We start from the raw sequence: 56,841 nt of genomic DNA on the forward strand, positions 1-56,841 counted from the left end.
GTTCTGCACAAGTAGCAAGCAACCTATCTAACTGAGCTAACCAGGTCTATGTGATAATATTGGTTTTGATTTCTTTATCAGTCAACATATGCCATGCTCTGATTGTTTCCATGTACTTGCGTTTACATGTTTCTACATACTCTCACACTGACATTTTCTCAGAACAGCTCTAATATGTTTTATCGCAGTTGGTCAAACCATGATTTTTATAGTTGTAGACTCATGTTAACCTGTGTCTACAAAGTCACACACAAGCTGATATTTTCCGGTGTGTGGTACAGTACATTCCACGTCACTTCCAGTGTGTGGTAGATTCCCTTTCCGTAAGGAATCTGTAACTGTAAATTTGTTTTGGGACTTGTAAAAGTCATTTGCGTCATGTAAATTTTTTTCTAAAATGTAAATTTGTTTCGTCCTTGGTAAAATTGTTTATCCTATGTAATTGTGTCTTCTGATTAAAATGTTTTTTCAAAATGTAAATTTGTCTCGAGTTTTGTAAAAGTGTTTCACACTTTGTAATGTTGTTTTGCACATCCCAGCCACCGTATTTTTCCCTGTGTCATATAATTTTATAATGCATAATTTAATTTTCACACTATTTAGATTTGTTTTCTTTGCATATATAGATTTCTTTGGTTGTTACAGTAGCAACATCCGGGGAAAATTTCAAGTGAACAGCTCCTTTAGAAATATGTTTTCTGAGAAAAATGTCGACCTGTTCAATACTTATTTTGCCCATCTGTATATCAGATAAATTATCTGATTACAGTTGTGTTGCAAATCATCGTCAGTTTGTCTTTTTCTGCTTCAAAAAGTAGTTTGCTGTTTGTTCAAACCACTTACATAAAATAAGCAGAAACAACACAAATCTTGATTTTTTGGAGACAACGTAAATGTTCAACCCACTTAAATCTACAAAACCTAATGAGTTAACTTAATTTCTTCATGTTGTCCCAATACAAACCAATTGTGTGGAATTCAGCATTTCTTACAGTGCAGCAGTCTTTTGAATATATAAAGGGGTTGTTCAGAAACTGTTAAATTACATTAAACAATTTTTTGAATAGCTTTGCCAGAGCACAAACTTAATTTGTACCAAAATAACATTTACATTTAATTTATGCAACCAACATTCTTAATGCATCCCTTGCAATCCTGTAGTATAAATAGATGTGAATATGATATTTATAATGAGATAATTGCATCAGTATTGGTCTATTATATGAAAAAAAAAAACACCATTAGATTATAATAAGAGTGTGAAGGGGTATTCCTGAGGATTTTTATTGTGTATTGGTAAATGTCTGTTCTTTTTAATTATAGCAGCAGGGGACGGTTTAACACAATATCTAACTAAATTTGATCACATTTTAATGAACTGTTTTGTGATCATAAAACTAAAATTCAAATTGCCTGAGGGATCTGTTGAATATTTTAACGGAATGCATAATTGTAGTTACTCTGAGACATGTTTTACAATCAGTGCAAATGGGTCAGAATGTTTGACCACCAATGGAAGCACTAAAGCAAGTATAATTAATGTTTTATGGACACATTTTAACATCTTTGTTGGCTAACATTTTAATGACATGATTTTTTGAACTCTCATTTCCGTGTGAAACTTTTGAACTTTCTCAGTTTGTGTGAATCCATAAGGGGTTAAAAGAGTGTAATATTTTTACTAAATTAATTTTACATTTGTCTAGAACAAATATGTGGTTTTGTGTCATAATTACAGTGTAGCCTATACTTTGACAATTCCAATAAAAATAAAACGTATTGAAAACATTATTTTTAAATACCATTAGGGTGTTTTTATATTTAATAAATTCAAAAATAAACTGATTTTGTTGTTTGTCAGTTGCAACTAGAGACTTGCCTTGGGTTGTTGCTAGATCAGATACGGTTGTGGACGTTACACTCTATACATATACACATGATACACTCTATATATATATATATATATATATATATATATATATATATATATATATATACACATACATACATATATATACAAACTATACATATGCACACATGATACACTCTATATATATATATATATATATATATATATATATATATATATATATATATATATATATATATATATATATATATATATATATATATATATATATATATATATATATATATATATAAATATACAAACATGACACACTCCCTATATATGCACACACATGATAGACACTACACATATACACACGATACACTACATACATATGCCCACATTACACTCTATACATATCCACACATGACAGAACCCAGGTCTCTGATGTGAGAGGAGAGCACTCTATAAATATATACACATGATACACTATATGTGCATATGCACACACACACGATACACTACATACATGTCACATCCTATACATATGCACACATGTGTGTATATATATATATATATATATATATATATATATATATATATATATATATATGTATATGTGTGTGTGTGTGTGTGTGTGTGTGTGTGTGTGTGTGTGTGTGTGTGTGTGTGTGCGTGTGTGCGTGTGTGTGTTTGTGTGTATTATTATGGAATTATTTTATCTCGTCGTCCAACTGTGTTTCTAGAAAGACTTCCGTTTTTAAAATCTTGAATCTTCTCTGAGCAAATTACAGTTGTAACACTCATCAGACACTCCTATATAAATTTTCCTTCAGTGAAGGGTTTCCTGTGCTGTGCGATTAGCTACCTCATAACTAGCCAGCGTAGAATTTTCTTGCACTTTAATAGCACGAAAAAACTGCTGTTGTTGAGCAGATAGCGCAGCTGCTAATTGTTTTACTTTTTACTGAAGGCCTGATGTTTTGTTTCATAATGTCTTTTAATATTATATTCCTTCATTACTGCAACTGATTCCTGGCAAATTAAACAGACACATTTCCCGCTGACTTCTGTGAAGAAATATTCTTTGCCCCAACGTGACTGAAATTTCCTGCACTCACTGTTGATTTTCCTTTTTCTTGGTTGCGCCATGGCTCGCCAAAACGTGATCATTAATTATGTTTCCTTCAATTTGTTCGGTTCGTTTTACGTCATAACAGGAACTGCTGCCTAATTGAAGGCATGTCATAGTGACACCCGGTGGTTATTTATTGAATTATGTTCCTTTTTGTATAGCGGGCCAGATTCTGTTGATATTTATAAAAAGCCTCGCAGGCCACCACAAAACAGATTGCGGGCCGCAGATGGCCCGCGGGCCGTAGTTTGGACACCCCTGCTCTATCCACACCATACATATGCACCCATAATACACTCATATACACACATGATACACTCTATACATAGCCACACATGATACATATCTGATTGGTTGAAACATTGTATCGATTGTTTGAAACATTGTATCATAAGCTCCACCCTTGTTGACCCTGGAACACTTAGAACTCTGCAGTATCAGGACATGCTGCGAATCCGCAGCTGTATCCTATCAAGATTTTACCCTTTTCTCGTGCTGATGACTCCGATTACAACACAGCACAAAACGTATAGCACAGTTCAAAACAATGTAGGAAAATAGATGAAATATCATAGTTCTACAGTGGTGCCCATTATAATGTGTTAAATACAAAGTTTATTCTGAGCACAAAGTTTAAATACAAAGTTTATTCTAAGCACAAAGAGTTTTTTTTTATTATTTAATTGTGCCTCAATTTTTTTTTACATGTTAAAAAATTGTTTCACTCAATTCATTTATGCTGACCCAACACATATTAATTAATTTAACTTAATTGCTTTTATAATTTAAGTGGATTAAACATAAAACAGTGTTGTTGTTTTTTTGGTTGGAGAACACACATTGACAGCTCATGCATACAACTACAACAGAGGCTTTATTTTTTTTAAGAAGGATTGTATGGGGTAGTAATATCTTGCTTGTTTTTTTTTTACCAAGCTGTGTTTGAAAGTCTTATTCATTATGGAATCACAGTCTGGTTTGGAAATCATTTATTCATTCATTTTCTTTTTGGCTTAGTCCCTTTATTAATCTGGGGTCGCCACAGCGGAACAAACCGCCAACTTATCCAGCACATGTTTTACGCAGCGGATGCCCTTACAGCCACAACCCTTCTCTGGGAAACATCTATACACTCTCATTCACATTCATACACTACGGACAATTTAGCCTACCCAATTCACCTGTATCGCATGTCTTTGGACTCTGGGGGAAACCGGAGCACCTGGAGGAAACCCACGCGAATGCGGGGAGAACATGCAAACGCCATCTGACCCAGCCGAGGCTTGAACCAGCAACCTTCTTGCTGTGAGGCAGCAGAACTACCTACTGCGCCAACGCATTGCCGGGTTTGGAAATCTGTCCGTTCAATTGAAAAATTTTGGTTTATAATAAAAAACAGCAAAAATCACAAGAATAAAACAATACGAGCCCATACAGACTGTATATGAACAGGTGGTCATAAAAGAGTAATAAATATTAGTGCTGATTCCAATTATCCTCTTTTCAGTGAATATCAGCTGTTACCATCAGGAATAAGAATGAGAATGCCAAGGTGTAAAACCAAAAGATTGAAGCTTTTGTCTGTTCCTACCTCGATAAAACTGTTGAACTCTACCAAGAACAATGGACCTGTAGTATATTAGCACCTGACTGTGTTTTATATATTTCATAATTATAAATTTCTGTGGTCTTTGTAAACTATGTATGTTCTTAATTGTTTCTTTTATTTTATTTTATTTTTTATTTTATTGTCTGCTTAGAGCAACGTTGTAGCACTTTTTTGCCCAAGACAAATTTCCCTTCAGGGACAAATAAAGTTTATCCTTAATTAAGTTATACCAAAGAAATCTCACAGATTGTGTTGTTTCAGCTCATTTTAAATACGTATTTTAAACAAGCAGCAAAAATCGTAGTGTATACATTCTCAAAATACAAGGTACGCAAACTGTACACATTTCAAATATGTTTACCTAAAGCAGGAATGCCAAAAAAACAAACTTGATTGAGGCTAGTGAACCGAAGCTAAATGTAGTAATTTACCATTGGTAGTTTCCTAATTTATTTAATTATATTTAAAAATGACTAGAACATTGCTTTATATTAACTAATACAGTGTTAATATTACATTTTATAATGAAATTATTACAGCAAAAACAAAACAATCTAATTTATAACAGAACTACACTAGCTTTTGCCTTGATTTGCTTGCTGATGTCTTCTGCTTAGTGCTCTATCCGTCAAGTGACAGTACCCAGGTAGCAAAAAATTCGGGCCTAGATTTCGCATAAAGCTGGCACAGCAGGCATTCTTCCAGCACTGGCATACAGCATGTGGGCCAAACATGGCCTGGGTTTGGCAGAAGTGGCATCGTCTTGTATATAAAGGGACAATATTATTTCAATCTATTATTTTCACCATTTAAAGGGCAAAAAAAGCAGGACTGTGTAACAGTTTGGACTTTTGTTAATTTGAGATTCATGATTTATTATAGGTATTTATCTAATTTGAAAGATTCAGTGACCATGATCTGAGAATAGCTCTTGGTCATTTTAAGTTGTTGTTTTTAAAGCGATGCTTATATAAATTATAAAATAAGGTTGGACAGCCTAAACAGTACATTAGCATACCCATTAACATTTCTAGGTACTAAAATGTTCATCAGTATTGACCCTTAAGGTACAAATGTGTTGATTTTGAAAGTGTAACACCCCAGTAACTGCTTGTTTTCTGAAAATGTATAGACCATTTTGAGGGATGCAAACAAAACAATGTATATCCTTTTTTTACATTTTTAATTTCTATAACTTTTGAGAATCCAAAAAGAGCCACATATTGATAAATAATGTTATGATAGCAGTTTTAACATTAAGTTATGGTTGAATTGCTGTTACAGTTATGAAATAGTTTGATAACAAACAGGGAATGTTCATGAGCCAATGTCATCACCACATTGAAATGGTCCATAGGGCAGCCAGTACAAACCCGTAAGTTTTATTACGCTATTATGTCTGGAAATGTGAACCATATGTGTTTTACAACCTCAATACAACGTTATTTGTCACCCAGGTCACCCGTTGAGCCAACCACTGATATCAGTGTCCCTACTAAAGCACGAGGGGGCGCTATAATAATAGTTTATTTCGACAAATCAGGCTTCGGTTCTATAATTGATTCAAATGGTTAGCACAGGTGAAGCTTTACTTGTGTATGCAATGTTGTTTTTTTATCATTTACACTGGCTTTTATGTATATTTTAGTAGGATATGTCTTATAGGCTGTATTTTGTTTACAAATAGGTAAACAAAAGACTGTGAATTACAATTAGCTAGCCTATACACAATCTTGAGTTCACCTTTTTGTTAATTTATCCCTTTATTGAACTGTACATAATTGTATTTAATTTTAGAAGCGTTTTACGTTGCGGTTAACCTTAGCATACGCAGTCTAGTCCTCGTCGTTATATCGGTAAGGCTGGCCAGAACTCACCCCTGCTCGGTGAAACAGGAGACTCAGATGAGCAGTGATGTCACAGGAAACCCCGCTCCACACAATCCTCTGCTGCTTCAGGGGCCGCAGTTCATCAGCGAGCACATCTCCAGTTCACACTGCTCTACACACCGAGGAGAACACAGCAGCTAATGAGGTAAGACACTTTATTCTCACATCAAGATTAAGCTTGCTTTAATGACGCTTTGTATCGACAGTGGGTTTTATATTATGAAGCTATTGCGCAATTGGGCAAACTTTACTTCATCCTGATGTGGCATATTGCTCAGAACTGGAATATAAAACTTGTTTAACATTACGTTATTATTATTTTGCCTAATGAAATTGTTGTTATAGCCTCATGGATAACTCTAAACGAGTTCATTTAGTCATTTTGCTTGTTAACATTTAAAGTTTGAAAGTTTCAGATAGCTTGTCAGCTTTAAATTAATCACCTTAATTTTGTCGAGACTGACAGTTTAGTTGAATTAAATTAGTTTGTTTAAAACCTTATATAGTGCTTTCCTTAGTGTTAAGGATGTCATTTTTGTCATTTGTAACAATAATTAAACATTAGCCTATAATGCAAAACTGGATCATAACAGTCAATATACCTCCAATACAATGAAAGACTGATTGGATAACTGGGCGATTTAATAAAATAATTAATACAACGTCAATCCAAAATGTACTGAAAGCCTCGAAAGGAAATTGTAATAAAATAAAAGTTTATAAAATATTATTAGCAAGCAAATATTATGAATATATTCATTAATTTCTTTTTTTATTGTTTGTTTGTACTGTTTTTTTTTTTTTTTTTTTTTTACAATTATATGCTTTTATAATATACCAATTAATTGTCCAGACTGACAGTCTGGTTAAATTAAACTAGTTTGTTTAAAACCTTATATAGTGCTTTCATCAGTGTTAAGGATGTCATTTGTAGCAAAAAAATCAAATATTATCATAGTCATTTTACCTCCAATACAGTGAAAGACTGATTGGATAACTGGGCGATGTAATAAAATAATTAATACAATGTCAATCCAAAACCGTTGTATAATAATTTAAAAAAATTCTAAAATATTATTATCAAGCAAATATTGTGAATATATTCAATTATTTATTTATGTATTGTTTGTTTGTACTGTTTTTTTTGTTTGTTTTTTACAGTTATATGCTTTTATAATATACCAATTAATTGTCGAGACTGACAGTCCGGTTTAATTAAACTAGTTTGTTTAAAACCTTATATAGTGCTTTCATCAGCGTTAAGGATGTCATTTGTAGCAACAATCAAATATTATCATAGTCATTTTACCTCCAATACAGTGAAAGACTTATTTGTTAAGCTGGTAGAGTAATAAAATAATTAATAAAATGTCAATCCAAAATTTACTAAAAACCATTCTAAAATTTTTATAAACTAAAAAAATATATATAAAATACTATTAGCAAGCAAATATTGTGAATATATTCATTGATTTATTTAATTGTTTGTTTGTACTATTTATTTTTACAATTATATACTCTTAAATGCTTTTATAATATATTAATTAATGTAAATAAAATATAATTAATATAAAAATTTATATTTTTATATATTTCAACAATAAAAATATAAATTTCAACATAATACTGACAGCCATGCCACCATAAAACATAAATACGTACTTAAATAAGTGCACAAGTTTTAAAAAAAAAACCTTTTTTATGAAAAGTAATTAAAGTATATAAATGTTTCACTTAACTAATTCCATGGATTGGATGGTTCTAACTTATTTTATTTTATAACACCATATAAAAGTATAACCATTAAATAAATATAAAAATTGACAGTTTACCAAATTTACATTGCAGTACAGTACTTTACTGTTTGTTATCTAAGCGTTATCATGGATAATTATGAAAGGCGTCAGTTATATATATATATATATATATATATATATATATATATATATATATATATATATATATATATATATTATTATTATTATTATTAATAATAATTTATTTATTTTTTTGGTGGCACAGTGGCTCAATGGTTCGAGTCCCAGCTAGGCCAGTGGGCATTTCTGTTTTGCAAGTTCTCCCCATGTCCAAAGACATGTGCTATAGGTTACATGTGCTATAATGTGCTAAATTGTCCGTAGTGTATGAGTGTGTGTGTGAATGAGTATGTATGGGTGTTTCCCAATACTGGTTTGTCACTAGAAATTCATCTGCTACATAAAACATATGCTGGAATAGTTGGTGGTTCATTCTGCTGTGCGATCTCTGAAATAGAGACTAAGCTGAAGGAAAATGAATGAATTAACATATTTTTTTTACATATGACTGTATAATATTTGTCGAATTGTGAGTTATCTCTATGAGTTTGATCATTTCCGCCGGATACAGCTTTGTGCTGTGTCACTTTAAAATTAATCCTTCTCAGTGAAGAGTGGAAAAATTTGGTGTTATATCCATGGGTGTATCCTAAACGGACATGAGTTAAACTAACTGTCAGTGGGCTTCCTGATTTAGGGTCTGGAGGGTGGCTTTTCGCAACCAGGCCCAGTTTAGAGAGAGTGACAGAGAGAGAACAGCAGAGAGGGAGTAGGTGGTAGGCTCTGGGTATAAAACAAGGCTCTCTGGGAATGTCACATTTGTAAACCACTCCTTCAGCTTCATAGGAAGGGCAAAATGTTATCATGCTTTAGGCCCTCTGTTTTTCCACCAAGTGCTGGGGTCATCCGATTATCCAAAATGTCTGGGAAAACACTTCATTTTTACATTCCTATTAGAATCACTTTTATTAAGTGATTTATGTCTGCCGCCTAAACCTGAATGGCACCAGATTTATAGCTGTTTTTCTTCTCTTAAACGTTTCAATGAGTGGTTTATGGGTTTTTTGTACAGTATTTCCTTAATCATCTCACTCTGTTTTCAAAGCAGATAAACAGTGATTTATTGCGAAAACGATAAAGATTATATTATATTATACAATTAAGAAGTGATGATCAGCAAGATGCACTTAAAGGTCCCATGAAATTAAAATAAAACATTTTCGATGTTAGTGTTACTCAGTTTTAAGGATATCTATAAGCTAGTGTGCTCCAAAACAGTGACAAAGTTCGCGTTTAGAAAATATAAAACTGATAGAAACATCCAAAGCTTGCAGTTTGTCACTTCCACCAAAATCTATCAACGATTTTTTTTTCATGGCACCTCATACTTCGGTTTCTCATCAAATGTTGACCAATCAAATGCTCTCTAGTATCTGATGCCCCGCCCCCTTCTCATTTCTCACTTCTCGAGACGCTTCTCATTTGCTCTGCTTGATCTCAACCACTCTCACTGGCAGAGCTGTGATCAAAATTAAACACTATTGGCTATTTTTAAATTATTTTTAAAGCGGAGGAGCTACATTATGTCCCAGCCTCTCTTCATTTCATTTCTCTACAGATTGTTGCTGATATTTAGTAGTTCCAAAGAATCATCATCTTTTTCAAAAAACTACATTTTTGACTTCTGCGTTTCCTTTTGAGCTTTGCTCCTCAAAATATTCAGCATACAAAAGACAATGACAGCTACATCTACATTAATACTGATAGGTTTGTGTCATTTGAAAAAGATCTCTATCCACACAAGTGTTTTACAAAAGTATCTCATCCTTGGTGAAACACTGGAAAATGATAAAATCATCTGCCTGTGTATGCATCAGATGTAATAAAGGCTCACTAAGGTGATCATGAGACGAACATAAATTAATTTCTCTAACATGATCATTTTATTAATAAAATATCAAACTGCCATTTAATGTACATCTAAAACAGAGGCATTCAACTAAAGTTCCAAGAGGTCCGGTATCCGTATTTCATTCTCGACAGAGGTCTTGACAGTACTTTCTTTTGTTGGAAGTGTTATAAATTTCCATCTGAGCAGCAGCAGGTTTTTGTAAATTGTAAAAAAACAACAACTAAATATTCAAAATGGTCAGAAAAGTCTGGCTGCAGACTGAGTGCACATTTATTCTCAGACATGCACTCTCAGACATGCATATATGAAATTCCATTAAAACAAGACTATCCAATATCTTGCTTATCACAGGGGACATGCATGAAATGTTCCCGAATGAAAGTGAAAGTGCCAAACTGTAGTTAAAGTCGACACATTAAAAATGAAACACCCTAAATTACATGAAATTCTGGAGGAAATGTGGACAGCATGGTGACGTAATGACGTTAATTAAATTATGTGCTATAACATGTAAAACGGGATCATGAAAGGAACATTCAAGAAGCAACTCATGTGAACACCTTAGTCATATTATTGCCTTTTTCAGATTAAGGCAAATAATTCAATTACTGATGTCCATGTAAACATCGCAATAGACAAGAGAGGATATTGGGCCTCGAGAGCCAAAACAGTATGAGAGTTGCTTTGCATTTAAAGCCATCTTCAAATACAGTTTTCATTTTTACATTGTTTATTGTGAAATAACATGAAAGACCCAAATAGATGTATTGACTGCATGCTCATTTTCTGCAATGTTTCAATATATTTTTCTGCTCACCATGTACTGTTGTTAAAATAATCACATCATCTGCAGCTCTTGTAGCTCTTTAAATCTTAAGCGAGGAATAGAAGCTCCACACATAGAGTGGAAGTAAATAAAATTTTGAATAAAGCTTGTTTGGCTCTAGGTACAAATATAATGGTGAACAACGAGTGCTTGTGTGTACAGCTGTGTTGTTTGGATGTGCAGCTCAATTTATATTGTAAAACGGTTGCTACTGTTGTCAGCTTGCATTCCGCCTATAGAGCCAAGAGTGGGTTCGGAACTGAAGGAGTCCACTGTTTGGTGATGTCTGGAAAACCATCTTTCTACAAGGGTGTTTTTTAAGGCCAAAATATTAAGACGTGTACATTTAGCTCCAGAAGTATATAAATTCTACATTAGTGGTGATTTGCAAACAGATTGCAAACTGAGCCTGGTTTCTCTCAAGGTTTTTTTTCTTCACTTCCACCATTAGTGAAGTTTTTTTTCCCTCTCCGCTGTCGCCACTGGCTTGCATGGTTCAGGATCTATAGAGCTGCGCATCGTTGGATTTGCTCTTCAATATTTAGACTCTCAGTAGTGATTATTAAACCACACTGAACTGAGCTAAACTGAACTGAACTTAAACACTACAAATTGAACTACACTGTTCCAATTTACTGTGACCTTTTATGTGAAGCTGCTTTGACACAATCTACATTGTATAAGCGCTATACAAATAAAGGTGAATTGAATTGAATTGCACTGAATTGGCTGAACTACAATTGGCTGGACACACACTTAAGGAACGGTAATGTAGGGTTACAATCAAATTGATAACTGTTGTCAAACAGGTTTCCCAAACACTTGGTGGATAAACAGAGATCTAGATAAAAAAAATTTGCCATTGTTTGCAGCAACGTTGCTATATATATATGTTAGGGCTGCACAATATATATTGTTTCAGCATCGATATTGCAATGTAGAATCAGGGTATAGTTGACCAATAGCCACAGTCGAAAAACACGTGATTTATGGTTTCATTTTGCAGTGACTCCACAATGTTACCAAAATCTTTAGCATTTGCATGGTTTCTTAAGGCTCATGTACGCATTTTAAGCCAGTTCAAGCATTGGGGCATTGTAAATTATAATGTTTGTAACTTTTAAGAAAGATTAATTGTATTTATGTATGTATACGATTTTACATTTGACTGTGTACCTGAATACTGCTAGAATCCAAGAAAATTATAAAGCACTCTATATTTTATTTGTATCTTTGCTCTACTATATTTATTAATGCTTGGTTTATTATAGTTTCTGCAAATGCTCTCCAAAATTATCCTAATTACTCTAAAATAAAGATGTTTTTCCCAATAATTCCATTTAAGTCATCTGGTAATATTATACAAAATATTGCAGTGTGTATCGCAGAAAAATAAAATACTGTAATGTCAGTTTTTCTCAATATCAATATAATAGTGCATCCCTAATACGTTGAGCTGGATGGAATACTTAAATATTGAAAGTACCACAATATTTCCACTAATTTATTCTTCCTTGTGCCTTCTATAAGATTATCTCTTCGTATTAGGAGAATAACACTTAAAATTACACAGAGAGAATAACTTTCAAACAGTTCTATTACAGCATTTGGTTAAAATGAAAGTTACTAGGCCTGTCACGATAAAGAATTTTTGTTGTGCGATATATTATCACAGAAATTGCTGTGATAAGCAATATTATTGACATTTTGAGATCATTATATGCCACTGATTATACAACACTGTTATAATGCAAATACTCTTAAATGCTTTCAAGGGACAAAAAACTTTTTATCCTTAATGTTATTTAGATTCAGTAATCTGATGTTAAGACAGTAAATGTCCTATTATATATCCTATTAAATGTCCTATTAGGTAAATGTCAAACAGTAAACATTGACACAGGTAAGGTAGAATGTAAATGTCCTTGTAAAATGGCTTTACTGTTATTTGCAAATTTGTAAAATATATTGAAACACCAAAAATTATTAAAGTCATAAGTTAGTTTGTTTTGGGGTGATTTTAATTTTGGGAATACTTGTATAAATCCAATTCAGCATTTCTAGATTTTCCAAGCCGGCCATGACTTGCTCATCCTCCAAGACAATGCAGAAGTCCTCATGGTTGGTCATCCCCCTGGCAGACAGCAATTCTCTGTGCATTCCCACACTGTAAAATAAACATTTTATTATTTTAAGTTTATTTAAGTTTATTATTATGAAATTATGCTATTGTAAATTTCAAATGTTTAAGGTTTACTAAAACATATTAAGGAAATACATTAACTATTATTATTATTATTATTATTATTATTATTATTATTATTATTATTATTATTATTACATTACATTAACATTTCTTTGTATCTCTGTGAACAGTAATTCTCCAAAATGTTTGAGTAAGCATTGCTGACTGACACTATAACACAAGTACACAAGTAAATTGACTTATAACAAATAGGGTGTTTTCATGTATACTAGTGTACAAAGAAATGTTTATAAAAACAAACCATGTTTATATAAGCAATAGTGCATTCAACAATGTAGTGTTTGAGCGATATTTCTGTTTTTGTAAAAATCCAAAAATATAAAAGGCAGTTTTCTGAAAACTACAAATATCTGAAACGGTTTAAGACACATACATTGTACTCCTGGATGAGCTCTTCCTCTTTTTCAAATAGACTAGCAACAGAGGACGACATCTCTCGTCTCGTCTCGTCCCTGATTTAATGTGGATCGCATCAAGAGTGTAGAAATTTATAATATTGCCTAATAATAATAATAATAATAATATTAATAATAATAATACACAAATAACATTATAAAAAATACCTGCTGTATTGCACCAATTCGCTTTATCAAAACCTGCCTGAGTAAAGCACTCCTCTTTTGCGGGAAAATACTGTGAACATTTTCTTGATTAATCTGAAAAATGAAGCAAACAAAAATTAGTATTTATATACAGTATTGTGTATAAAAACACAGTTAATTAATGTAAGCTAATTATTAATTACATTACATTACATTACCTTATGAACCTTATGAAATGGAAAAACACTAGCTGTGCCTAAACCTTATTGAATAGCTATATGCTGCTAACATACTAGCTTAGGCTTACCCCTTAACAATATCAGTTGTCCGTCCACCGCACTTAAATTTTGCCTGATCATTGCTGTTAAATATTACAATGCAAATAATTTGTTCAATTTCCATATACAGTATAATTCAGAATGAACATAGAAGCAAATCAATTTCAAATAGGAATGGGTGGTTAAAAATACCTGTGTATCCCCATATACATCGTATGGCAAAAACTAAGCTCTTGAACAAGCTTGAACAGCATGTGTCTTTCCTGAAAGAGCTTATTTAAGACAATAAAAATTATAAACTGTTAAAGCTTACCTCTTAACATGCTCACTGTTGATCTGCTCCTTCAAAATGTCATCTGATAACTGCCGATGTTCAGATTCAAATGCAAAAAAATCTATCAAATCTGCATATTTGAGTGAATTTTCTTAAAATAAACGTGAAGCCATCTTTCCTCAATTTTATTAGCTCAATTGGTTTTTCAAATGAAGCCTAATAATTGCACTGGTTTGCTTAAAAAAATAAGTGAAGTTTATCTCTTGATTTTATTAGCTAAATATTCTCAATATTTTAAAATAAATCCAGAATATAATTTTTTAAAGAAAATATGCACATTATTTTTAATGACCACATCAATTTTTTTAATAAAAATTACAAGCCTCAAGATTAATTTTTTACAGCGTATACTCTACTTTGAGAACATACTTTTGAATAATTTTGCTTGATTTTGCATCATCTGGTCAGTCATATGTGAAATTAACCGCATAATTGGCAAAACAAAAATACAGAATTTACTAATTAGTCTTGTTTTATTATATTATTAAATATAACCCACGGTGCATCTCCCAAACAAGCATCAGTAAAGGAAGTTCATAAAGGACAGACTCATTCCTCATCGCTCAAACAATTTGTATCATTACAGTAGTGCAACATATCAAGAAATTTCTTCAAAGTCATGATGATTGGCCTTTTTCATGGAGAAAATTTCCTATCCAAATGGAAGTTATAAGAAAACCACACGTGCGCTAATTCGCTTGGTCTGGACTTCTGGGAAGCGTGTACATTTTCGAGACCAAAGACAAATCCAAATGGATAATTTTCCACATATGAGCCTAGTCATGTGGTTTCGGGTCCCCGTCCAAGCAGGAAATGTTTGGAGGCCGAACAAAAGAATCACATGACGCTTCAGCCCCTTGGCCATGGCCATACCGACAGGTATTAATTTAAAAAGGAAATAACAACAGAATCAAGGCAGATGTTAAAGATGTTTTGGAATGCTCTGATAGTTCCACATGGAACGCCATAAAAAGAATAAACCGGGGTTGTATATAATCGGTCTGTGGTCCAGGATGTCATAAAACATTAGCATGTAAAAATAGTGAATACTTTAGTAAGCAACTTTTATTGTGGCTATAACAGATCTTCCTCACTTTGAAACTGATTTATGATGCTATCTCTATAGACGAGCCAAAACGGCAACCGTGAACTGTGTAATGCATGTTTAATGATGCTTTCTTTCCCTTTGTAATGATGATAGGCCTCCTGATAGACTGAACTTTCATGTACACGCTTTTTATTCGGTCTTCTTCTTAACTTAACAACAGTGCTGTTACCGCACTCCTGGGAGCAACAATAGGTCGGCAGTTCACCTGGCTCAAATGCCTTGTTTTTATGGAATCGAGAATTTACTGTCAGCTTGACAGGAATAACCAGCAGCAATTCGTTAGGGAAATACTCATTGTATGTTTTCATTTTAGTTAGAAAAGTGTCTGTTCACTTAATTCTTTGGATGTGCTGTATGATATTCTCTGTTTGCTTTCAGGTGAAACGTTCAGATCATTTGGATTCACAAAAGCCAAACAGCGGAACCATGAATAGATGCGGCATTACCTCGTTTCTCTTACTGTTGGCAACCTCTGAGGTATTTGTTTTTCATAAATCATGTAATATTAAAGTTATGAGCAGGTCATTTTATAAAGATGACTTCTCTGTGTAAATCTTTTTGTTGCTATTTATCAATTGTAGCTGTTAAAAGGAGGTGCAGAATAAACAAAAAAACTCTTGTCATTATTGGGCAACACCCTGGCTCAGTGGTTATCACTGTCACCTCACAGCAAGAAGGTCGCTGGTTTGAGTCCCGGTTGGACCAGTTGGCATTTCTGTGTGGAGTTTGCATATTCTCCCTGTCTTCGCGTGGGTTTCCTCCGAGTGCTCCGGTTTCCCCCACAGTCCAAACATGTGGGCTATAGGTGAACTGGATGAAGTAAAAAAATGGCCATAGTGTATATGTGTGAATGTGAGCAAGTATCAGTGTTTTCCAGTTTTGGGTTGCAGCTAGAAGGGCGTCCGCTTTGTAAAAACATATGCTGGATAAGTTAGTGCTTCATTCCGCTGTAGTGACCCCTGATAAATAAGGGACTAAGCTGAGGAAAAATGATCGAATAAATGAATTTTATTATAGAAACCGGTGGCCATTAAGAGAACTGAAGGCAGCAACTTGTTAAAAATTGAAAGATCAATTTAAAAGGAAAAAAATGTGTATAAAGTGTTACATTGGGATTTCTGGGAATGTCAGTTTAAAATTTCTAGAGAGATTCTTCCCCAAAAAGGCTGAATTGGTTTTTTGTGCAAGCAGCTTATAATATGATTTAACGAGGCACCGTCTAGTTAGTGTAGAAAAAATGGCGCTGTGTTTTGTATGTCATCATGAAATTGACTGGCATTACCAATCAAAACCTAGATTCACTTAAACTTCACTGTAAAAAATGGTAGGTTCCACTTCCACACAATTCGTTCATGTTGTCCCAACCTAAATTGATTAAGTTAACTTAACACTTGTAACAAATTTGTGCATTGTGGAATGTGCTTTGAACATTGAACATGAAAGTTATACCACTGAAATCTTCAGAACTGTGTTGCTTCTGCTAATTTTAAATAAGTAGTTTGAACAAGCAAAAAATATATAAATACTGTACAGTTAAAAATATATAAATACAGAATTATTAGCCCCCCTGTTTATTTTTTTCCCCAGTTTCTCTTTAACGGAGAGAACATTTTTTTCAACACATTTCTAAACATAATAGTTTTAATAACTAATTTCTAATAACTGATTTATTTTATCTTTGCCATGATGACAGTAAATAATATTTTACTAGATTTTTTTCAAGATACTTCTATACAGCTTAAAGTGACATTTAAAGGCTTAACTAGGTTAATTAAGATAACTAGGCAGGTTAGGGTAATTAGGCAAGTTATTGTATAATAATGGTTTGTTCTGTAGACTATCAAAAAAAAATTGCTTAAAGGGGCTAATAATTTTGACCTTAAAATGGCTTTTAAAAAATTTAAAACTGCTTTTATTCTAGCTGAAATAAAGTAAATAAGACTTTCTCCAGAAGAAAAAAATATTATCAGACATACTGTGAAAATTTCCTTGCTCTGTTAAAGATCATTTGGGAAATATTTAAAAAAGAAAAAAAAATTCAAAGGGGGCTAATAATTCTGACTTCAACTGTATATTTTGAATGTTCAAAATGTGCCTGACACACTATTATTCCTCTTGCCATTTAAGAAATTTCACATTCACACATCTGGTACACTGAAAAAAAATATTCATTGTATTCACAATTTTTTTTAGTAAGTGGTTGCAAACAATGTATATGTGCTAATTTTAATTTAACAAATTAAATTTAGTAATGTTCAACTTCATTTTTTTGTTTAAATTCAGCCCATATAAATTGTTTGCAACCACTTACCTTAATACATTTATTGTAGAGGCTTTGTGATCGAATTCCCTGTGATCGAACTCCTGATTTTTGTGTAATGCAAAAAATATTAGCTTCACGAATCCTAAATAGTTACACTGATTAAAAAGGGCACAATGCACGATGTCTTGCTATCAGTAAGGACATTATTTTAGTAAAAATTCCTATGGGTCATATTTCCAGAAAGTGACAAATGACCTACAGTATACAGTTGTGTATGTTGGAAGACATGTTGAATTTCTCACTGTGAAATGTGTAATGTTTTATTTTTACCTCAGGAAATGGTACATTTCACATTGTTTTACTAACATGTTATTTTCCCAATATGTAAAAAGGGAAGTTGTTGTTAATCAGGTTTCTACAGTAGCATTTTTATATTCAAAAATACATATATTTTTTACAGTGTATATGTATCTTATCATTTATCATGCCATAAGTGTGTATCTATTATGAATTTCAAAAGTTCTTGACAGAAACACAATGATTTGATTGCTGAGATTAATGAATCTGTCATTTTCCATTGTTCAGCTAATGTCAGTTTTAATCTCTCTTCTTTGTACGTTGGAACAGTTGTTTGTGGTGGTTCTCTCAGAGAACAGCACTGGAGGTACGGCACAGAAGAATCCTCATGAACTGAACTTTACTCGCCACAAAATCTTGACCGCCCAGTTTGAATGTTACCAGAAGATTATGAAAGATACTAATCACAACAAAACAGGTGAGAGGTTCTCATTTCACAGAAATCCTTTACTCTGAACAGTAGCTAGAAGTTAACCTCAGTCATACACTATAGTTTGAGGGATCTATATCAAAATGTAAGTTTAGATCAGAATCTACACTCTTAATAATTTCCTGTAGATTCTACAGCAACTTACTTGGAGCAGCTCGCCAGTAACTTACTGTAAATCAATTAGATTAAAAATACTAAAATAAATGCCATTTATCTTGCTGTATATGTATTTACAGAATTATATGTATATCTTTACTGTAAAATATACTGTACAGTCATTTTCACAATGCACAACTTTAAAATACAGTAACATGCTGCATAACTGCCCTACAGTAGAATACGGTTCATATTACAGTTAAATACTGTGTAATTTACAAAACTCATTAACAGTGTACCTGTTAGTTGGCAGGGTCTTAAAAAGTCTAACATTTCTACATCAATATTTTAGGCCTTGAAGATTTCTTAAGTCTTAAAGGGATAGTTCACCTAAAACTGTAATTTCTGTCATAATTTACTCAACCTTTACCTGACCAAACCAGTTTGAGTATCTTTTTTTCTGTTGAACGCAAAAGATAATATTTTGTCTTCATATGACCAATGACTTCTCTAAGGGTTTTGTGTTTTTCCACTATAGATCACTGATATAGGTCAGTGGTTACCAGGTTCCAACTTTTCTTTAAAATATCTAGGTTTGTGTTTAACTAAAGAAAGAAACTCAAAGGTTTATCACCACATGACATGGTTCCCACAGGTCATGGAATTCATAAGGTCTTTTCCAGACATTGAATGTCAGGAAAAATGTTTCAGAATAAGTCATGGAATATTAGGAATTCTTGTTTGTCGCTTTAAATTTTAGTTTCAATTTGTAAGTAAATATATTTTTGTACCTTTTTTTCTTGTTGTTTCAAGCCTATTGTTATGGTTAGACTATTTTTAGCTCCATTTTATTCCTTTCAAGCTCATCAGCTGGTCATCACAGAAGTCAAATGCAGTCACCAGACTTTAACTGTTAACTAACGCAAACATTTCAGGATAATATACATTTTTAGAGTTCAAAATTACCCATTCAAAAACTGGATGTTAAAAAGTAGATGATAGAATAAATATAAATATAATATTTGTAAAACTGCTATTGCACAATCTAACATCGGAGAGGGAGCACTACGCAGCCAAACATAAACAGCAAGGTAAATTATACATTGCTGTTCTCTAATAAAACCATGCAAAATTATATTCAAGCTATATATACAAACCATTTTAATAACATATTTTTAAAATATTATATTTTTAAATATTATATTATCTAAGCACAGCATCTTATAGCCAGGGGATTTGATATTTGGTTTAAAGTGGGAACATTGACTTGAGGATGAGTAAATATTAAGTAAATTATCGCTTTTAGGGTGAACTATCCCTTTAATTCAATAAGTTCTGTTGTGTTCTTTGTCTAAAAAAAAAAAAATTGTCTATGCAATGCTACCTCAAATACTCTATGAAATGCTCATACAGCACTTTGTTTATGTTTATTTGTCTTTGATTTCATGGTGTTGTTGTTTTTTCATTTTGCTTGTCTAAGTGTAATTTGCTATACTTTGATTACAAATGAGACCAAGGTGATATAGGTCTTACATTCTATTCATAATGGTCTAAAAATATATTAAAGTCTCAGTGAAATCCACAGAAACCCTGAGTTAGGTATAACTCCATACAGGATCTTGTCAAGCTCTCGTTCTGATTTAAATAACTACAAATGTCTGCTTGTCATGACTGTTGAAGAATTCTACTGTAAAAGAGAGGTTGTTTACCTGGCCTCAGTCTATTTCTGACTTGGACGCCTTGTACTGTAAGTACATTAGGGAAGACATGACTAAAAATGCCCAATGCTTTGTCACATCATCCTGGAAATTACGGGAAAGCGTTCATGTGAAATGACGATGGAATGGAAACAGTCAGTGGGGTGTGACTTACAGCATGCATTTGTTCATCGACAAGAGCGCAACATTAACCACCGAATTAAGATTCATTGCTGTGTATGAGACACAAGTTATAGCTAAAGAATGGCAAATGAAGCTTGACACAAGAGCAGGCGGATTTTCCATGACAGCTGTTATAAGCTGTTTTGGCAAGAACCTCCCAAAAAACAAAAATTTGATGTTCAAAATATAAAAATCACAGTTTTATGTTCCTACGTATACAATGATCCATTAATAAATTGATTGAAATGAACCAAATTCATTATGCAAAACCTAACCAGTCATTAACATTAAAATTGTTTTACTTTGTGTGAAATTTGCAGCATATCTTTAAAATAGTTTTTTTGCACATATAATTATAATAATATAATAATAAAAATATAATAAAAAATGTTTATGAATTAAATATATAAATATATATTAGGAGTTGCATCGACTAGTCGATTAATCGACTTTAATGCTCTGCCGTGGCGCTTTTTGATTGACGTCGACTAGTCTCATTGCGCAGATCACGTGTTTTTTTGACCTGAACTACATGGCACCTTTACACACTAAGATGGTTCACTGAATAAAACTGCCCTCGGATTATTTAAAGTAATTTTTAAAATGTTATTTTTCTTATGTCAGCGTCAAAGATTCACCTGAACTTTGAGTGAACTTTAAATCGTCAAACAGATGCCAGTTAGATCGCTCCATGCAAATAGCATGCAAAGAGCATATGCTAGCCAATCACGTTTACACAACCCTGGAAAAGTAATGTTATTGGATGTTGCCCTTTGCGAAGTGTAGACGCGGTGAAAATGTGCAGCAGGGAGACGTCTGATAACCAAGATGAGCCAGTAACTGCGGAAAATGGCCAACTTGAGCAGAATTTTGAGCAGCTTTCTAGCGTGCATGATCATAGCAATAAAACATGCGCCCGAGCAAGTCTCTGACAGTGTAATGTGGCTTAACGTCTTTCGTGCGTTATGTTATGAGTTACTTCACATGAATCTGTTAGCTGAGGACGTGTGCATTACTTCTGCACTAAAATATCTGCTGTTGTTACATTCTTACTAGAATGTGCGGGGTGTTGACTGCATTTATCAATTTATGATTAAGTCAGACTAAAATCAGTCATTGGTAATGTTGCATTGTTTTTTAGTGTGATATGAGTGGTCAAACAGCATGTGCATATATTTCCTGCAAATAAGTTGCAAATTATGGCATGTTGCAAAACTGCATGTTGTTTTATTGATGAGGTCGACTCGATTTTGATGACATAAAAGAATACTTTCAAAAATTTAAAGTCGTTCCACCCCTAATATATATATATATATATATATATATATATATATATATATATATATATATATATATATATATATATTACATTACAGTACATTTACAGTATAGAACATTACAGTACTTACCAAGTACATACAGTACAATACATTTACATTAGAGTGAAAAAAGCTGACTAGAAAAATATTCATTATTCAACTTGCATATTTATTATTTATGTAATTATTTTATATATGCAATTATAAGTACTAAAAGATAATTAGTTTGGTATTAGTACGATTTTTGAGAAGTGAAATATTATTCATCAGGGACATTGAAGACATTTATGATGTTACTTTTGAAAATATATTTTAGATCTTTTCATCAAGAAATCCTGGGGGAAAAGGTATAAAAATATTACATTATACTGATAAATTATTATTATTTTTAATTATAATATGATGCTGAAAACTGGAGTGAGGGCTGCTTAAATTTTTGCTATGCCGTTGAGAGTTTTAATTACATTTTAAACTCTATCAACAATTTTTTTATTATTTAAATTATAATAATATTTATGTAAAACAATAATATACATTTGAAATTTTTTATGTGGAAGCAAGACCATAAGAGTCAGATTCCAACTCCTTGTTTTATTAATAACCGTGAATGACTGCATTTACAGATGGTTCTATGTGTAAACGGACATGGGATGGGTGGCTATGCTGGGAGTATATGGAACCAGGAGTCACCTCAGCCCAGCACTGTCCAAACTACTTTGATGACTTTGACACCTCAGGTCAGTCCCACCAAGACTTTTATTCGTACCATTGAATGAAAATGTCTTTGATAAAAGCCCGACTAACTGATTATCAATTTGTGCCCTGTCAGAAGTGGCGACGAAGATTTGCACTAATTCGGGCCATTGGTTCGTTCATCCAGAGAGCAACAGAACATGGAGTAATTACACCGACTGTAAGCTTAAGTCTAACGATCACAAAAAGGTGAGCTCTAATTTATGATTTAGGTCATCTGTTATATTGTTATAAATCCTAAGTCACACACTAACACTAAAAAAAGATTCATTGGATTTACTCAATTTGTTTAAGGTAAGTGGTTGCAAACAATTGATAGGGGCTGAGTTTAAACAAACAAATTAAATTTAGTAATGCTCAACTTAATTTGTTTGTTTAAATTCAGCCCATATCAATTGTTTGCAACCAATTACATTTAAAAAAATTAAGAGTAAAAATTGAGTGTTTTTTCAGTGTGATGCATATACATATGGGGTTAAATTTGTGCCAAATAAGACGAACAAAACGCTTGTGAAAACGAACGGAATATACGTTGATAAATAAGGAAAAACACTCAACTAAATAGCAAAAAAGGAACTTTGTTTAAATAAACTGCTTTTTTGTTGACTCCACTTAAGCTTGACTTTCGCTAATGCAGTTTTGAATGCGCTCACCGTGTTTTTGTTTCCATTTTAAAAACCTCTCGTGGGCTTAACAGCAGCTTTCTCTGATTGGCTAGTAAGATTTTGATGGACACTTCTCTGTTCTGGATTATTTGGTTTATATGAAGAGTTTTTTTTGCTATTTAGTTTGATTGCTTTTTTTGCATTCGCCACATAAAGCATGCCAGAGTAATTGGGGGTTCATTCCACTGTGGCAACCCATGATAAATTAAGAACTAGGTCGATGGATAATGAGTGAGTCAGTTGATAGCTTATTATTTTCAGAGTGTTTTCAAATTTTTCAATGCATATTTTTGTTCATTTTTAATTGGCACAAATCCCATACATACACTACTGGTTTAGTATTTGGAAAAATATGACTTTTTTATGTCTCTTATTTTTACAAAGGCTAAATGAAATATTGCAATTTTTTTTCACTTTAATAATTATTGAAATGTAATTTATTTATATATAATAATTTTCCAGATGCTATACAAATACTAATACCATTTAGTAATACTTAGGAACGTGATATTTCAGTTTTATTTCAGATATTTCAGTTTCTTTTTTAATAAATCTGCAAAAATGACAACAATTATGTGTTTTTCAGTCAATATGGGGTGAAAATGAACTTAAATGATTTTAGCAAATGGCTGCAATATAACAATGAGTGAAAAGTATAAGGGAGTCTGAATCCTTTCCGTAGCCACTGTATATAACATTAAAAATCGCTGTTACAAATTATATACAATATATAAATTATACTATATAAAGCATATAAGTTATACTATAGAAATTTGCAGATACTCTAATACAATACTCAAAGGTATATACAGTGCTCAGCATACATGAGTACACCTCTCACAAATCTCTCATTCAAATTCATATTTTCTAAAGGAAGCTTTACAATATTTGTGCATATATATTAGATTAGTCAGTACTGAAGCCAAACCTGGAGCTAATCTAACAAAGTAAGATATGATAATGGTCCAAAATTAGTACACACAAATTTATATGTAAGCGAAAAATAATAAATACAAAATTTTAAAATAGCAAAATTCAAGAGAAACAAAAAATGTTGAAAATTTTGTTAAAATTTTGTCATTTTAATTTTTTTGTATTATCTTTAAATTTTATTGTATTATCTTTCTATTTCTAAAGATGTTCGGTGACTAAAATATTATTTTAATAAATATATCTATTTAATAAATCAGTTTTGTTCAAATGCACCAAAATATATTGCCTATATTCATTGAAAAATGGATGCAAATATTCATCTTCAAAATGGGGTGTACTCATTTATGCTGAACTGATACTGTATATAATGTGACCAGTATTGTAATTTTTGCTTTTTGATATCGGTAAATATTCTATGTTTAACTTGTCTTGTTGTTGTTGTTATTTTTAGACAGCGCTTAATCTCTACTACTTGACTTTGATTGGTCATGGATTATCGCTGATATCTTTGTTTACATCTCTGGGGATATTTTTCTACTTTAAGTAAGTCATGTGTAAAAATCGTGTTGCAGTATCATAAAAAGAATAATACTGGCACTTTTCACCCAGTCTGACACCATTTTTTTGTTTTTTCCCCCTAATAGGAGCTTAAGTTGTCAACGGATAACTCTACACAAGAATCTCTTCTTCTCCTTTGTGTTAAACTCCGTTATAACCATCATCTTTTTCACTTGTGTCGCAAACAACCAAGAAGTAACAGAAGCAAACCCAGTAAGTGCACAAACAGAACACACATCCATATCAACATGAATTCATGTTAATGGGACAGTTCACACAAAAATTAAAGTTCTGTCATCATTTACTCACCCTACTGTTGCTTCAAACCCATATAAATGTCTTTGGTCGATACTTGAAGGAATGTCAGTAACCAAACAGATCTCACCACCAATTTATAACCATCGTTGGAAAAATAACGTTGACAACTTACCTTTTTAAAGCAGGGGTGTCAAACTCAGTTCTTGGAGGGCTGCAGCCCTGCACAGTTTAGTTTCAACCCTGCTCTAACCAGTGTTGGGGAGATTACTTTGGAAATGTAAAAGATTACATATAACAATTTACCCTATTTAAAATGTAATAAGTAGTGTACCTTTTCGGGTTACTTAAGAAAAGTAAAGTAACTGATTACATCTGATTACTTTTTGATTACTTTTAAGTTTCTATTGGATATTTTCAACTAAATAATTTTCAAGCATTTATACCAAGCAGGTGTGACCTTACAGTAGCTCTGTTTACTGTTAGAATTTTAAAATCTTTCATCATTTGAATTAAAATTATATTAATGTCATTTTAAAGTACAGCCAACACAAAACCAGACCTTATAACAAAAACATTGTTTACTGTTGTTACAAAATCAAAAATTTAGTTGCAGGGTGATTTTTGTGGCATTTGCAACAAAAATAAAATACATCTAAGCTATTTTTGAAATTTTCATTTATAAATCGAAGCGACCTAAACCTAAGTCAATCATATCTTAGTGACCAATAAAACTGTCAATAAAACGGTCAACTGTTCAGTTCAGTTATTTACTGTAAATAATATGCTGTACTAAACAAAACAAATTACAGTATATATAACAGCAAAAACAAAAGCAATAAAACCATATGTTACACATTTAAAATACTATAGTAATTTATAGTAAAGGAAATATTTAGGAATAAGCATTATATTGTGTATATATTTACAATTCTTCATTAATAAATTACACTACATAATGTAGTATTATGAGTAACTATCATGAACTAATAATAATTAACATAGTATACTTTAGCCTTTACTACAGTAAATTATATATATATATATATATATATATATATATATATATATATATATATATATATATATATATATATATATATATATATATATATATATATATATATATATATATACAGTATATATAGACCTCCTCTCCCTCAGTCATCTTTCCATCAAGCAAATTTCTCGTGTTAGCCTTGGTAGGCTAAACCACCAAAAAGTTTGTTGTCGACAACCAAAAAACAGGTAGAAAAAATCGTCATTCTCACCGTCATATGGCTTTATTTTCATCGGCTAGGCATCGGCTTCACAGCTCAGTGAATGCCGGTGCCGTCACTTATTAATCTGTGATCGGTAAATGTAGCTTGTGTGGACACTATTGCGGAACTTAACTAAAAAATTGCTTTGCTACTGAAAAACTATTTGACTTAGAATGTAGCGACGCTACCGCCACATTGCTTAGCATATCAAGACATTGTGCATATCAAAAACAGGCAAAGCAACAGATTAATATTATTCAACATATCCCAGATATTTAAAGAAAATGTTTAGATGTAACTCCATGTGTAATCTTTAACGTTTTCATAAATTACTGTAATTTAATTACACATTTTTTCTCACCAACTGTAACGAATTACTGTTCATTTATTTTATAATTAAATTACGTAACGCCGTTACATGTAACTAGTTACTCCCCAACACTGGCTCCAACACACTTACCTGTAGTTTTCAAACAAGCCTGAATGACCCAATTAGTTTAATCAGGTGTGTTTAATTAGGGTTGGAAATAAACTGTGCAGAGTTGCGGCCCTCTAGAAGCTGAGTTTGACACCTGTGTTTTAAAGTGGTAGTTCACCCCAACATTAAACCGCTGTCATTATTTATTGCTCTATACTTTACGATGGTTTCCAAACTTGTTTTTCTTTCTTCCTTTGAAACCCAATTAAGATATAAAAATAAGCTTATAAAACTTTGGTGTGACAAAAGAATTTTTATTATTGGATGAACTTTCCATTCATTAAAGGAAACGGGGTCGTGTTGATTTGCTGTTGATGTGTTTTCTCTCAGGTGAGCTGTAAAGTGTCAGTGTTCATCCATCATTATCTGCTGGGCTGTAACTACTTCTGGATGCTGTGTGAGGGGATTTACCTGCACACACTCATTGTGGTGGCAGTTTTCGCAGAGAAACAGCACCTCATGTGGTATTACCTCTTAGGATGGGGTACGTTACGTTATTCATTCATTTAATTTTTGATTGGCTTTTCAAAGTAGACTAAATCAAAGTGGCTTCGTGTTTCTTCAATGTTGCAGATTTTTTTGCTGTATTTTAATTCAAAATGTATTCAAATGTGTTTTTTTTATGTTTTTTTCAGGCTTCCCATTAATACCTGCATTCATCCACGCAATATCACGAAGTTATTACTACAATGACAAGTGAGTTAAATAGATTTTACAGATGGTTAGCCATGTTATTTTGAAATTAATTAACATAGTTTTATATATGAATATATATAAGTTAGCACTACATATAACAATTTTAAAATGATTTTATACTTTTTCATAATAATAACATTAACAAAAGCTAATATCAATAATGTTAATAGTTAAATCAGCATTTTGGGGTGATTTCTGAATGAGCATGTGACATTAAAGACTGGAGTAATTATGAAAATTCTGATTTAGGTTTAACAATATAACTTTGTGTACTTTTTTATTTTATTCACATCAAACTTTTTTGCTAAGTCCAACAACCACCTCAAAGGACGTAAGATTTTTCTCAAATTACTGGATTTTTATTTTAAAAATTGATGTTTGCACTTTTAGCTTAGCTTAGCATAGATCATTGAATCGGATTAGCCCATTAGCATCCTGCTCAAAAATGACCAGAGAGTATTAGTCTTAGTATACTCTGTAACTACAGAAGAGTCAAGCTTGAAAAATAAAAAGTATCAAAACTTTTTTGGTAATTTTCGAGTGAGATGCTAATGGTCTAATCAAATTCAATCATCTATGCCAAGCTAAGCTAAAAGTGCTCCTGCCAGACCCAGAGATCGACCGAATGGATTAAAATGGTAAAACTCAATTGTTTAACGCTAGAGAAGTACAAAAAAGTGGGTGTTTCTTTAAACTTTTAAACTTACTGTAAAACAAAAAAGAGCATCAGATTCATCCCAGCGTCTGTCAGGAATACACTGAGCAGACTCTGTAAAACATTTTGTGGAATCACAGCATTTATATTATTTAATGACGTTTTCAAGTGTTTTTGCTAAATCCAAAAACCACCTTAAGGGAACATAAGATTTTTTCTCAAACTAAAGGATTTTTATTCAAAATTTGGTGTTTCCACTTTTAGCTTAGCTTAGCATAGATCATTGAATTGGATTAGTCCATTGGCAATTCACTCAAAAATGTTCATAAATGTTTTTTTGCATCATTGACATACTTTTCATTTTTATCAGTCTTAGTACACTATGTAAGTAAGAAGAGTCAAGCTTTAAATAGAAAAAATATCAAAATATTTTGGTCAATTATGAGTGAGATGCTAATGGTCTAATCTGATTCAAATATCTATGCTAAGCTAAGCTAAAAGTGCTAGAGATCGACTAAATGGGTTTAAAAATGGTAAAACTCAATTGTTTAACTGTAGAGTAGTTGTAAAAAACTGGACTGTTTCTTTAAACTTTCAAACTTACTGTAAAACAAAAAAGAGCATCAGATTCATCCCAGCTTCTGTCAAGAATACACTGAGCAGACTCTGTAAAACATCTAGTGAAATCACAGCATTGATATTATTTAATGAAGTTTTCATGCGTTCATTGGTTCTGTTTTCAGTCAATCTGATCTTTTCTTACACTTTTGTCCGCAGCTGTTGGATTAGCTCGAACACTTCTCTGCTCTACATTATTCATGGGCCCATCTGTGCAGCTCTGTTGGTAAGTCTGCTTTCTCTTTGCACTCTTTAATTCGTTTTCTCACACTTTATCTCTCTTGTTTATCTTTTACCCACCCTTGGCAAAGTACTTGCATGATCTTGATCCCAAATAATCAACTTAAACTCTGGCAATCAGCTCTTTTTAATTAAAGTGCTGTGGTCTTTTCGTTGTTTGCGCTGGGGTCAAATCTGATTAGGAATGATTTTTCTATGCGGCCCATAAGGAGCATATAATGAGCACATGCTCTGTATCGAATCAATCTTCCATTGAGCGCCTCGGTAAGTCAAAACTGCCAGTTTAAAAAGATAGTTCACTCAAAAATGTTCATGCTCAAGCCATACAAGATGTTTAGTAAGTGACTTTTTTTTCTTCAGTTGAATATTAAAGGGATATTTTTTTGTCTTAATTTACTCACCCTTTACTTGTCAAAAACCCATTTGATTTTTTTTTCTTCTACATAAAAGAAGATATTTTGGACACGTGTTACCAAGCCCAGAGAAGTTGACGGGCGGTTGTGGACACTGTTAACATAGGGCTTCCTTTAGGCACAGTATTTTCTGATTTGGGGTTATGCTAAAATGTCAATAAAAGTCACTTTGTTAAACTGTAGAGTCGACAGAGCAGAGAATAAGGTCCCATAAACGGAAAATACTTCGAAATCACAAAATAAAAATCTTGAAAACTAGTAACCATTGACTTCAATAGTGTTTGTTTTACTGGTTTCCGGTTTTCCAGCTTTCTTCAAAATATCTTATTTCGTGTTCAGCAAAAGAAAGAAACTCATAAAGGTTTGAAACGACTTCTAATAGTGAGTGCATTTTCATTTTGGGGCAAATATCCCTTTAAAGTAGATTTGTAGCTGAAACTGTGGTTTTTAATGAATGTCAATGGCTACCGGCTCTTTAAAAGTTTAAAAACATATTCAGCCCAAATTAAATTAATACCTATGCTCCTGATAAAAAAAGTTATAGTGTAATCACACTTAAATGTACTTGTATATGTAGTGTTTGCACTACTGTTGTCACCTAGTACACTTTTGTCATTATTAATAAAAAAAAATGAATTGTTTTACAAAAATGTAAAAATGTGCACATCTTGTTCAAACATCTTGTTCTTATTCAAACGGTATTTTACTCTTTTGTATGTGGCTTGACAGTAAAGAGCTAACATGTGATTCAAATTTAAAACCCAAACATTCCATCAAATTCCTTCATCTTGAAATGGAGTTTTCCACCATTGTCTGCCTTTGCATATTTGTTGAATTTAGGCTTTCACTTCTGTCGAAATATGTTAATGTCCACTGGCTTTGGAAACTGCAATACATTTATTTCCCTCTTCTCTGCTTGTCGTTCTTAGGTGAATCTCTTCTTCCTTTTGAACATCGTGAGAGTGTTGATCACTAAGCTGAAAGTGACGCACCAGGCAGAGTCCAGTGTGTACATGAGGGCCGTCAGGGCCACATTAATCCTGGTACCTCTGCTGGGTATTCAGTATTTACTGCTGCCCTACAAACCTGACGGCCGGCTCGCATCTGAGATATTCATACACACAACCAACATACTTATGCATTACCAGGTAAAAAAAAATCACATCTCAATATATTTACGAAACAATAGCAAAACAATTGAATAAATACATTTTCCAGCTCAAATATTACAAACAGTTTGTTAAAAATAAGATTGTTATAGATGTTTTAGTTTTAAAATTTAGTTAATTAAAATATACAGTTGAAGTCAGAATTAATAGTCCCCCTGAATTATTAGCCCCGTTTTTCCCCAATTTCTGTTTAATGAAGAGGAGATTTTAACACATTTCTAATCATAATAGTTATATTAACTGATTTCTAATATTTATTTTATCTTTGCCATAATGACAGTAAATAATATTTGACTAGATATTTTCACTTCTTTACAGCTTAAAGTGACATTTAAAGGCTTAACTAGGTTAATTAGGTTAACTAAGCAGGTTAGGGTAATTAGGCAAGTCATTGTATAACGATGATTTGTTCTGTAGGCAGTCGAAAAAAAAGCTTAAAGGGGCTAATAGTTTTAAAAGGCTTAAAAGGGTTTTTGTTTTATTAAAAACTGCTTTTATTCTAGCCAAAATAAAACAAATAAGACTTTCTCCAAAAGAAAAAATATTATCAGACATATTGTACAAATTTCCTTGCTCTGTTAAACATCATTTGAAAAATATTTAAAGAAGAAACAAAAGTTCAAAGGGGGGCTAATAATTCTGACTTCAACTGTACATGTTTTTATTTTAATAAATGTTTGAATATAAAAATAGAATGCAATATAATAAAATTGCTACATTTTTTTTTTAAATTACAACAATTAGTTTAAACATTTTGGAATTTAGATATTTTAACTCATAAAAAGCTATTTAGTTGTAATATAAAATTACATCAGCTAATTAAAAAAAAAAATATATATATATATATATATATATATATATATATATATATAACATGCACAAAATTTGTTTTTGGCATACTAAAATTCATAATTTAGATTTTGTTATTTCTACAAGCTATTTTTTATTTATTTTATTTTTTTGTATGAGCTTGCTCAATGAGCATGAGCAAATGGGTAGTGGTTTCATAGTGTCTCACTGCAATTCGTTTTTATTTCACATGACTTTTCAGGGCTCAACACTAAAAATCGATTTCCTCAAATTCTATTCAATTGTTCTTTGACCTCACCGAAAATAAATAAATAATTATTTCTTAGCCACAATTTTTTAATAATCTATCAAAACGTGCACTTTTTATTAACCTTTTTTTTCTTAAAAAAAAACAACTAATTGACATTTAAAAAATAATTACTGCCATGTATATAAAAATATGTCCAGTTAATATCACCAGTTAACTACGCATAAATGGAGAGTTAATCTCCCATTAAAGCAATGTTATTGTAAAAAATGATAATTAAACCATTAACAAAAATAACTATAAGCAAAAGAAAGCAGGTGAAAAACATACATGTGTGATAATGAACATATGATCGCTTGCATATGGTTAGGCCAAATAATAATCTGTTCAAAGAATGGTCAAAGAAAAAGACATTCTTTAAAAACATCTTGAGCTCTTGAAAGCAGCAGGACTGTGGGTGCACAAGCATCGCCTTTTGTCCAGTCTATTTCAAAGAGAACCAATCACACCAGTTGCGTTTACAGGCACTGCTGCTTCATGCCAGGAAACGGGAGCGTGCATAATTTTTAAACAGTCGCATGCATCACATCACCTGTGCGCTCGAGTGATTATACTTTCGTTTAGTATTCACCTGTTTCCTTTTGCTCGTTTTTGTCAGTCGTGGTGCTTCTTTATTCTAATATCACAATTGCATGCATATTGGGCCATCTTTATTGTCGAACCCTGCTTTTAAGAAAACTACAATGAAAAAAAAATAATTTTCAACCAGTCAAAGTGGCTAGTAGGAGAGGCTGTCTAACCCGCCACAGACTGAAATCTACCCACATTTGGCAGGTTGGCGGGTGTTAATGTCAAGCCCTGATTATTTTATAAATACATTTAAAGGTTTATTGTTTATATATTAAGGTTTTATTTGTTAATGAATGTAATAATTTTGTTGATAATAATAATAATAAACATAGAAAAGTTAACAATAAAAAAACAACAATTAATAAATAATTTTTTACATTTTTCTTCAACAGGGCCTTTTGGTTGCCACAATATTTTGCTTTTTTAATAGCGAGGTAAGCCATTTTTCAAACCTTTTCAGTGCACACAAAAAAATTAATTGATACGAAGTAAATTTTTAATTTTGCTTAACAATATCTAACAACGTTTAGGTTCAAGGTGTGCTACGACGCCACTGGAACCAGTACCGCACCCAGTTTGGCGGCACATTCGCTAACACAGCCCTGCGATCCGCATCTTATACGGCCTCCTCCATGACAGAAGTCCACCGATGTTACAGCATCGACGGTCACATGGAGAGTTTAAACGGCAAGACTTTTCACAATCTGGAGAGCACCATTCTCCGATCAGACAACCTGTACATGTGAGGGACTCGTGGGAGAAAAACCTCATGGACAGGACTAAAATATGTGTGTGTATAGAGGTCTACGAGACAAACATCTGGACCTGAGACGACAAGACGTCTTTCGTTTTGCCTAAAGGCCTCAGTTTCATGGATGATACTGTATTTTATATGGAATATTACACTGATGGAATTGAACTCTGCGGAGAACATAACTGATTGTCAGTCTTTGATTGGAAGGAGGTGAATTTGGGTTTTTTTTTCCTCTTGGGTAAAACTATGAACTGTGGATCATACCTGAATGAAGCTTTTTTCTTTGTGGCACTGTGTTTTTGTTGGTGAGGGTTGAGCCATTGGATGACGGATTCAACATTCATGGATCTATGGATTATTTTGGCTCAAAGAACCTGTAGAGGAAGAAAGGAAAACACAACGTAAAACACTAAATCTTCTGGATGTGATTTCAGAACATTCTGATGACCTTTGTCCTGCTCTTTTTTCCATCTTGTTAGCAATTTTGTGCAGGATTGGGTAAAGTTACTTTTAAAAGTTATATCTTGCAATTTAGACTTACTAAATGTGTGCTGCGTAACTAAACGTGCAAGTATTTGTTTTTTTTTTTGCCTCTTTTTTGGTTTGTTTGTTTATAAAGGAAACCTATTATGCAAAAATCACTTATATAAGGGGTTTAAACACAGCTGTATGGCAGCATTGTGTGAACATAGCCAGCATCTTTGGAAAAAAAATTTATTAATTAATTTTTTATAATCACACTTCATAAAAACAGCGTGCAAAAACGCTTTGATTTACATTCTCCCTTTGTACGCGTCATCAGAGGGGGAAAGCCCCGCCTATTAGTCACTATCTCTCCCTCATTAGCATAGACAGCCCTGAGTGAAAAGCAGCCATCCATCAGTAGAGATAATGTCAGCGACTAAGAGGCATTATAAATGTTGTGCTTTAGCAGGGGTGTCAAACTCGTTTCATAATAGGCTGAAGCTCTGCATAGATCCAACTCTTCTCCAACACACTTACTGGTCACACTTTATTTTGATGATCCGTTTGTTGAATTAAGTTACATTGCATCTACATGCCAACTAATTCTCATTAGATTGTAAGTAGGTTGTTAGGTTGGGGTTAGGGGTAGGGTTAGAGTAAGTTGACATGTACTTGCAAAGTTTCTCATAGTCAGTTAAATGTCTGTTGAAGGAGAAGTATCAACTGATATTAAGCAGACAGTCTACTTATACTCAAATGGACCATCAAAATAAAGTGTTACCCACTTACTTGTAGGTTACCAACAAGCCTGAAGGACTCAATAAGTTTGATCAGGTGTGTTTAATTAAGCTTGGAACAAAACTGTGCAGAGCTGCGGCCCTCCAGGAACTCAGTTTGACACCTGTGCGCTTTAGGATGCACAAACGAACACCATAGTCTCAAAAGACCAGTGTTTCCCAACCCTGTTCCTGAAGGCACACCAACAGTACAAATTTTCAACCTCTTCCTAATCAAACACACTTGAATCAACTCATCAGAATGTAAGAAGAGACTCCAAAACCTGAAGTTAATGGGTCAGATAAGGGAGACATCCAAAATATGTACTATTGGTGTGCCTCTGGGAACAGGAGTGGGAAACACTGCCATAGACTACTGTCTGCGGAGCAACTTATTTTGAGATTTTCAGTTTTTTCATAGAGATAACATTAGTCATGTATTGAAAGTGCCATTATGATGTTGCATAGGAGCTCATAGCTCTGCCTTGTTTTGAAATCAACAAAATCTCATTTGAATTTAAAGCGGCAGTCACCAAAACTACACAATTTGGACAGGAACCTAAAAGGGGCAGTTTCAAATAGTTTTAAAAATTATTATGGGGTATTATGAGCTGAAATTTTAACATACACACTCTAAGAACATCAGAGACTTATTTTACATCTTACACACTCTAAGAACATCAGAGACTTATTTTACATCTTGTAAAAAAGTATGGATGGCTGACGTGAAACTGATGTTTCGACATGGTGTTGAGATCCCGAATCACATATGTTTCGAAACACTGCTCCGAAATGTTTCAAAACATTTAGGTTATGTGATTAAAGCGATTCAAAGACCCGGTGATTACACAAGCATTCCGATCTGCCCAATCTGCCTTTGATTGACAGGGTCGAAAAACGAAACAACAGTCTAGTGGACAGAACATGTAGAAAATGCAACTGTACTGCGAGTGACCTCGAATCCCAGATTATGGTTCAACGTTTTTTATTAATGTAGATTAAACAACACATAATTATTCACAAAGAGTTCATTCGGATGTCAGACCTATGTAAAAACAAAACACACAACAACAGAGCGATAAAATAACAAATTTTAAATATTTATAATTGCTTCGTCTTTGATTCGAACCCAATACATCTGCATGCCAGTCTAGAACACTAACCACTTGGGTTGTCACGATACCATTGATTCATCTTACGATACTATACCAGCTGAAGTATCACGATACCAAATAGTGTTGCGATACTGTAATCCATTACTCAAATTATAAATAAAATTGTCAGAAATACTATATTTTATATGTTATAATAGGCCTACTTGTTAAAGTTAATTGATAATTCCCCTATTATTGAAAAAAGTATAATTTGCATGTCATTTCACCAAAAATGTATTCATTCTTTTTATTTTGTAGATAACTGACCAACAAAAATACATTAAAATAAAGATACAAATAAATGAATTCTGTTACAAAAAAGCTTTTTTCCAACAAAAATAGGCTATATGAGGTGGTCAAAATTGTATCAATGTTTCATGTTGCTATTTTGGGGTTTTTCATCAATACTTTTTTTTTTTTTGTCTTATCAAGGTAGCAATCCAGAGTAATTCAAATTTTCACTTTGTGTGTGGATCTTTTTTAAGAGATTGCTGTGGTTGTAGCTACTAAATCATATTGACAGAAACAGAAATGAACCAATTGACCCTTCGCTAAGCCCCGCCCTCCTTAGTTACTGTTCCTACGCCTGTCAAGCTTTCGTGCCTGGCACGTCGTTTTCAATGTGTATGCGCCGGTGTCAGACATTCAGGATATAATATAATTAGTCATTTTTGGCGAACAGGTTAGATATCCGAGAAAGCCAGACAAAAAAGGACAGCAGTATGCATTACAGGAGTATATTCACGACATAATAGGCGACTGATATAATTCATATATATGATATAACTGATGAATAATTCAATCAAAATTAAAGCTAGCTTAGCCTAGCCGCCTTATGCGCTCACCATTTAATAGCTTAGTTCATGCACAGCAGGAGAGGAGAAATTTAAAAATAATCTAAATATAACAAATTAAACCGTGATTTCTCTATTTTAGCCAAAAATCCTGATAGAATAATTGTTGTGCAATGAAATATAGCGTTACTAACCAACGAGGAAACACGCATGGACAGTGCTTCTACATCATTCATACATAAAAAGAACAGCCAGAAAGGGGAAATTGATGGATTTGTGCTGAATATTAGCATTTATCGACCTATAACAATGTACAGTAAGTTACCTATTACCTTGCTCTTTATAAATTACGTTACTGAAATACTGATGCTCGTAAAGTATATTGATCGCAAGTGCTCAGTTTGTGATCACATCTCTGTTTTGTTCTGTTGATTTGTAATTTCAAATATTCGTAGCTTGAAACAGATTGAATATGATGTTCAGTAATGTTAGCAACAGATTCGCAGATTCGTATTTTCCGGATCAATAACTCATTATGACCTATTCGTTATTAGTATGACTAAGTTACTATGGCGAAGGCTTAAACAGAGCAGTGCTCATAATATCGAGCGGGTAAAAAAGAAAAAGACAGCTGTGAAACATGACCTGCTTTTGTAGGAAACACAGTTTAGATCTGTTTAGGGTAAGAGGTGTGTGAGTTTTTGCCGTCTATCACTGAATGTGTCAGAAATATCAAAACAAAACCAACTTGACTCCGCTCCTTTAGCGCCCCTCACAGCGCTTGATCCATGCTGGCATCCCTCCCCTTGGGTTTCTGGTTTTGAAAAGGGTAAAAATTCCACCACACTGTGCAAACTTTAAGGATACCGGGTGTCAGATTTGCACAATCCATATGCACAACTCTATGACCTGTTTCCCTCGCTCGAAATCTTGACAGAGCCCCTGCGCGTAGCTACAGTTGCTAAGCCACGATTGGTGGGTGGTGTTTTTTGGGTGTGGCTTAGCGAAGCGTCAATTCAGGTGTTTCGTTTAAAACGTCGGAAAACATTCGAAAACATGCAACCTTAAAGGTCTCCACAGACTATTCAAATAAAATAGTCTGCACAAATGTGTGAAAATTTCAGTGACTTTTCCACGTGCAACTATATTTCAGAAAGACCATTAATGACGATACTACCGTTTACAAACTACAGTGGCGCCGCCAGTATTTTGTAGCCATAGCATCGCAATACTACCATAGTACTGGTAAACTGTGCAACCCTACTAACCACTCTACTAAATCACTTGATGTCTCGTCGAAACAACATGTGGTATAATTCCTTAATTCGCATAGCAGTTTCTTTGTGGAACTTGTTTAAGAGTAATAATTTTAAAAATTACCACTAGGTGTCACTATAGAGAGGGGTTTCGAAACGTTTCGAAGCCTCGACACATTTGCTTCGACTATTTCAGTGTTTCGCGAAGCCTTGTTTTAACCACCACTAGTAAAAAGGGGCATAGTAGGTCACCTTTAAAGATTAAGATAGGCTGAAGATTGTAATATTTTACGTTTAAAAGTAACTTTACCCAACACTGGTGATAAATTTGATGTGAAACTTTAACCCACATACAGGGCAATAATGACAATATATTCTATGTATGCAAATGTTTTATTGTCTTTTAGGAGTACTGAGTTTTATATGTGTATTATTTACATATACTTTAATTAAAGTAGAGATGAACAGATCAACAGATGCTGTCGATGTACATATTCCTGCAGATCTTGGATTAAATAGAATGCGTGTAAATTACTAAGAAGGTCTTTTCTGCAGGGATGTCTTATTCACTTTTGATTCTAATCGTTTTAAACTAATTTATCTGTAGTTCATATAAATCTGGTGTAAAGGAAGTCTTGCTGTTCAAGGGCAAGCTACATTAGCGCACGTGGGTTTACAGTTTTTGGAGATCTGCTGATCTACGAACAGAGATGAGGTCTCCATGTGTCTCTATGTCTGGAACATACAGATGCGTTTGGCGCTTTTTTTCACTGTTGCATTTCTTAAAACATTTTTGTGCACATGCTGGATAAATAAACATTCATATTTTGAAGCTAAAAATGCATCGCTGCTTCTGTGTCGTATGCATGTTTGTGTGGGATTTACTTTGTGTGTACAGATCAATTACAAATCATGACAGATTTTTTTAATGGCATCTACTACTCCCTAGCTAAAAGGGAACATTCTGAGAACATTTAGTGACTTCCTTTAAAACTTGTGTAAATGTTAGCAAACATTGTTATTAAAATAATGTTTCTGGAACATTCTTAGAACATTAATATAACATGAGACTGAAATGTTTTGAAAATTCTTTGAACATGGTTATAAACAAAAATAACTTTAATACATAGTCTAAAAAAACTGTGTTTTTGAGCATTCTATTTTTTTATAGCTCACTGAGAACAATAAGAAAATGTTTTAGAACATTAATATAATGTGAATATAATGTTCTAATAACTTTTAAATAGTGTTCTGAGAACATTACTAAACTGAAACGTTTTGAAGTGAAGTTTCACAAACTAATTTCGAGAGGAGCACGTGATAGGATTGACTACAGCTGATCCCTATCACTAATCACTAACTAGCCAATCGGATCATTCCAAATTTAATATAAATATCCAGCCAGAACTTCATTCGTCATCTTCGTTTTGGAACCCCCCGCCCCCATCCATCCCTTCTCCCTCCTCCTCAATTCTAAGTTCAGGTGACACGGTGGCTCAGTGCCTAGCACTGTTTCCCCACAGCAACGAGGTGGTTGGTTCAAACGCTAGCTGAGCCAATTGACACTCCCTGTGTGGAGTTTGAATGTTCTCCCCATGCTTGTGTGGGTTTTCCCCTGGTACTCAGGTTTCTCCCACACAAAAAATAAGCACCTACTACGTAAAATTAGCAGTCTATTCTTGGGAAGTTATCGAGAACTACCTGATCTCGTATCCCTCATAATGCTTATTGACCAGGCGGATCTATCTCAGAGCTCAGGGTTCCCTCCCGGGACAGCATGCCAAACCTGCTAAAATAGTCAAGCATTATCTAAGTGTGTACTCTTGAAAGATGTTTGAATAACCTCTTAAGGCCCAAGGTGTTTTTTTAAAGGCATTTTTTATTTCTCTTTGCTATTTGGAATTACTAGAACCTAATTAGAATAAAAACCTAAGTATCATCTTTTGATATAATGTACTTTTAGAGAAAAATGATTTCATATATATGGACTTGTGGTCCGAATTTACATAAAACACTTTTTTCCTGAATTTTTTAATGTATATTTAAGATATTTTTTTTTACTTTCTTTGAATTTCAGAGAATAAAAACAAATTTTTTTCCCATTTTAGACAGTTAAAAATTATGATTGGGACATTTCATATGCTGCAAAACAGTTGCAGGATGACACTGTATGTCTGTAACAAAATATAAAACATTTAAAGTATTTTAAATAGCCACTTAAGAGCTAAAATGTGCTACCCACGTGTGTGGACACTCAAGCCCACAAAAAAAGTGAACGTTCATAGAACAAAAAAAATTGTGTTACAAAACTTGAGGGGAAAGTTTTTAGATTCTAAAATTGCTAAAAGCAATTATGAATTTGCTAAGACCAATGTATACACCTACATGTTGACCTGTAGTATAATGGGCACACATAAATCCCATAGTAACCTTAGACTAGTTGGAGGACTTCAGAAGAGGCGCACTGCAGGACAAGATGACAACAAAGACAAAAACCGACTTTTTAACTGTCAATCAAGCAACTTCATTGTTCACACATTGCCTCTAGAGATTGTTTCACTCTGTGTCAAAACTGCGGCATGAATAGACACAAATCTCATAGCATATCTAGACAAATGGAGGTGGAGGAGTTGGAGGGTTTTGGGAGAATTGCACTGCAAGACCAGATACAGCAAACACTGAACTATCTTTTAAATATTGAGCAACATTTCATTGCTGATTGTATGTAAAGGACTTAATTAACCTTCACTGCTCCATGAATAGGCATATAAATATCATAACAGTTTCTGGTGGTGGTAAGGAGAGACCCCCATATGATTGTAAATTGCGTTTGGTGTATAGCAATACACAGTAAAGTGCTATAGATATATATTTATTCATTCAAGACAGGTGGAGTCAATTATTCTTCTTATACTATGATTACCACACCTAAAGACACTGTTCGAATGTTGTATTTCCAGTTTGTGGAACTAGTTTCTTATGCACATGAAATTTGAAAAACACATTTTTTTTAACACAGTATAGTGATATGGAACTGTAATGTGATCCAAAACATGTCTGGAACTTTTTAACTGTGCTTTATTTTAAAATAATAGCAGTGTGTTATTAATTAATTACTCACTCTTGTGTTTTTACAATTCCCTGAGACTTTCGTTCATCTTCAGAACACAAATGAAGATCTTTTGGATTATATCGGAGAGGTCTCTGACTCTCCAAGAGACAAAAAGGGTTACATAAATAAAATTCCAGCAAATTAAACAAGTTTTACATGCAACATAATTGTTAGAGTCTTTTAAAGTTCACATATAAATCAAAGTCCTTCCTGAAAATAAAAAGTAAGGGTGTTTCTTTGAAAATTTACATTTATGGATGTAAAATTTAGCCAAAAAAAAAAAAAAAGCAATAAATTAATGATAAAGACCATAGACTGTAAAAGATATGGACATAGTATCTGTGACATCACCTATAGATTTCTGAAGAATGAAAAGCAAAAGAAGCTACCAAAAGGCAAGGTCAACTGTCGCCATTTTGTTCACACGTTATTGCACTAACCGAGGGATACCAAATAAGGGCAAAGAGGCGGAGAATGAGCGGACCTACAGACGCCTGCTAGCATTTTGCTTAGACAGGCTTTTCTTTGGGAGAAATGCTTAATGCTTTATTACCTGCGACTCGTTTGTGTTCTGACCACATGTGCTTGGTTGTACACTATATCAATATTGTGTTTAGTCTTTTATAAACACTGTTGTAATACACTGAGCCACTAAACATTGTTCTTACGACGTTTTCTTCTTTTAGATTTATTTTTGGCCTTTATTAAGTGGATAGGACAATAATGAGACAGGAAGCAAAGTGGGAGAGGGGAAATGTCCTTGAGCTGGGATTCAAACTCAGGACGCCCTGAAGTGCTACTGCACCATATGTTAGCTCGCTAACCACTAGGCTATTGTGCTGACTTTATGATGTTTTTCTATAGGAGGAAAGCGCGAATTATTTCTAAATACTTCAAACGTCTGTGTTAGGAAATGCAAGGCTATTTATGAAGTCCTGCCATAACACTGTATGACAACGTTTCAAATGACTGTTTTATAGCTAATCAATCTGCCAGATTCTGGAGTGCTTTACAAGTCTGAAGAAAAATATAAATGATAATTTATCTTAAGTAAATCATACATTTATAGAGATGGTATAAGTATATAATTATACTCACCTGGGAAATGAAGGCCACATGAATGGTTTGTAAGCACAATTAGGTTCACACAGCATGCCATATCATCTGATAATTGTAAGAAATAATTCCAAAAAGCAACTGACTGTGTAAAGCCACATAAAACAAAACAAAAATACGATAGAGTTCAGCAGCTAATCAGCCAGAATCAGCTGAGGTGAAGTGACGGCGACCAGCAAGACCTAGCTGTCACTCAAGTGGCCACGCCCTTAATTATGCAGACTTAATATAAACAAAACGGATGAGTTATAAAAAAAAATTCACCCCCCTCACAGTTGTCATGAAGGATAATTTTAGCTATATGAACCAAAAATGTTCTTTGTACCAGGGTGTAAACACCTTTTTTCTGCTGTAAAGTTGGCCATTTTAATATTGAGGTCAACAGAAATCTGCTCTTATGGAGCCAGGACTAGCGGAATTCCGATGAATTGCAGTTTTAGATACTTTCGTATTTGTTTCACGAGGGAGAGCGGCAGGTTGCCGCTTGGTCAAGTATCAGTGTCCATTGACCTTTGTTCATCGTCTGAACACAAATTAAGATATTTAAAACCGAAGCTTCCTCATCCTTCATAGACTGCAAAATGGTTGTGATTTGTGAGATATTCAAAATACAAAAAGAAAAAAAAAAACAGTCAAACAGTCCATCTGACTTCAATAGTAATCATATGAAGCTTTAATAAGACTTTTGAGCGCCAAAAGAAAGAAAAAAAAAAACTAAAAACTGTTTTGTTCGCCTGAGTTTTCTCTTTGTCGTCAGGGTGCGCGCGGGCAAAACGACGCACTGTGTACACGCCAATATTACCCGGCATTGAAATGATATGAGGGTGAGTAATTAATAACAGAATTAATCATTTTGGAGGAACTAAACAAAAGAGATTTCAAACATTTTAAACATAACATTTGTTTTGGGAATCCTGCTAAAAAGACCAGCATGAATGTCCTCTTGTGGCTGTGGTCAGTGAAGAGATTTAATTACCTTCCTCGATTTTCCTGTTTATTTGTCAGCTCTGTTCCTGTTTATTGTCCAGCTTTTTATAAATAACCGTGTTTATTTACATCAGTGGCTATTTATTGTGCTAAAAGCAGCCTGTTCGTCTTAATGTATGTATATGCATGCAGCCTCACTGCAAATGTGATTTAGATATTGTTACACTTACAGAGACGGCGTCTGTGTTCCTGTCATTCTAGCAGTGAGAGCGTTTTCCCACTGGAATACCGATGTTTTTAAATGTGTTCTGTTAAAGGCAGCAGATTACTAAAGATACTGTTGGAGGTCACTTCACAAAGGGATATGTAACTGCTCCAACAGGATGTGTAACTTCCTCTCTAATACACACATGCAAGCATACACACACACGGTGGAAAAAAAAGCTGCCGAAGTAAACAGCGTGCAGCTGACATGTGTCTCTGCCTCTGGGAAAAGCACAGGAAGAAGCCTCGGATTTGGTGCTGCCACACATTATAGACCTCTGCTCGGTGTGTATGTGCTATTCTGTAAAGTCTGTAGATATCAGAGCTTGCAGAGAGGGATGTTCTGTGATTGTTTGCATTGGTTCCATATGCGGTGCAGGGGCCCAGGGGGAAGGGCCGTCCCTTGTCATCAGCTCTTCTCTCAGCAGATGAATTACATGCAGCAAGTGCAGGCAATGGGCCTCAAACTTTTTACAATCCAAGATAATAGCTAAAAAATGATGTATTTTCGTTGTGGGCAAAAAAACTGTTTAAAATTACAGTGGACGCAGCTTTTGTTTGTTTGAGTTGCTCAGAGCCAGAACAAATACTTTTTGGGGGAACCTTGGATATTTAGAAGCACCACACTACACGGTAGTAGGTTTGTTCTTGACATTGGTGGGGATCTAGTGTTTTAAGCCTTTCTGCATGTTGAGGTTAATGTGGACAGCGCCATTTTTAAGTGAATTAAATTATTGCTGGGGACATTTCAGTAGTCTGTGGATATCGGTGGGGACACGACCCTTCCATCCATTCTAATTCTACGCCCCTGCTCCACTACTGGGTTTCACTTAACCTTCCCACTGTGCATATCCTGTACTTGCCATATCAGGGGCGCCAAGAGGTTTTAAAGGGAATTATTTAGCTATTGTTTTTAAAAACCTGCATTCTGAATACCATTTTTGCAAAAACAGCGCCTAAATCTACTCTAAAACAAGCACCTCTTTGTAGGTTGGCTAAGGATTAGTTTGAAGGTGCACTTACACTATGCTATCCCGGTTTGACAAGTGTGCTCCGAATTGGGCCTGGACATGATTCATTTGGCAGGCCCTGGCCTGGTGGGAGAAGGTGTGCCAAAGCACAGTTCGGTTGGGCTTTGGCGCAATACTCTTGTGAGTGCAAAGTGCGCCTGAGCCCAAATCTGAAGACACGACGTCAATAAGGTTGCTTTCACACTAGCACTTTTGGTCCGCACCTGGGTTCGTTTGACATCAGAGTATGGTACGTTTAGCTAGTGTGAATGTGTGCGCACCCGCGAACCGTACCGGAGTCCGCCTGGAAGAGGTGGTCTGAGGTACGGTTCATGCGAACTCTGGTCTGAACCGCCAACTGTACAACAAACTATCATTTTCATAACGTTCATTCATGTGTGTGTGTGTGTGTGTGTGTGTGTCATGTATTGTACCTTTAAAAAAAAGCTGGACTGAGCCAGGGCAAACACAGTGATAATGTCTGCTTGTCTCCTACAAAAACAGCTTCTGCACTCTGCAGACGCGTTATGTCCAGAACGTTTATAATATTTTTTGTGGCAGACAGGCACGAGTCGCTTTCTGTATGTCCAAAACCAAAAGATTTAGTAAAAGCAGAACAACAGCAATGTGCGGACATCTTTCCATTTTGACGCTTTGCTTTCGTGACTGTCACCTAGCAACAGCCATAAACAAAACAACAGCTTGATGACACAAGCGTACCGGGGTTCCGAAGGAAAAATAACAGTGCGAACACAAACCAGGAGAGAACGTGGCAAGGGGGGACAATCAAACTTGGGTACAGTCCAGGCAAATGAACCAAGTGTGAAAGCACCCTAAAAGTGAGGACCAGGCAGGTTGTCATGGATGAAAGTGAGGACCGGGGGGGTCGCGGACAGCCTAGATCACCTAAATGGAGGCGCTGGCTCTGGTCATAGTTTATTAAAGATGCAAACCTCTCACTGCATGTCAGCTACACATTCAGCAAACCTACTAATACCTGCAGCTCAAAACAACTTTTATGATAATTTATGAGCATCAAAAGCGGTGGATCTGTTCGGCAAAATATTTGACAGCGTGTCAATGCATCCCAAACGACAAAAACAATATAACTAAAGCAATTTATACTTCACTTAGCGAGAGAGCTTCTCTTCCTGTTAAACTGAACAGTCGCATCATCGATGATGTAAACAGGCTCATGTTCGGGATGTAATTATGGAGGGTGAATGCGGGCCGTCGGGGGAGAGGGGAGGGGGGACAACCGCGCTTCAGCACGGTTCAAGGCAACTGTGCCTAGCGAGAGTATGCTCTACCCTTTTGGTTGAAAGGGTGTCTATTTAATTCACATCTGCAGACTTTTTTGTTAGCATGCTGCAATGCTAATGTCACACACAAATATGTTCACATGAAAAATCCAGTTATTCAATAGGAATTATTACAATTAGGAATATTATTGTGAATAAGGGTTTATTTTTCCAAAGCTTACTCATAAAAAATTTGCCATAATTTTATTTAAAAAACAAAACATGGCAATACTGAAGCATGGTAAACACAAATAAATCATGGTTTTGCTATACTTACCATAGTATTTTTGGTAAAACTCAAATGCTATAAAACATGGTTACTGTAATAAAATCATGGTTATTTTTCTTAAGATTAAATTTCTACTCTACTAATAATGCCAATGTAGCTTTCTTGATGGAGGAATTTCACTAAAATATTGCAAATGTATTGTTTTTAAAGGGTTAGTTCAACCAAAAATAAAAATTGTGCTATTAATTACTAACCCTCATGTCTTTCCAATCCCATGAAACCTTCGTTCATATTTAGAACACAAATCAGGATATTTTAGATGAAATCTGAGAGCTCCCTTATCCTTCATAGGAATAAAAAATTCTTCCACATTAGATTAGTGTGTGGATTAACTACCATTTACGACAGTTGTGTGTTTCGCTGCTGACTCTAATAGCAATATGTTGCCTGTAGTAATTGTATAGATGAACAAAGTCCTATTTACAGTTCCAAAAAAGGTGTTCTTGGAGATTCTTCTGATTACAATTGAACAACTGAAGTCACATGAAACCTTTTATGGACTTTAAACACCCTGTGATTACTGCTGTGTATGGAGGGTTAGAGAGCTCTTGGATATCATCTAAAATATCTTAATTTGTTCTTTGAAGATGAACGAAGGTCTCAGAAGATTGTAAAAACATGAGGTCGAGTAATTAATAACAGAATTTTCATTTTGGGTTGAACTAAACCTTTAAAATGTCCAAAAATGTTAATAATAAAAATGTTTCCTGGTCTCTCTTGTGCCACATGTGCACCATGATGACATCATGCTTCTAATAAAATTTGAAGTAAATAAGCTGCTTGTAATCTACTCACTATCAACACAGAGAAGCTGTTCTTTTCCATTCTTTAATCAAATCTTTTGGCAAAGCACCGCATCGCTTCCCTTTTCTATAATTGTCCTGCGTGAACTTCTGCACCCATCCCACATTCACAGACGTCTCTGGCTCTTCGAGAAAGATCTGCTTTCACTGGACCAACAGTCAGAGACTTGCCAGCCACAAGAAAACAAAGTGATTCTCGTTTTCCAAATTAATTTGTGCTTTTGCTGAATATCAGGAGTGTACTTGAAAAAAAAAAAAAAAACACTGAATTTGGCTGCCGGCTAAAATATTCTTTGTGTTTAGTGGATGCTGACGTTATAGTGCATCTGTTTATTGAGAGCTTGTGAAAATAATTTATTGCTTTATTGCGATGTTCTCATTGCAAGAGCCTTCCAAACATTGTGACCCAAAAACAAAAAAATTCCTTGTTAAAACCACAAACAGTCTTCGCCAAAACAATCCAGCAGTCTCTCAGTTGATTAACATAATGTTTTTTTTTGTTTACTTTATATTTTAAAGGCACAGTATGTAAGAATTTTTCACTAATATATCAAAATCCACTGGAACTGTTATACACTACCTGACAAAAGTCTTGTCGTTGGTCCCAAATGTAAGAGCTACAAATAATGTCCACTTCTAGTTGATCATTTGGAAAAGTGGCAGAAGGTAGATTTTTCAGATGATTTATCTATTGAACTGCATCCCAATTATCACAAATACTGCAGAAGACCTATTGGAACGCGCATGGACCCAAGATTCTCACAGGAATCAGTCATGTTTGGTGAAGGAAAAAATCATGGTTTGGGGTTGCATTCAGTATGGGGGCGTGGGAAAGATCTGCAGAGAGGACGGCAACATCAACAGCCTGAGGTATCAAGACATTTGTGCTGGCCATTACAAACCACAGGAGAGGGCAAATTCTTCAGCAGGATACCTACTTCAGCCTCCACATCAAAGTTCCTGAAAGCAAAGAAGGTCAAGGTGCTCCAGGATTGGCCAGCCCAGTCACCAGAACATTGAACATGAACATTATTGAACATGTCTGGGGTAAGATGGAGGAGGCATTGAAGATGAATCCAAAGAATCTTGATAAACTGTGGAAGTCCTGCAAGAATGCTTTCTTTGACATTTCAGATGATTTAGGTGACAAGACTTTTGTCAGGTAGTGTATATTTGCTGATTTATTTACTTAGATTATCCAAAAAATGTAGAAGAATGTTGAAGTTCTAAGAAATAAGCAATTTTAACTAGTGATACAGACCGTGTTCTAAGTTGCCATGCTCATGACACCCTCTATTTCCAGTTTGGTTTTATAGAAAACACCTAAGACGCTTTAATTTCTCATGTGTTTTATTAGACTGCACAGAGCAACATTATAATATAACCCAAAAATGTGTTTACTATGATAAATCAGTGCTGCTTCTTCTCCATGTCATCACAACTAGAAGAATCCGAAGCTGTGGACTGGGGTCTGTGGACTATACTTCTTTAATAGAAGACAAAGGTGACGAAAACGCAACTGGCTAAATGGAGCATACACTAACCTACATATTATTTAGTCAAAAATAGTGTTAAGGGTGTCACAGTGGCACAGTGGGTAGCACAATTGCCTCACAGCAAGAACGTCGCTGGTTCGAGCCTCGACTGGGTCAATTGGCATTTCTGTGTGGAGTTTGCATGTTCTCCCCATGTTCATGTGGGTTTCCTCCAGGTGCTCCGGTTTCCCCCACAAGTCCAAAGAGATGCATATTGGTGAATTGGGTAAGCTAAAATTGTCCGTAGTCTATGTGTGTGTATAAGTGTGTATTGATGTTTCCCAGTGTTGGGTTGCGGCTGGAAGGGCATCCGCTGTGTAAAATGTATGCTAGATAAGTTGGCAGTTCATTCAGCTGTGGTGACCCCAGATCAATAAAGAGACTAAGCCGAAAAGAAAATAAATGAATGAATGAAGATGGTGTTAATAACAGAGGGCTGATGTATAAGTCTGAAGGGCTTTATTCTGTAAAAACAATGAATGTGTTTTACTTTATTCCACTTTTTACCTGGCTACTTGCCACAAAATGTAAATATTTGACAACGTGGTTCTAACCTGTAATAGTTTATTAATTCTTTACTTAAGCTCAAAGCTGAAACAAAAATGGCTGAATAGAGCATACACTAACCTCTGTATTGTTCAGTCACAAGATGGTGCCAAAAACGGCAGCAGAGACAGACAGGCATATGAATGTGATTGCCTTCACTGATGGTCAAAATTATTTGAAGTACGCTTATGAAACTGTGGACACACTGCATTTTTTGCCCCATTAACTTCCATTCAAATGCATGCTAATGCCGCAAACCGGAAAAACAAGTTCATGAGACAACTTTTGCTTGTTGCTGAGTTCCAGAGTTTAAACTTGGTGAACTCTGACCTGCGATTTAACATCACGTGAGACCCACAGAAGATCAAACCCCAGACATTTTAAATATGGAGCAACTGTCCATATTTAACAGTGGCTTGAGCCTGTGTTATTTAGCAGTTGTTATCTCTGAGTAACATACATCACAACTAACCAATCAGAATCAAATATTCCAGAGAACACTAGCTGATCTATGAACATGTCTACAGGGGAGCGGCATGGGGGCTCAGTGCTTAGCACTGTCAACACACAGCAAGAAGGTCTCTGGTTTGAGTCCCAGCTGGGCCAGTTGGCATTTCTGTGTGGAGTTTGCATGTTCTCCATGTGTTCATGTGGGCTTCCTCTGGGTGCGCTGGTTTCCCCCACAGTCCATAGACATGCACTATAGCTGAATTGAATAAACTAAATTGGCCGAAGTGTATGAGTGCATGTGTGGGTGTTTCCCAGTACTGGGTTGTGACTAAAAGGGCATCCACTGTGTAAAACATATGCAGAAATAGATGGCAGTTCATTCCCCTGTGGTGACCCCTGATAAATAAGGGACTAATCTGAAGGAAATTTAATAAATGTCTACAGGAGTCCCATAGGTTGTAATAAAGATGACAACTCCCATGATTCCACACTCAGTCACAGCATCATCACACTATGCCTTTGTTTGTTGCCAACATGTGCCCTCTAGTGGCAAAATCGGCATAGTGTGCCTTTAACTTTAACTGTTGAAATGTTTTCAAAATCTATTTTTCGACGCGAACATGATCATGACGTACAAGTGGCCTTTGAGCTTTTATTACACGCTATTTATGAATGGTTGAGCAATTATTAGGATGAAGGGAATATCTGGAGTGCAACAAAAATAAACCACAGACAAGTAAGCAAAGCCAAAAACTGCGGGAGAAGTGATCTTCCTTTGATTGTGTGTTCCGACTGGCAGTCTGCTCTGTTTTCAAAGAACGCTGATTATTAAGAGCCCACCTCATTGTTCGCTTAAGAGCATTTAAAAGTGTTCAAATTTCCTGCTTCATTCTCGGTATTAATTAGTTTGTGGTCCGTGCACTGGGGCACTGAGCATTTCCCATGAACCTTGAACATGGTCACTCTGCTTTCATCCTTCTATTAACTTTTTGGTGTAAAACAGCACATTTTGTTCAAGAAAAAAAGATAGTTACACTTGAAATATGATATTATGTGCAACACAACCTAAAGACAAACATAGTACGTTGATAGGGGATTTTAATTACATCATCCGGATTTCTACAATAAAATTGAATGACTCTACATGTGTATTATGTGAGAAACTGGAGTAATTTGTCACAAAGTCTCAGGGAGTGAAAGCCAATACAGTAACACAAATGTATGTACAGTGTAAACTTATTAAAATGGTCAAATTATGTGCTACATTGTCATGTTTTGATTTTATAGGACTAGAAATTATAAGTGTATACATATTTAATAATATATATTTGTTCCAATATATTTTAAGTCATTTAAAATCTTATAAATCTAATAATTATTATTCTTATTTAGTTTTGACAATAGACAATATGGGATGTTTAAAGCTTCAAACATTTGTCGCACTGCAATTGTCTGTTACAGTGCATCCGGAAAGTATTCATAGTGCTTCACTTTTTCCAAATTTTTTTGTTACAGCCTGATTCCAGAATAGATTAAATTCATTTATTTCCTCAATTCTACACACAATACCCCATAATGACAATGTGAAAAAAGATTTTTTGAAATTGTTGCAAATTTATTAAAAATAAAAAACCTGAAAAAAATCACATTTTGCCGTGAAGCTCTAAATTAAACTCGGGTACCTTCTGTTTCCACTGATCATTCTTGAAATGTTTTAGCAGCTTAATTGGAGTTCACCTGTGGTAAATTCAGTTGACTGGACATGATTTGAAAAGGCATTCACCTGTCTATATAGGGTCCCAGGGTTGACAGTGCATGTCAAAGCACAAACCAAGCATGAAGACAAAGGAATTGTCAGTACCCTCCGAGACAGGATTGTCTTGAGGCACAAGGCTGGGGAAGGTTACAGAAAAATGTCTGCTGCTCTAAAAGTTCCAATGAGCACAGTGACCTCCATCATCCATAAGTGGAAGATGTTTGGAACCACCAGGACTCTTCCTTTAGCTGGCCAACCATCAAAGCTGAGTGATCGGGGGAGAAAGGCCTTAGTCTGGGAGGCGATCAATAACCTAATGGTGACTCTGTCTGGGCTCCAGCATTCTTCTGTGGAGAGAGGAGAACCTTACAAAAGGACAACCATCTGTGTAGCAATCCAACAATCAGGCCTGTATGGTAGAGTGGCCAGACGGAAGCCACTTTCCGCATGGAATTTGCCAAAAGGCATCTGAAGGACTCTCAGATCATAAGAAACAAAATTCTCTGGTCTGATGAGACTAAAATTGAACCCATTGGAGTGAATGCCAGGCGTTACGTTCAGCAAAAACCAGGCACCGCTCATCACCAGGCTAATACCATCCCTACAGTGAAGCATTGTGGTGGCAGCATCATGCTGTGGGGATATTTTTCAGCAGCAGGAACTGGAAGACTAGTCAGGATAGAGGGAAAGATGAATGCAGCAATGTACAGAGACATCCTGAATGAAAACCTGCTTCAGAGTTCTTTTGACCTCAGACTAGGGCGACGGTTAATCTTCTAGCAGGACAATGACCCAAAGCACACCGCCCAAATATTAATGGAGTGGCTTCACAACAACTCGGTGAATGTCCTTGAGTGGCCAAGCCAGAGCCCAGACCTAAATCTTATTGAACGTCTCTGGAGAGATCTTAAAATGGCTGTACACCATTGCTTCCCATCCAACTTGATAGAGCTTGAGAGGTACTGCAAAGAGGAATGGACAAAAATTCCCAAAGACAGGTGTGCCAATCACCTGACTTCAATCAATAGAAAATACAAAATAAAGATCAGATTTGATAGACAAGACCCACAGAACCATCAAGAGTTTTACACTCTGTTTAAGTCATGAGAGGCGTCTTTAAGCTGCCATAACCAAAAAAGCCTTTTATATAAACTATTAAATACCTTTCAGTAGTTCCGTACTTTCTCCCTGTGTCATTTAATTTATTACATAACTCATCTTTCAATTTTTTTTTGTTTTGTCATATTTTTATGTTTGTATTGTTTGGGTTTTTACCAAAATCGGGTTCAATTTCATGTCAACAGCTCCTTTAGAAAATTATTCCCAGGAAAAAACATGACGTGTTCAATACTTATTTTCCCTGCTGTGTGTTGCCAGATTGAGGTAAAAAATGCTTTGAGATTTGAATTTTTTGTCAATTGTGTGAGATAATGAGCTTCATACTAGATCTGGAAACTTGACAAACATTTTGGGTTGAGTTGGGTGTGAAATACGGGAGATTCCCAGGAAAAATGGGAATGTTGGCAAGTGTGGAAGGATGTCTTATTGAATATATGTAACTGAACAGTATTCAAACTACTTATCCCACACATGTAGAACTATTTTATGAAAAAGTGTTGTCAAGACTTTCAAAGGCTTCCAAAAATAAACCTTCCCTGAGAAATAATCCCTGAAGTAAAAAGCATGACAACTATCCCCGGTCTATACAAGACCTGCTAGCATAATGAGAAGCGATCACAAACAACATACTGTACCAGCCTGTACCAGCCAAAAGCACATCTGGAAAACCCAGTGCAGGAAAGGACTGGGATTCCAGCACTTGAGAACAATGGATTGAATTCCACAAGCAGGGACAGAGACACATCTGGCTCAAGGATGAGGACAACTCAAAGACCCCTGCTGGACTCATCAGTTCCTTATGGACAATTATAATTTCATACTTTCCAGGAATATTACACCATTTACTGCGAGAAAGTCCTTCAACAGATGATGTTTGAAAACAAAATATTATGCTTTGGAAGAGAAACGTTAATAAAATAAGTAAATAAGGCTTCACGCTGATGTAATGTTAAAATCTAATAAAATAATAACATTTCAAGACAATTAAAAATGATTATGAGGATTATATTCATTCATTCATTCATTCATTCATTTTCTTTTTGACTTAGTCCCTTAATCTAGGGGTCGCCACAGCGGAATGAACCGCCAACTTATCCAGCACATGTTTTACGCAGCGGATGCCCTTCCAGCTACAACCCATCACTGGGAAACACTGATACACACTCATTCACACACATACACTATAGACAATTTTAGCTTACCCAATTGCCCTGTACCGCATGTTTTTGGACTTATGGGGGAAACCGGAGGAAACCCACGCGAAGGCGTGGGGAACATGCAGACTTCACACAGAAATGCCAACTGACCCAGCCGAGGCTCGAGCCAGCGACTTTTCTTGCTGTGAGGCAACATCACTACCTACTGCGCCACCGCATTGCCCATGTTTAATGTTTGGTAAAATAAATTCTAATTGCATCTTTAGTGATTTTTCAACTAATTACAATATCTTGTCTTGATAGGTGGATTTAGAGGTTTTTGCAAAAAAAGCAGAAGTGGATTTAGCTGGTTTTGACGCAAAAGAAAATTTACCTTGTTAAAAAACTAAAAATTGTCTACCGTGACATTTTAAAAAATATATATTTACTAGCTAATAACCTTTTCATTATGTATAAAATGAAACTTCTGAACCTAATCAGAGGAGCCTGATAGAAAATGCTCATTTACAAGAAAAGAGGTCTGATGGATTTGGAGGGTTTTGCATCTAAACTCTTCAGTTATAGATTCACTGATTCAAATGTTCCAGTCTAAACAAATCTGCAGTTATAGATTCACTGATTCAAATGTTTCAGTCTGAGCAAATCTACAATTATAGATTCACTGAGTCAAATGATCTAGTCTAAACAAATTTACAGTTTTAGATTCACTGATTCAAATGATCTATTCTGAGCAAATCTACAATTATAGATTCACTGATTCAAATGATCTAGTCTGAGCAAGTCAACAGTTATAGATTCACTGATTCAAATGATCTAGTCTGAGCAAGTCAACAGTTATAGATTCACTGATTCAAATGATCTAGTCTAAACAAATTTACAGTTTTAGATTCACTGATTCAAATGATCTATTCTGAGCAAATCTACAATTATAGATTCACTGAGTCAAATGATCTAGTCTAAACAAATTTACAGTTTTAGATTCACTGATTCAAATGATCTAGTCTGAGCAAGTCAACAGTTATAGATTCACTGATTCAAATGATCTATTCTGAGCAAATCTACAGTTATAGATTCACTGAATTTACAAACTGATTCAAAATGAGTAAAAATTCTTGTAAATGAGAATCATATTTACTGTTAGTAGTGAACTATCCTGTTAAGAACATAAAAAAATGAAGCACTTTTGTACTTTGACTCACGTAAAATTTAAAAGAAAACTTATAGAAAACTTTATAGAAACTTTATCATGTTTTTACCTTTACCAGTGTTACGACAAACTCTGTTTACATTTTTTATGACAGTGTAATTAACTATAGTAAATATTATCAAAGCAACTTATATTTAAAAGACATAACATTTCTCAACAAATAACTAATTATAGTATTTGTAAAGCCACAAAAGGGACCGTCTCCGCATTCTCCCGTTCAGCAGCACAGGAAATGGAATCTTCAGAGCAGGAAGTCCTCATCCCAGTGAGCGAACAGGACAGTTTAGGCACATGCTGTCAGAGCCCCATAACGCACCTCCCCTCAAAACTGATGAGAGTGTCTTTTTCCTCTCTTTTAGTTCTCATTTTCTCCACTCGCCTGCTCTATCTCTCTCTCTTCTCTTCATCCCTCGCTCTCTCATAGGTACGCCCGCGGTGTCTTCTAGAGAGAGAGCACGTTTTCATCATTTGCAGTTTCCTGCGATTGTTCTCTACTGGGCCAGCAGAGCCCCATCAGGGCCGTGGCGTTATCTGGGAAAAAGGTGGAATGTTAAATCACAGCCTTTCCTGTCTGTCAGCGGGAACCCCAGCCAAACACCACAGCCATAGACAGGGCCGCCCATGAACTCTGACCTTCACGATGAAGCCCAGGGGAAGAGGCTGGTGCGTTTTGTAGCACAGAAAGTGCAGCTCTTCTTCAGCCAGGACTGAAGATATTTCTTCTCAGAGGGATTCGCAGATGGACATCGCATGCTTTTTGGGTCAAACTTTGGTCGCGTTTTTATCATTCGCAGCAAACATTGTGGCCATAAATAAAATTAATTGTATTTTTTGTTCAAATCGGACATACAAACGCCATCTGGAGAGAGAGAAAGAGAGGGAATCTCTCTAGCGTTGTGTGCGGGCAGTTTACAAACAGCTGTGGAGAAGGAAAGCGGCTGTAACAGATTGACATCTATGATTCCGTCTCTTTTTGCACACACACACATTTATTTAGGGTTGGCTAATATCAAGATCTCCACACTGAGTTTATCTGTCTGTAATTAATCGAAGCTTTACTCACTGTCTGAGAATTTCCCACACTGTCTCAAACATCCTCCCATAACAGTTTAGATTTTTCATTCGTGTACAGTTTACAAGCGCCGTCTGCTCTTCGTCTTTAGCACCGCTGTTCTTTCAAGACATTGGGTGGTAATAAGTCACCAAATTATGTAAGGTTCGACAACCCTGACGCATTGTTTGTTTTCATCGTTTAAGAGAAGACAGATGTTTAGAACTGGCACGTGTTCAGAACTCTTACAACACAACATATTAAATGTTTCAAACACACACACATGCATGCAGAGCGCAAGGTGAACTCCTTGAAAGGCTGGGAAAAGCTCCTTCCCAGAGTCCTTCGGGGTATTGAGAGTCAGGAAGGATAAGGAGGGTAGCTGGGAAAGGTTGAGAAGCTACAGACACACACACAAACTTGCACGCATATACACATGATGAAGGAGCCTCCTGCCAGCGTGTTGCCGTCACCGTGGGACAAGGCGTGAGGAAGGTCATGGTCCTGGTAGGGTGGCTCGGCCCGCGCTGGACGGCCTGTAAAGTCTGCCCTGGGAATCGGGCGGAGATTGAACAGATTTAGCCACGGCTATATTCACTTCCCCGGGAAACGAGAAATATTTACCTCCCTGTAGGGCAGTTGGGGGTGTGGCGGAGAAGGGTGGGGTTTAAGTGAGGACGGACTCACTGACCCAAAATCTATAATGTGTGCTGAAGTCGTCCGCTACCTCCACCAGGTCACAGATCCTTCAGGAATTTTACCATATGTTGCTTCATGCTGTGCTTTTACGGCATCCATTTTTATTTGCAGCACATTTTAACGGACTACTTTGATTTATTTAATGAGAAACACTGGTTCAGATGTGTTAGACAAAAAGTTTTGAATCCCACGTAGCTGGGATTTTTAATATATTTGGATTTCTGCACTGCATGAGTAGACGCTTTCCTGACACTTCACATGACTATGACCACAACTAATTGGTCGTTTAGCTTGGGATTTAAAGTACAATCAAAACTAACCATATGATTTTGTTAGCTCGTATTGCTAGTTGTGTGATGAACAATTCCTCTGTGCATGTCATTAAGAAAAAAAATTGTTTGCCCTTGTAGTGTAAAATAACAATCAAAAAATGCACCTCCATTTTGTTTTTAGTTAAATTCTCAGATTACGTCAGTCTGAGGTATTGGGTGTGGCTAACATCCTCAACCACGCTCCTCCAACTGTCAGTTTTGACAACAAACAGAAATGCTTAGGAGGAGGTGTCTGTTAGGTTGTAATGACTCTTCTAAAACCATTTTCCTGATCTTTCTGGGGTGCCTACTTTTCTACATCCAATCAGCTTGCAGTAGAAAAAACAAGTCACGCCCACTGTTCTCTCATTTAATATTCAGTTTCTCTAGGAACTGCGTCACAATGAAAAAAACAAACAAACAAACAAACAAACAAACAAACAGTCGTAAGTTCCACTTCATGCGGACGTTAAAGCAATTTACAGGGCAATTAAGGTGACACATTAACCAAATTGGAACTATTGAGTTTTTTGGTCAGGTGTTGCGTCAACTCACCCAATTGTCATAATTAAAGGATTAGTTTACACAAAAATATAAAGGTGCTACAGAATGAAAATCTGGATATTTCTAGGTATAGCTGGAGAATAAAACTAAACTTATGAGACAGTGTTGTTTATTTTTATTGGTGATTCCAAAA

The 56,841-nt window shown here is 34.8% G+C and overlaps 1 protein-coding gene across 1 annotated transcript; it reads left to right on the top strand.

Annotated features, from left to right (window-relative positions):
- The first annotated feature begins 6,556 nt into the window (after nucleotides 1-6,556).
- On the top strand, nucleotides 6,557-38,331 carry calcrlb (calcitonin receptor-like b). The gene is made up of 13 exons (XM_056459608.1): nucleotides 6,557-6,627; nucleotides 15,944-16,042; nucleotides 18,456-18,603; nucleotides 22,534-22,647; nucleotides 22,740-22,852; nucleotides 24,713-24,804; nucleotides 24,906-25,032; nucleotides 27,145-27,298; nucleotides 27,450-27,510; nucleotides 28,943-29,009; nucleotides 30,366-30,584; nucleotides 32,685-32,726; nucleotides 32,823-38,331. The coding sequence occupies exons 2-13, from the start codon at nucleotides 15,992-15,994 to the stop codon at nucleotides 33,036-33,038; spliced, it is 1,404 nt and encodes a 467-aa protein (XP_056315583.1). The 5' UTR covers nucleotides 6,557-6,627; nucleotides 15,944-15,991; the 3' UTR covers nucleotides 33,039-38,331.
- Nucleotides 38,332-56,841: the final 18,510 nt, after the last annotated feature.

Source organism: Danio aesculapii, chromosome 6 (assembly GCF_903798145.1).
Source record: "Danio aesculapii chromosome 6, fDanAes4.1, whole genome shotgun sequence".
In the NCBI taxonomy this organism is placed as follows: Eukaryota; Metazoa; Chordata; class Actinopteri; order Cypriniformes; family Danionidae; genus Danio; species Danio aesculapii.

Bases quoted from the DNA above. Each gene is read 5' to 3' on its own strand.
- calcrlb (XM_056459608.1), top strand. From the start codon at position 15,992: ATGAATAGATGCGGCATTACCTCGTTTCTCTTACTGTTGGCAACCTCT. The intron at 16,043-18,455 runs GTATTTGTTTTT...ACGTTGGAACAG, and splicing joins TACTGTTGGCAACCTCTGAG to TTGTTTGTGGTGGTTCTCTC. The intron at 27,299-27,449 runs GTACGTTACGTT...TGTTTTTTTCAG, and splicing joins GTATTACCTCTTAGGATGGG to GCTTCCCATTAATACCTGCA.